The sequence below is a fragment of the Scyliorhinus canicula genome, chromosome 24 (genome assembly GCF_902713615.1).
Source record: "Scyliorhinus canicula chromosome 24, sScyCan1.1, whole genome shotgun sequence".
NCBI classification, from domain to species: domain Eukaryota; kingdom Metazoa; phylum Chordata; class Chondrichthyes; order Carcharhiniformes; family Scyliorhinidae; genus Scyliorhinus; species Scyliorhinus canicula.
In genome coordinates, this window is record NC_052169.1 from 9,665,992 (window position 1) to 9,738,080 (window position 72,089).

At 49.2% G+C, this 72,089-nt stretch overlaps 1 long non-coding RNA gene across 2 annotated transcripts; it reads right to left on the bottom strand.

The window, feature by feature from the left end:
- Positions 1 to 4,659: 4,659 nt before the first annotated feature.
- On the bottom strand, positions 4,660 to 39,966 carry LOC119956948. Of its 2 annotated transcripts, XR_005458714.1 has the most exons (6): positions 39,779 to 39,966; positions 29,633 to 29,803; positions 28,585 to 28,707; positions 27,341 to 27,455; positions 12,415 to 12,524; positions 4,660 to 5,173 (listed from the first exon to the last, which is right to left on the bottom strand). It is a non-coding gene; the product is annotated as an uncharacterized LOC119956948 (long non-coding RNA). The 2 variants fall into 2 exon arrangements; XR_005458713.1 differs by lacking the exon at positions 28,585 to 28,707.
- Between the last annotated feature and the right edge of the window lie 32,123 nt (positions 39,967 to 72,089).

The following is a 72,089-nucleotide window of genomic DNA, read 5'->3' on the forward strand; positions in this document are numbered from 1 at the left end:
GCCTTCCTCGTTGTGGCAGCGCCTCCCCGGCCTACCAGGCCAGAAGAAGCATAATTGTAAATCCAGAAGAGTAAAATCTCAACTCGAGCTTGGAAAGCTAATTGTCCTTCTCTTGCCCCATCTTGTGTTTGATTCTTGTAACTACAGCACATGCGAAAGGAACACTGGTGCGTCAACCATGAAATGCGTGTGGATCTATTGTCCGCTCTTTCTCCCTGTGTCTGCGTGGGTTTCCTCCGGGTGCTCCGGTTTCCTCCCACACGCCCCGAAAGGCGTGCTGTTAGGTGAATTGGATATTCTGAATTCTCCCTCAGTGTACCCGAACAGGCGCCGGACTGTGGTGACTAGGGGATTTTCACAGTGACTTCATTGCAGTGTTAATGTAAGCCTACTTGTGACAATAAAGATTATTATTATTATTCTTTCAATGTTTTGACTGGTTACTTTTAAATAGGCCACACCTGAGTTAAAATAGTAGGAATCATATGTTATTCAGTGGTTATAACTGAGTATCAAGCTGATCCAATGGGTCTTGTTATGCTCTTGGCGTAACATAAGCAGCTTCCTTGTGGTGCACTTGACAAAGGAAGGTTCAGACGTGGAGATAACTTCAACACGTTTATTAAACTATTTACAATTCTCCTACTCGGCTTCGCCACTACTGTTAATCCTTCTATTGCTACTCAGACTGACGAACCAGTCTGCTACAATCCACGTGATGGGTGTGATGTTGAATCAACCCTGTGTCTGTACTCACTGAGTGTGTCCACTGGAAAGAGGAAGATCATGTGTGCTGTGTCCTTTATATATGGGTTGGTGTAATGCCCCCCTCTGGTGGTGTCACCTCTGTGTGTATCGTGAATCCCATTGGTCGTGTCCTATCTAACTGACCTATTGGTTGAGTGTTTGTGTGTCATGTCTCTGGTGCTCCCTCTAGTGTCTAGCTGGTCTACATGTACTTACATTAACCCCTTGTGTATCTACAGTGATGCATATCACCACAGGTAGGGCCGCTCCTTCTCAGCCAGAGGCTCTGGGTTCGAGTTCCACCCCGTGACCCATTTGCATCGTATTAATGGGCTGGACGCCAAATCCACCACGCCTTCATGATTCTCCGACCCTCGTGGTTCACAAGGGCATGAATTGGCCAGCAAGGCCCTGACACGGTGGGCTAAGGGGTTAAATACTTAAGATAGGGGGCAGCACGGTAGCATGGTGGTTAGCATAAATGCTTCACAGCTCCAGGGTCCCAGGTTCGATTCCCGGCTGGGTCACTGTCTGTGCGGAGTCTGCACGTCCTCCCCGTGTGTGCGTGGGTTTCCCCCGGGTGCTCCGGTTTCCTCCCACAGTCCAAAGATGTGCGGGTTAGGTGGATTGGCCATGCTAAATTGCCCGTAGTGTCCTAATAAAAGTAAGGTTAAAGGGGGGGGGGGGTTGTTGGGTTACGGGTATAGGGTGGATACGTGGGTTGAGTAGGGTGATCATTGCTTGGCACAACATCGAGGGCCGAAGGGCCTGTTCTGTGCTGTACTGTTTTATGTTCTATATGGGCAGCACGGTAGCATTGTGGATAGCACAATTGCTTCACAGCTCCAGGGTCCCAGGTTCGATTCCCGGCTTGGGTCACTGTCTGTGCGGAGTCTGCACATCCTCCCCGTGTGTGCGTGGGTTTCCTCCGGGTGCTCCGGTTTCCTCCCACAGTCCAAAGATGTGCAGGTTAGGTGGATTGGCCATGATAAATTGCCCTTAGTGTCCAAAATTACCCTTCGTGTTGGGTGGGGTTACTGGGTTATGGGGATAGGGTGGAGGTGCTAACCTTGGGTAGGGTGCTCTTTCCAAGAGCCGGTGCAGACTCGATGGGCCGAGTGGCCTCCTTTTGCACTGTAAATTCTATGGAAACTATGTTCTATGTTCTATAGGTGCCCCCAAAGTCGATCGGAGGGCCCCCCTCTCCTCCACAATGCAAATCCTGCCCACCTCACCCCCCCCCCCCCCACCAGTGCCCCCTCCCCAGAGATCTCCATCAGAGACTTCTGTCAGATATCCCCCACCACGGGCACTCATAGCAGAGGGCCCCCATATCAGAGAACCCCCACAATGGGGACCCCCTATATCACCGACCCGCCACCAGAGCATCCCCACCAGAACCCCCCCTACCTGAACTCCCCCACCAGAGACCTCCGTCAGAGATCCCCACCTCATGTCAGAAAACCCCCATGACAGAAACCCCCCCATATCTCCGACACTCCACCAGAGGCGCCGCAATCAGAGAACCCCCCTAAACCAGAGGAACCCCCCCATAACAGAGAATCCCCCCCGTAACAGAGACCTAGCCCCCCCCCCCCCCCCCCCCCCCCCCCCCCCCAACCCCATCAGTTACCCCTGCCTGGAAGCTAAAGAGCTGTCCAGGCAGAAACAGTGAACAAAATGCTGCTTTTTCACTCACCTGACCCTGATAGCTGCTGCCTCAGACAGATGCCTAGAAAGCGGCAGCTGTAACCGCATAGAAAGCAAAAACCACATCAAAATGGTTTAATACCCCCCAGATCCTTTGATCTGCAAGGCTGCTATTCACCTCAAAGAGAGATAACTTTTAGTAGGCTGTAATTGACAGCTTCTTTTTATAAAAATATAAATTTAGTGTAGTCAATTATTATTTTTCCAAATTCAGAGGAAATTTAGTCTGGCCAATCCATCTATCCTGCACATATTTTTGGGTTGTGGGGGTGAGACACAAACAGACACGGGGAGAATGTGCAAACTCCACACGGACAGTGACCCAGGGGTGCCGATCGAACCCGGGCCCTTGGCACTGTCAGGCAGCAGTGCTAACCACTGCGCCACACTGCTGCTCTAATGGAGTGGGAGTGCACTGCCGGCGGCAACAGACAATCCCGACGGTGAAGAATCCAGGCCATTCTCCCGCGGGATGTGAACTCCTTACCGTTTGAGCTTCTTTGTTCATCAGACAGAGATGCCCCCGATTGATAGAACGGGCCTCCCACCCCCCCCCCTCCCCCTCTCAGCGGGTAGAGCAATTAATGCTGGCCAATGATTGCTGAACAAGGGAGTAGCTTTTACATCACATTCGCATCTAGCTCAGAATTAAGATTGCAATTCATGAATAAAAAAAACTTTGGCACTGATTGCGGTGGTGATGTTTGGAGGTAATAGCTGGTATTTTCTTTAAAAGGACACATGGGACCAGTCAGCCCTTCAAGCTTCTTCTGCCATTTAATGAAATCATGGTTGATTGGTATCTTAACTCACTCCATCTTAGTTCCGTAACTCATACCCAACAAAACATTTTTCATCTCTGTTCGGGGATTTTTGAATGACCACGCCCACTTCCTCCCACCCTAAGGGCAGCACGGTAGCACAGCGGTTAGCACAATTGCTTCACAGCTCCAGGGTCCCAGGTTCGCTTCCCGGCTTGGGTCACTGTCTGTGAGGAGTCTGCACATCCTCCCCGTGTGTGCGTTGGGGTTTCCTCCGGGTGCTCCGGTTTCCTCCCACAGTCACAAAGATGTGCAGGTTAGGTGGATTGGCCGTGCTAAATTGCCCCTTAGTGTCCAAAATTGCCCTTAGTGTTGGGTGGGGTTACTGGGTTATAGGGATAGGGTGGAGGTATGCGCTTGGATAGGGTGCTCTTTCCAAGAGCCGGTGCAGACTCGATGGGCCGAATGGCTTCCTTCTGCACTGTAAATTCTATGATAATCATCCAACAAGCCCGGCCTCACCAACTCCTGGGAGACAAGGGCACTAAATTTACACCATCCTTTGTGTGAGGGGGTGTGTCCAGGCACCCCATCCTCAAATATGCACTCCCTCCACTGCCGAACACACAGTGGCGGCCGTGTGTACCATCTACAAGATGCACCGCAGTAACTCGCCAAGGCTCCTCAGGCAGCACCTTCCAAACCCACGGCCACCGCCATCTAGAAGGACCTGGGCGTGGTTGGCGGGTCCAAAGAAAGGGCACTCGCCAGGGCGGAGGTTGGCATCGGGCAGGAAAGTGAGACCCTGTTTTTTTTAAAAATTTAGCGTACCCAATTATTTTTTCCAATTAAGGGGCAATTTAGTGTGGCCAATCCACCTAACCTGCACATCTTTGTGGAGGTGAAACCCACGCAGGCACGGGGAGAATGTGCAAACTCCACACGGACAGTGACCCAGGGCCGGGATTCGAACCCGGGTCCTCACCGCCGTAGGCAGCAATGCTAACCACTGTGCCACCGTGCTGCCCAAGTGAGACCCTGTTGAGTTGCAGTTCCCCGTGGCTCGTGTGTCACCCCCTCCATCATCCACACACCCACCACCACCACCGCCGCCACCCCAACACCCACCTCCCCCCTCCCCAACTACTTTAGGGTCCTCCTCCTCCTCGAACAGCTCCAGCTCCTACAGCCGCAGTCCATCCCCCAGGGCTGTGGCGACTGTCAGGAAGGCCACCATTGCTGGTTCTATTCCAATATCCATTATCAACATGGCTGACATGTTAGCCTGGTGTGTATCCCCGTTCCGAACCAGGTCTATCGGGCTACATGGTGGCCCGGTTGGCACTGTGGACCTTGCTCCCGCATGTGCCCCCCTCCCCATTCCCCGCACCCCTGGCCCCGCCGGTGTCCAGCCCCCTGCGGGCTGCTGGCCCGAGCGCGCCTATCCCGCCTTACTTGTCGGCTGCCACTGCCCTTGCCAGCATCACAAATGTGCCGTCGATATTTGTAAATAAGCGAATATCCATTTTATATGGACACCGGAAGTCTTAAAGATGGCTGCCAGAAGTCACCTGAAGTTTTGCAACTGCAACGTGGTCAAGCTTGCGGTCGTCTCCAAGTAGTCATATCCAGGCATGTGAAGACACTTCCAACAGTGCAGCACCATTTTCAGTACTGCACTGGGAGCACCAGCTTGCGCTATAGGAACCAGCCAATGGAGGGAGCCTTAAACCTTTCCTCAGAAACTTGGAGCAAAGTTCCGAAAGAAAAAAAAGCGAATCCAAAGAAACTTTTTTTTTAAAGTGCTGATATTCCCTGGCGGTGAATTTCCTTGACAGAAATTGACGAGTGATAGATTGCGTGCTTTTGTTTTGTTCTGGCATGAGGCAGTCCTTAATTGGAAGAGGTAATAAACTGTAACTCATAAACCTTTGCCGCTATGAGGCCTGCAGCATCTGTGTGTGAGAGAGAGAGAAAGGATTATTTTGCAAACTCATTCTTTAACTGCTGCAAATCCAGCGCGAGGAAGATCTAGCCTATCCCATGTCTGGACGAGCAACACGCACCTCTATTAACCAGAAGTCGCTCAAAGCCTGCTGCGTCGATTTCTCAGAGCTGCATTTGCAACAACTAATTTGCCAATGCAGTAGTTTAAAGAACCCTGGAAGAAACACTCTTCCGCATACACAATCATCACAGGCCCGCCCTGAATGTCATTCAGGATAATGCAGCAGAGGGCCTGGCAATGCATTGGTCATTTATCACAATCCAATGATATTCTAACTTGGTTTCTCACTGAATTTTAATCCCTTTGAATTATCTTTGCCAAGCTGAAGTTGCTGAGCATAGAAATTGTCATTTGTCATTGTGACAGGTACCAGCTTGTTCTTATGTACTTGGCTTGGGTCAATTTTCTACCCCCCCTCCGCCCCCCCCAGCCTTCACCGCTCCCCCCCCACCCCACCGCTAATTTCCACCCCTCTTCTCTCCTCTGATCTCTTCTCACCCGCGCCCTCTTTCACCTACTGCCTACCTACTGCTGGAGGTGTATGTTTCTGTGCCCTGTGTACCCCTATGATTGCTGCACTTTATGGGCGCTGACCCCCCCCCCCCCTCGTTCCCGCCCCCCGCCCCGACCACACACCCAACTGGCCAACCTGGCTTGAGCTATTCACAACTGAGAGGCATCGCGGCTAAATCTGTCTCATCCACCAGGCACATGCTGCATTTTCCAGCAGAGGCCACTAGGTGGCATTCTAAGGGGTGGGGTGGGGGGCGGAGGGGGTTGGTGGAGGTGAAGTCAAGATGGTTCTTCTCCCCCCCGAACCCCCTCCCCCCTCAACCCTTTGGACCCCTTTGAGCCAAGACTTTGACTTTTGGATTTCTGTTCTTCTTTTGAATGTTCTTCCAGTTTTCTCCCCCTCTCGCTCCTGACGAGGTGCGGGTCCATGTGAACTCAGCAGTGTGCTCATTTTCATCGGCGCGACCCCAGCCACACGTGGGGCGTTGGGGAGTGTGAGGCATCACGTCCGCGGGTGAACCTCACCTCACTTGCCAGTCAGGCACCTATTCTTTCAAGATACTGCCAGGTGGGCAGTACAGAGGTAATGGTACGGGACTCTCCAGGCATGAGTTCAAATCCCACCATGGGCAATTGGTGGAATTCAATTAATAAACCTGTGATTTAAAAGGCTCAGACTGAATCACTGGGCTGTTATAGAAATCCAGATGCCTCACCAATGCCATTCAAGGCAATCTTTACCCCATCTGGCCTAGCTTTGGGTGGCATCGGTGGCACAGCGGTTAGCACTGCTGCCTCACAGCGCCAGGGGCCCGGGTTCAATTCCGGCCTGGGGCGATTGTCTGTGCGGCGTTTGTGCGTTCTCCCCCGTGTGTGTGCGTGGGTTTCCTCCGGGTGCTCGGGTTTCCTCCCGTAGTCCAAAGATGCGCATGTTAGGTCGATTGGCCGTGATAAATTGCCCCTTAGTGTCCAGGGATGTGCAGATTAGGTGGGGTTATGGGGATTGGATGGGTGTTGGGCCTAGGTAGGGTGCTCTATCAGAGGGTCGGTGCGGACTCGATGGGCCGAACGGCCTCCTTCTGCACTGTAGGGATTCTATGGTTCTAGGTGCGTCCACAGACCAACGGCAATGCGGTTTACGTTTTGTGCCCTCCAAATGGCCCGATAATTGTCAGTATCTTACCATCGCCGGTTCAGGTAGGGATGGGCACCAAGAGCCGGTCTTGTCAATGATGCTCGAGTGCCCCCACTCGCGGCGGGGGTGTGGGGGTGAAATTTAAAGGGGTGAGGGGGAGCATCACATTGGAGGGGGCAACAATTTGGAAAGATCGCCAGCGAATCACCACAAAGTGATCATCACCCATCAGCCATCCTGACCCAATACCAGGCGGCAGCAGATTAAGAAACTGTAGCAATAAGACAAAGAGGGAGGATGCTCCTTGGTCAGGCTTTGAGGGGGAAACGTTGGCATCATCGGTACCAGTTTGCCATTTTGGGCAGCACGGTAGCAACAGTGGTTAGTCGGGGGCTTCTTTTTTCTGATAAATTTAGAGTACCCAATTAATTTTTTCCAATTAAGGGGCAATTTAGCGCGGCCAATCCACCTGCCCTGCACATCTTTTGGGTTGTGGGGGTGAAACCCACGCAGACACGGGGAGAATGTGCAAACTCCACACGGACAGTGACCCAGAGCCGGGAACGAACCTGGGACCTCGGCGCCATGAGGCAGCAGGGCTAACCCACTGCGCCACCGTGCTTTCCTAGCCGGGGGAGTAGTGGGAGTTGGCCAGAAGGTGGGCTGTGGGGTCGGGGTGAACGGGTACGCGCCATCTTTTTGGGCGCGATCGGTGCGTGTGTTGGGGGGGGGGGAGTAGGCGTACGCGCGGCTGCAGCTTGTCAGCCCCGCGCATGTCCAGCATGGACCCGGCGATTCCCCCACCATTTTTTGTGCGTTCCGCGGGTGTTTCACGCAGCGCCGGTGCTAGCCCCTCACCGGTAGCGGAATTGGCGAGGGTGTGGCGCCAATTTTCCCCTCTGTGGAACACCATGGATCCTGCGTTGGCGTCAGCACTTAGACGCAGGAACGGAGAACCCGGCCCATGGTTTTTCCCACTGAATGAGCAGGAACGTGCAACACCTCGATGAGTGGCACCGGGAGAAGCTGTCCCATCCCACAGGAGCTGAACAATCGGGAGGGACTTCGCAGGAAGAACAGATGACGCATTACGAAGGACAGAAATAACGTTGGCTGAGCCGCACACGCGACCACACAGTGCAGCACCATGATTAATGAGGGTAAACAAACACAATGTAATCTTCAATGCTGAACTTAGCTTGTTTGAGGGTTCTGCAATGGTTTCTGCTGAAATAGAACTGTTTCCTCGACGCTGAAACTCCTCAGGAGTGGGCACCCTCAACAATTATTTTAAAGGAGCTTTTCCCCATGTTGTTTTTCCACAATTTGAATTAAAGATGAGTTTTCAAAAGGAAGAATGAATTCTGATTTAATTCAGGCTATGTAAATGATGGCACGCTACAAATTACTCCTTCCACCACCGGCGCACAGTGTCAGCCGTGTGTACCATCTACAAGATGCACTGCAGTAACTCACCAAGTCTCCTTAGACAGCACCTTCCAGCCGACAACCACTGCCATCGAGAAGGACAAGGGCAGCAGCTACCTGGAAACCCCACCACCTGGAGGTTCCCCTCCAAGTCACTCACCATCCTGACTGGGAAATACATCGACCGTCCCTTCACTGTCGCTGGGGCGAAATCCTGGAACTCCCTCCCTAAGAGCACTGTGTGTGTACCTACACCATATGGACTGCAATGGTTCAAGGAGGCGGCTCACCACCACCTTCTCAAGGAGCAATTGTGGCCAGCGACGCCCCATCCCATAAATGGATAAAACAAAAAGTTTATTCTGCTGTTGTCAACATGCAATTGTAATAGCTTTTGCCTGTAAATTGCTGTTTTAAACCCAAGGTGCGCTACTGTAAATAGAGAATTTCCCAAAGGAAAGATACGGGTCGAGTGTAGTCATTATTGCTGGATTTGGCTGATAGTGTTGAAATCTATGGGATGTTGTTTTGGGGAGAGTATATTCTCGGAGTTTTGCAAAGTAGATCGATTTGGAATAGGGTTAATTTAAGTATACCGTGTGTGTGTGTGTGTGGCCATTATTGTAGTTAAGTGTTGCATTCCTTGTGTGTTTCACAGTTTAATTAACATGTTTTTATTTGAATGATTACAAGACTGTAAGTTTCCTCACTGGTTTTCATCTCTTTCCTCACAACGCAGCAAATGGCAAATTAAACAGTTAAGAACCGGCGTTCCAGGTTTCCTTTTCCGGGATTTGGGATACCCTCGCACATAACCTCAGCCAGGTTCTTAAGAGCTCTCCCCACGAAGAAATGTCTCTCGACATCATCCCTGATTGGCCCAGCTCCAATTCCAAGGACAGAACTCAAGGAAAGAAAAAATGCTGGAAAATCTCAGCAGGCTTGGCAGCATCTGTGGGGAGAGAAAGGAGCTAATGTTTCGAGTCCAGATGACCCCTTTGTTGACAAAAGACTTTGAGGCCTCCCCTCCATTCGACCACCTGTGGCTGCTGGAAGGCATTTTATTTGGTTAATGTAGGCAAGGTCCGTATCACACGACTGTTCGTGACACAATGTAGGGTCGGGGGCCCCATTTGACCCCGATGTTGATTAAATCTTGCTCGATGATGCTGCTGGTTGTCATAATATACATCTATGTATATAATGGAGTGCAGACAGGCAGTGATTGACACACGGGATGACCAGTGAGCACATAGAACACAGCAGCCAATCACCAGACAGGACACGACCACTATAAAGCCAGAGGGCACCATTTTCCCCGCTCTATCTCGGGATCCAGCCTCTGAGACAGTCAGAGCTCGTGAGCAGCAGCCAGTGCAAACACCATGTGGTAGTCAGTTAGTCTGGTCAGGCTAGCCTCAGGTCTCCAGTCAAGTCAGCATAGTGCCATCCCACAGTTGAACATGTAAAATAGTTTAGATGTTAAATAAAATTGTGTTGCATCTCATCAAGTGTTGGAAGTCTTTCTCTCGCTACACTGCATCAAGCGCAGTCCACATCGACCCAGCCTGCCCAACACATCATTGGTCTCTTACCTTATGGTTCATTCCTCATTGAGGTTGTCGGTGAAGAGAGTTTTATCGCCGCTTCCAGTGCCCCATCGAGGGGAGGTGTGGGTGTATGGTTTTCTATACGGTTTGGTAAACAAGGAGGGAGAGAGCCAGCTAATCTTGTAGCTAGAGTTAATAACCAGAATCTATCATCTCCGTCACCCCTGTTTGCGTCACCAGGAGGTTGATGCACTCCTTGCCAGCCAGGAGAAAGTGGTTTCGAATTTCATCCCAATCCCAGCCGAGCTTTGGGCAATTCTCTGGTTAATGCCCCAATAAGGCAGGAAACAATGTCCCACCCTCCAGTCCATAACCTCCCTCCCCGACTCTCTGACCTGCCAAATTCCTGATCCCACGAACTCCCACACCACTCACCCCATGAGCCCTCCCACTCCTGAACCCATGACCTTTCACACTCCCGACCCCATGAACTCTCCCACTCCCGACCTCATGAACTCTCCACTCCCGACCCCATGAACTCTCCCACTCCCGAGCCCACAATCGCCCACACTCCTGACCCCACAACCTTCCACACCTGACTCAACGACCTCCAACACTTCTCACCACTTGACCTTCCACACTCCCTATCCCATGACTCCCACATTGCTGATCCTCTGATCTTCACCCTGTAGTGATCTGTACATCTGCTGGCATGTAAAGGGTTAACATCTGTACGATAGTGCAAGACAACCACTAGATGGCAGCACCAGCTCCATGTATAAAAACTGTACTCAACGGAGTTTCCCTCCTCTACGTATCAGGAGTGACTAGAGAGCAGAGTATTAGAGATATAGCTTAGTTAGCACGTGTAGTTAAATATTATTTCTACTTCTTATTTACTTAATCATCTGTTATAGTTGTAGCAGAGTGAACAAACTCATCAATATTTATATTCGTTATTCAATAAATGTTTTTTGCTTAATTTGAAGACTGATAGTTTTACTGAACTACAACCATCAGACCATTCTGGAAGTAAGCAAAAGATGATGTATTACAATCACGTAATATAATACACCCAGCCCACAAACCCCCCCACGGCCTCAGATCCCTCCCCCTGTACCTTTGGGCATGATGTGGAGATGCCGACGTTGGACTGGGGTGAGCACAGTAAGAAGTCTTACAACACCAGGTTAATGTTCAACATGTTTGTTTCAAATCACTAGCTTTTGGAGCACTGCTCCTTCCTCAGGTGAATCATTCACCTGAGGAAGGAGCAGTGCTCCGAAAGCTAGTGTTTGAAACAAACATGTTGGACTTTAACCTGGTGTTGTAAGACTTCTGACTGTACCTTTGGGAGTACAGAAGCTCTGAAACCCCCTTCCTAAATCTTGCTGCCTGCCATTTTGACTGGGTTTCTGGCCAAATACCGGAATATAATCATCTTTATTGTCACAAGTAGGCTTAATACCTCAATGAAGTTACTGTGAAAATCCCCTCGTCGCCACATTCCAGCGCCTGTTTGGGTATACAGAGGGAGAATTCAGAATGTCCAATTCACCTCACAAGCACGTCTTTCGGGACTTGTGGGAGGAAACCGGAGCACCTGGAGGAAACCCCTGGCGGACAGGGGGAGAAAGTGCAGACTCCGCACAGACAGTGACCCAAGCAGGGAGTCAAACCCAGGTCCCTAGGGCAGCACGGTAGCACAGTGGTTAGCACTGTGGCTTCACAGCACCAGAGTCCCAGGTTCGATTCCTTGCTGTTCACTGTCTGTGCGGAGTCTGCACGTTCTCCCCGTGTCTGCGTGGGTTTCCTCCGGGTGCTCCGGTTTCCTCCCACAGTCCAAAGACGTGCAGGTTAGGTGGACTGGCCATGCTAAATTGCCCTTAGTGTCCAATAAGGTTAGGAGGTGTTATTGGGTTACGGGTGTAGGGTGGAAGTGAGGGCTTAAGTGCGCCGGTGCAGACTCGATGGGCCGAATGACCTCTTTCTGCACTGTATGTTCTATGTTCCTTGGCACTGTGAAGCAACAATGCTAACCACTGTGCTACTGTGCCGCCCGTACAAGCTATCTTGTAACTTGGTGGTCAAATGTTGTTTAATCACGCTCCTGTGAAATGGGTGTTACAATCCATTAAGGCACTGTATAAACGCAAGCTGTTATAAATGAAAGCTTTTCTTTCAATGCTCTGGAATATGACATGTGAAATTTTCAGGTGGAAAGGGGATGAATTGCTATACCACCACAGCCCTGCAGAGGGAGAGCTTCGCCTCATGAAGAGAATGGGTCGAAGAAGCTGCCGACACATTTAGGCGTAAGTCGTGGCTCTTGTCAAAAGTACTGAGAAAGAATTTTAACTGAATTTAATAATATGCATCGTGCTATATCTTTGGGTTTTCCGTGACCTCCACACTGCCAAGGTGCGCACCCCACTTGACGTTTACAGATCCAACATGCGCTGTCCATCTAATGCAAAGCGTAGACTCTTACAGCACGGGAAGGGACCATTTGTCCATCGTTACTGTGCCAGCTCTTTGTGTTAAGAACCCTGCAGATGTTACCTGCGAGGGCTTTTCCAAACCCCGAAGAAGAACACTGGTTCTTAGCGGTGTCTATCTGTTCAGAATGATGTGAGGAATTCAGTCAGTAACCAATCTAGTCGCTTTGGAAGCTATGAATAAAGAATATTTATTAAAGTAAAAGAAAAGAAAAAACACACAAGAAACGACTAATACACACAATGATACTTAAGTGTGTGAATAACTAAACACTGTGTTATTTGAGGTTACCTCTTGTTCCCAAATATACCCTGAACCTGCGTCTTTCACAGGATAATATCTGCCATCTGCCATCATTCCAAATGTTTGATGGAACAGGCCCCCTCCATGGCTCTGATCACTGATGGAACCGGCCTGTTGGATGGAGAACTAGCTGCCTTCCCCAATGAGTGTGCTAGCAGTTATATCGATCAGTCCCTTTGATATTCCTTTCTGTGGATTCTGCTGTCTACTTCGCTCAAATTCCTTGCCTTTGGAAGTTATCATTTATATCACCCCACTGATGGCTGGTCCACAATGTTTTTGAGGCACAGTGGTTAGCACTGGTTTTTTTTTTCAGTCTGCAACAGATGACCTGTACGCAATGAACAAACTTTTCTTCTTCACTAATGGTGTGCATTTAGGCGGGAAATCCATTAAGTCTTGGTTCTGAGGGCAGCACGGTGGCACAGTGGTTAGCATTGCTGCCTGCGACGCTGAGGACCCGGGTTCGAATCCCGGCCCTGGGTCACTGTCTGTGAGGAGTTTGCACATTCTCCCCGTGTCTGCGTGGGTTTCGCCCCCACAACCCAAAGATGTGCAGGGTAGGGGGATTGGCCACGCTAAATTGCCCCTTAATTGGAAAAACATAATTGGGTACTCTAAATTTTTTTTAAAAGTCTTGGTTCTGCTACGTCGTTGGTATTAATGGACATCTGATCCTCTCAGAGGCATGAGAATTGGAAAGTAGGGTCAATAAATCAAGGGTCCCAGTTATCGCACAGAAGCTAAATGGACTCTGTAGTCCAGTATTGGCCATGGCTTACAATCATGCAAAACTGCAAGGCCGCCTTATCGATAGTTATTGGAGGTGAGCTGACCACAGACTGACTGAGGGTTCTAGCACAAGTGTACATTCACCCCCATTGTGATAGGTAGTCATGTCTGAGGGAACTGCTCAGCTACCTGCTGACCTCTGTCATGACATGCAGACATGCAGATAATGATATACAGACAGGCAGCTAATGAACACAGACATGACCAATGAGCAGAATTACAATGAGCTAATGGACATGACCAATGAGCAGGCAGGACACTCAGGGGTGGTATCTCACTGTAAAAGGCAAGAGGCACTCACACTCCGCCTCTTTCCACTGATGAACATCTACAGAGTGAGTCAGGGTGTATGTACAGTATCACACCTCCAGCACGTGGCTGAGAGCTAGTCTGGTTCAGTCAGACAGAGTAACCACACTTAGGTTAGCAGGGAGTCGAACTCATAGAGAACTGTGCTAACTGTGCTACTGGTTCAATAAATCAGATTGAACTAACTTCAAGGTCTGGAGTATCTTTTGCTTAAAGCTGCATCCAGTTGCAGCCTGTGTTATCCCAGAGTACATAACACAACAACCTCCAGGATCATTTTTTACAAACATATTTAGAGTACCCAATTTATTTTTTACAATTACAGGGCAATTTTAGCGTGGCCAATCCACCCACCTTGCACATCTTTGGGTTGTGGGGGCGAAACCCACGCAAACATGGGGACAATGTGCAAACTCCACATGGACAGTGACGCAGAGCCGGGATCGAACCTGGGACCTCGGCGCAGTGAGGCAGCAATGATAACCACTGTGCCACCGTGCTGCCCGCCCTCCAGGATTATGAGCCTGCAAGGGGTGGCCTGGGGTTGCCATGTCTCAACTGAGGGCAAACGAAGGCCTTGAAACTGGATCCTTGGCTTGGAGATGGAAGGAGGCCACTCAAGGGTAATTCGCAATGATGTCTCAATTCTATTCGTTCACAGATGCAGGGACGGGTGGAGAATGCAGGCTACAGGCAGCATTGCCGAGTTGATAGCTATGATTAGAATCAGGACAGGAAAGGCCTATCAGTGATTGGCCCAGCTCCGGGAAGACCATTGGCCTGAGGAACAAGAGCCAACGGGGGCCCAGGGAATCCCAGATTCTCCCGAGGAGTCTCAAAATCTACAAATACGTTTATATGACCACGAGCCCATAGAAAATGGAGCTCAAACATGGAGATGAGTGAAAGACAGTTTGGTAGCTCACATGTGCCACATTCTCCGTTAGGACTCATGCCAAGGGCGGCATGGTGTTGCAGTAGTTAGCACTGCTGCCTCAGGCGCTGTCCGTCCGACATTCCTCCTTCTGTCGGTGACACCAAACCCAAACTGAGGACGTCGTCTGACCGCACAAAATGTCCTTTCCCGTAAAATTATCGTTAGTTTAGTGGAAATTAATATTTAATATTCCCCCCCAAAAAAACAGACCTTCCCCGTTGCTCACAGCGGGACAGAGAATATGTGGAATTGTGACATCTGATACATGACGGGAAGCCAGTGTGATTACATTTGAGAAAGAACCTCCGACGTTTCATACGCTGTAACCCTTAACCAATGACGGTATAGTGCAGAATCTGTTAAAACACTGCTGTTCGTCAGCATGTGCATCATTCACTCACGTGGTTTAGCGAACACTTAGCAAATCCCTGTCTGAAGGAACTCACCAAGCTTGGCAGGGCAGGGATGTTAATTAATGTGGTCTCCTCGGATTTCCCTCCGAGCCTATAGGAGGTCAGGCATTTCCCGCAGCTGGATTTGCAATTTGGTTTGACTGAATGCTTGAGTGGCCATTCCATTTGCTTTCTCCATCAACTTATGAATTAATAAAGGGCTCACCCAGTAAAAAAATCACAACCGACACTTACGACACCTTGAGGTTTTAGGACGGATATGACCCATCTTCTGCTTTCCTCTCATTTAGAATGACTGTAGTGCATAAGGAGGCCATTCGGCCCACCGAGTCTGAACCAACCCTCTGAAGGAGCACCCTACTTGGGTCCACTTCCCCGCCCTATCCCCGTCTACCCACCTAACACGCACACCTTTGGACTGTGGGAGGAAACCGGAGCACCCGGAATAAACCCACGTGGACACGGGGAGAACGTGCAAACTCCACACAGACAGTGACCCAAGGCCAGAATTGAACCCGGGTCCCTGGCGCTTTGAGGCAGCACTGTGCCACCATGCCGTCCCTACCTCCTCACCTTTACCTGCAAGGGGCCTAAGGGCGATCAAACCTTTCCACAATTAGAGCATGCACGAAATTTAGAGGGAGATTATTTGGTTCATCGATGCTCATCTGCCGCGAGAAAGCGATGATGATTTCACAGAATCATAGAATTTGCAGTGCAGAAGGAGGCCATTCAGCCCATCGAGTCTGCATCAGCTCTTGGAAAGAGCACCCTACCCAAGGTCAACACCTCCACCCTATCCCCATAACCCAGTAACCCCACCCAACACTGAGGGCAATTTATCATGGCCAATCTACCTAACCTGCACATCTTTGGACTGTGGGAGGAAACCGGAGCACCCGGAGGAAACCCACGCAGACACGGGGAGAATGTGCAGACTCCGCACAGACAGTGACCCAAGCCGGAATCGAACCTGGGACCCTGGAGCTGTGAAGCGATTGTGCTATCCACAATGCTACCGTGCTGCACCTGCACCGCCATTCGATAAGATCATGACTGATCTGATTGTGGCCCCAACTCCACTTTTCAGCCTGTCTCCTCTCACTTGTGAGTGGAATGGAGCAAAGAAAAATGTGATGTTCTTGGGACAGAAGCAGCCAGAGACATTTAGAATTATAACTGCATGAGCTGTTAAACATGGATCCTATATTATTCATTCTGAGCCGACTCCTTCTGCTGGTAAATGTAGGCATGGTGGCCTCGAGTAGATAAAATGCGCAATGTAACTTTCAATACGCTACAAAAATCAGGAACGGAGGAGTTCCTGTCTCTGATCTCTCGCTGTTATGTTGATGTACCCTGGAATTTCTGCAAGTTCTTTTCCTCCACTGTCAGCCAAATCGTAGATGGCACACCGTGTGTCAGCTGAAACATACTACGAATGGACACTTGGGTAAGGCTCTGGAGGGTTGCATTGGAGCTAGATTCAGGAATGGAGGAGAGAGTACACAGAGGGCAATTGCGTCAAACAAAACTCAATCTATGTCGATCGATTTCAGCAATATCTTCCCGACCCATGACCTCTGCCACCTAGAAGGTTCAAGGGAAGCGGATGAATGGGAAAACCATCGGCTCCAAACTGCACGCCACCCCGACTAGGAAATATATTGCTGTTCCTTCGCCGTCACTGGGTCAAAAGCCGGGTACGCCCTCCCTAACAGCACTATGGGTGTACTTACACCACAGGGCCTGCAGCAGTTCAAGAGGATGGTTCATCGCCACCTTCTCACGGGGCAATTAGGGATGGGAAACAAATGCTGGCTTGGCTGGTGATGCCCAAATCCGATACAAAAAAGAGCCATGATTTCTTCGGAAGGGCAATGATGCAAAATCACAATGGGTCCATTGGGTTATCCAGCGACATCCAGCTGGGAACTATCAAATCCTACCTGAATTTATTTTGTTTTAAGAAAGAGATGCAGCCAATTCCACTTAAACAGCTGTGAAATTCCTCTTCATGGGGCTTCGGAGTCCTGGTCGGAGACAGCTGATTGCAGTTGATCTTTCCATGCTGTCACTGTGTTGGCTTCGGGAAGGAATTGTCACCTGGCAATAGCTTCATTCATCTTGGCAGCGCACAGCTGAGGTCCCAGAACCGTGCGCCACGTGACTGATGAATTGGAGCCCGAAGGCGTAGGCCAATGCATCGCTGAACACTGCACTCTCTTTCTTCCTGAACACAGTAAGAAGTCTTACAACACCAGATTAAAGTCCAACATGTTCATTTCAAACACTAGCTTTCGGAGCACTGCTCCTTCCACATGCGAATGGCTCCTCATTCACCTGAGGAAGGAGCAGTGCTCCGAAAGCTAGTGTTTGAAACAAACCTGTTGGGCTTTAACCTGGTATTGTAAGACTTCTTACTCTGCTCACCCCAGTCCAACGCCGGCATCTCCACATCATTTCTTCCTGAAGATAATTTTAGTGGAATTTTTAAAGAAGAAATTGAAACTTCCCCACCCCTCCACCGGCCCTCGCTTGTCTGAACGAGTTAACACGTCGTGAAGTGCAACACAGTGGCGCTGAGCGTAATGAAAGAAAAGTAAGGCTTGTGGTTATACAGCGCTGGTCTTGACAAGGTGGAGGTGGAAAGAGTGCTTCCTCTTGGGGATGAATCCAGAAATGGGGCGCAGTGTTTATAAAATGAGGGGTCGCCCTTTTGGGACAAAGATAAAGAGAAATGTTTTTCCCTCAGTGGATTGTATGTGTTTGGAATTCTCTGCCTCGCAGAACGATGGAGGCGGGGTCGCTGAATATTATTGAGGCGGAGGTAGAGAGAGTCTGGTTAGGCAAGGAGACAAAGATTATTGGGGGGTAGATGGAAATCCATAGAATCCATACAGTGGGGGGAGGGGGATGGATGGAAGGAAAATCCCACCCTTGGAGGTTTGCTCGTTTTATATCTGCTATGAAGAGATGTAATTGTGTCCGTGTAAGTATAGGGTAAACAGCCCAAATCTGTGTGGTTCTGGTCAATAACGGCAGCGTAATCCCGCCATTTGGAGATGGAAACGTCCAGTGTAAGTACGGGGGATGTGCTTACATCGGGAATTCCAATGGGTCCCACCGATATCTTTCAGGATACCCCCTGCTAGGGGTGGGATTTTCCACGCAGCCAGACAGGTGTTTTGTGGTCGCGTAGGCCCCGCCATTGTCAACAGGGTATCCCGTTCATTGCACCCCTCGCCACCGGGATACCGGCGGGCAGTTGGCAGGGCCAGGAGATCCCGTTGGTGTGAATGGACGGAAAATTCCGGCCCTGGTGTCCGGCTATCCAGAAACCAGGAGATCTGGGCCGCCATTACTCAGCTGGCCATGGCAAATGATCCAGGCCTCGCATTTTGCAGTCCCATTTCCAGAAATGACAACAGTGACTACACTTCAAAGAGTACATAATTGATTGTAAAATGCTTTGGGACACTGAGTGCTGACTGCGTGGAGGACGCTGTATAAATGCGACTTCATTCTATCTTTCGCAGCGTTTGCGTTTCTGAGAAAAATAGCACTTTTTTGCCTTACTTGGCAAAATGTGGTCTTCCTAAGGGGGGGCTGGTGTGTACAGTGAGTAGGTTATATTACACATCGAAAGCAGCTAATGAATCAATATGAGCAAACACTGCGTGCAGTCATAAACAGTGGCCTCTGCCCCTGCTGTCTGTTCATAAATATGTTTCCAATTACTCGCTGGTCTCTGGTGTCAATGAATTCCCATCAATAAACCCACTACAATTTTCATGCAAGGCTCCTGTTAACGGTTGTTAAACAATCGTGGGTGGGCATCACACAAACCCCGGGTCAGTGTTTATTCAATCCTCAGACCTCGGTCACCAAGCAAGCCCCGTTCAATTACAGAGGGGGAACAGTTAACCAATGACAGTGGCACCAGACCAATATCTGTTGTTAGCTGGACTGGTTTGGGAGGGGAGTGGTTGCGATTCAGAGGTTTGAAGCTAATTTTGTAGCGGGCAAAATAAGCGGGCAAAAAGTGCCTCCCGTGAGTCAGTGCTTCCCTAAGTGTCTTGTCCCTCAATCTCCTGCTCACACTCTGTTTAATGTCAAACACTGACTTGTTACACATTTATGTAATGTCGCAAGTTAAAAGACCAGAAGATCCCTCACACTTATTATACTCTTGGCTAATAGACGAACGTCACTAAATCAGCCTGTTGAAAATCTTGAAAACCAAAGTGGTTCAACATCTTTATATTTACCCCTCTCTGGTAGCACAGTGAGGGCGACACGGTAGCACAGTGGTTGCTTCACAGCGCCAGGGTCTCGGGTTCGATTCCCGGCTTGGGTCACTGTCTGCGCGGGGTCTGCACGTTCTCCCCGTGTCTGCGTGGGTTTCCTCCGGGTGCTCCGGTTTCCTCCCACAAGTCCCGAAAGACGTGCTTGTTAGGTGAATTGGGCATTCTGAATTCTCCGTCGGTGTACCTGAACAGGCGCCGGAATGTGGCGGCTAGGGGATTTTCACAGTAACTTCATTGCAGTGTTAATGTAAGCCTATTTGTGACACGAATAAAGATTATCATTATATTATTGTTTTGACATCTATCTATCTGTCTATCTATCTATCTATCTATCTATCTATCTATCTATCTATCTATCTATCTATCTATCTACCTACCTACCTACCTACCTACCTACCTACCTACCTACCTACCTACCTACCTATCTATCTATCTATCTATCTATCTATCTATCTATCTATCTATCTATCTATCTATCTATCTATCTATCTATCTATCTATCTATCTATCTATCTATCTATCTATCTATCTATCTATCTATCTACCTATCTATCTATCTATCTATCTACCTATCTATCTATCTATCTATCAATCTATCTAGTCTATCTAGTCTATCTGTCTATCCTGTCAATCTGTCTATCTATCCTGTCTATCATATATTTCAATCATATTTTTCTATTTTTTTAAATTGAAAGTACCCAATTATTTGTTTCCCCTCCAATTAAGGGGCAATTAACGTGGCCAATCCACCTACTCTGCCCATCTTTGGGGTGTGGGGTTGAGACTCACACAGGCACGGGGAGAATGCGCAAACGCCACACGGATAGTGACCTGGGGCCGTGATCGAACCCGGTTCCTCGGCGCCATGAGGCAGTTGTGCTAACGACTGTGCCACCGTGCCGCCCCCTATTATGTATTTCTGAAATATTAGAAGGGGAAATGAGTTGCTCCAGGGAATCAGGCACATAGCTGTCTGTTGGCCTCTGTCTCAGAAGTGGGTTGGCGTCCCATTCCAGATATGCCACAAAACCTAAGCTAACACACTCGCGTGTCACGCCAACCTGTCGGATGTGCCATCTTTTGGATGGGATGCTAAGTTGACGCTCTGTCTGCTCCCCTCAAGAAGAGGGGTGTTCTCCCCAGAGCCCACATTTATCCTTCAACCATCATCACCGCTGAAACAGATGATGGAGTCAGCATCGCGTTGCTGTTTGTGAGAGCTTGCAGTGGGCAAATCAACTGTCCGCTTTCCGACAGCACAACAGTGGCTCCAATTCAAAAGGACACCTGGCTGTCAAAAGATTTGGGACTTTCTGAGGTTGTGAAAGGTGCTATTAAAATGTCAGTCTTTCTTTCTCAAAACGGTAGGTTTCTGTCGGTCTGTGAGGACTGCTTCTTGGATCGCTGTTGAGCAGCAGCAAACCAAGGTTGCTGAATTTGTCAGCAAGGTTTGGGAAGAGAAATTAAAAGACATCGATCCTCAACCTCGCTGTGATTTCTGAGCAGCAATGTCATGCTCCACACAGTGAGGTGCAATCTCACCGGAACCCACAGACTCCTGCGCGACATATGTCAGTCGCCAGTCAATCTAGCGAGAAGCCATGTTCTCGCTTTTCTGTCGTTGTTGCTGGCGTCGACTACTCGCAGCGGGAGATTACACCTGTCACTTGTTTTTCTTTGCATCACGGGGACAATGCTTTGTTCAGCTCTGAACCAATGAGGAAAGGAAGGAGAAAGAACGAGGAAGGGCAAGACTTTCATTTTTAAAGTGCCTTTCAAGCCCCCAGATGTCCCAAAGTGCTTCACAATCAATTAAATACTTAAAAAAAAAAATTTTGAGTGCCCAATTCATTTTTTTCCGATAAAGGGGCAATTTAGTGTGGCCAATCCACCTATCCTGCACATGTTTGGGTTGCGGGGATGAAACCCATGTAAACGCGGGGAGAATGTGCAAACTCTACACCGACAGCGACCCACAGCCGGGATCGAATCTGGGACCTCGGCGCCGTGAGGCAGCAGTGCTAACCACTGCGCCACCGCGCCGCCTCTATTAAGTACTTTCTGAAGTACAGCCACTGCCGTAACGTAGCAAACGTGGCAGCCAATTTGTGCGCAGCAAGCTTCCACGAACAGCAAGCTGATGACGACGAGATAATCTGTCTTAATGGGATTAATTGAAGGTAAATATTGACCAGGACACCAGGAAAAACTGTGCGAGCCTGCTCCTGAACCTAGCCAATATTGCCATCACCAGGTTCAGGTAGTGGACGACTGAGGGGGCCATCCAGCCAGACGCTCTACCCTCGACTGCGGGCACATTCGCAACTAGGTGTCCCTATAGAGGGAGCACGTGATGCCCACTGGCACTGTCAAGACCTTCTATGCCTGGTGGGCACCGCAGGGACTGGCGTGCCTCATCAACCCACTGTGGTGAATGTATTCACCTAAGTATGAACTAAGTATAGCGCTGTGACCTATGACCTGGAAATAATGATACGGTCTACTTCCAGGTACTGTACTGGAACCCCGGTGGGTTCCGCCTTTGGCTCTGCCCTCACCGGGGCCATATATAGTCCGGCCACCTGTGTGTGGCACTCATTTGTACAGTCGACACTGGCAGGCGAGTTCATGGATAATAAAGCCTAATGTTCACTCGTTCTCACGGTCTCACAGTGAATTGACGGTATAATACCCGCTTAATCACCTTTTGGTTTCATGTTTAAGTTTCCTTTGTGATTTACTTTTTGCTTTGGGCAGTATCCCTTGGCCCTTTAATTCGTCTTTCAGTTTATTTGATTTACTTTAGTTGGTTATTTGATTCATTTAATAATAGGAAGGAAAAATGGGCTGCTCTTGAATGAAATAGTGCCTTGGGAACTTGTTTCTACCTAGAGGGCAGGCATGTTCATTGCTTCACGTCTAATCCAATGGCTGGCACCTCCAACAGTGCAGCACTCCCTCAGTGCGGCAGTGGAGTTTCAGCCTTGATTTGGTGCCCGAGTCTCTGATGTGGGGCATTGACCACAATCTTCTGATGCAGAGAAGGGAGTGCTGCCAGCTGAAACAGGGCTGACACCACAAAGCATTCTGGGACATCCTGTAGTCATCTCGGGAGATAATAGTGTCGTGGCAATGTCACTGTTCAGGTGATCAAGGTTAATTCAGGCTAATGCTCTGGGGCCATGGGTTCAAATCCCACCCTGGCAGCTGGTGAAATGTTTCAGTTCAATTAATAAATCTGGAATAACAATAAGAACCTTTATTGTCACAGGCCGGCTTACATTAACACTGCAATAAAGTTACTGTGAAAATCCCCTAGTTGCCACGATCCAGCACCTGTTTGGGTACTCAGAGGAAGAATCCAGAATGTCCAATTCACTTACCAAGCACGTCCTTCGGGAGTTGTGGGAGGAAACCGGAGCACCCGGAGGAAACCCACGCAGACTCCGCACAGACAGTGACCCAGCAGGGAATCGAACCTGGGACCATGGCGCTGTGAAGCCACAGTGCTAATGACTTGCGCTACCGTGCTGCCCATAAATATATATATATATAGACCCAATAAGACCAGCAGTCCAAGCACAGGCCTCAAAGAGATGCAGACTTGAGTCTTGTGTGGTCTTCAATTCAGTGACAGGTGCCTGATCCCCTTAAGGGGTGGGTCCAGGGGCCCATCGGGAGTGTGAAGTCGGAATCATTCATACAGAAGATGATTGCCACAAGGGACGCAGCAATTGCAAGCTCTTTATGTCGATCTGCCATTCGAGTATTGAATTCTTTCCCAGCCCAAGTTTCTTCGTCCCCCTTTCTCTCCAGGTGAGCAAGCACATGCGAAAGAACCCAGGAGGCTCTATTCCCTTCGCAAACCCACTTTCGTTTAATTTCACGGTCTCTTCATTTTATGCGTCGTAATGAAAGGCAGTTTGATTGAATGTGTGAGGCAGTAACATTGGAACGGGTACCAGTAAGAGCAAATTAACAATTTCAACAAAGGATGGGAGAAGCGGGGGGAATGAATAAAAGCTTTGTGGAACACCTTCGCTCAGCCCATAAGCAAGGCCTCAACCATCCTGTTCCGCACCACGTGAACTCAGCATCTTGCTCTCGTGCCCGCGTCCTCCGCCCTTGGCCTGCTGCATCACTCCCGTGAAGCACGAAGCAGCACCTTGTCTTCTGAGTGGTCGCTATACAGCCCTCAGGACTCAACGTTGATCTCAACAACTTTAGACTGAGATGTTTCTCATCCACCTGAACCCCCCTTTTTTTTATATCCCAGACACCTTTTTTGCCTCAAGGTGAAATAACCTTCTACCCCCCCCCCCCCTCCCCCGCCCCCCACCTCCCACACCGGGCCATACGTCTCTCGTTCGTACGTTTGCTACACCTTGTTGCAATCTCTCCCAGCTACAGTTTAGTGTCCAACACATTTTCCCTCACTTTAGGCAGCACGGTAGCACAGTGGTCAGCACTGTTGCTTCACAGCTCCAGGGTCCCAGGTTCGATTCCCGGCTTGGGTCACTGTCTGTGCGGAGTCTGCACGTTCTCCCCGTGTCAGCGTGGGTTTCCTCCGGGTGCTCCCTTTTCCTCCCACAAGTCCTGAAAGACGTACTGGAAGGTAATTTTGGACATTCTGAATTCTCCCTCTGTGTACCCGAACAGGGGCCGGATTGTAGCGATGAGGGGCTTTTCACAGTTACTTCAATGCAGTGTTAATGTAAGCCTACTTGTGACAATAAAGATTTTTCTATAGTCTAGATGAAGAGTCATACGGACGTGCAACGTTAACTCTGTTTTCTCCCCCCTGTAGGTGCTGCCTGATCTGCTGACTTATAATAATAATAATCGCTTATTGTCACGAGTAGGCTTCAATTAAGTTACTGTGAAAAGCCCCTAGTCGCCACATTCCGGCGCCTGTTCGGGGAGGCCGGTACGGGAATTGATCCCGCGCTGCTGGCCTTGTTCTGCATTGCAAGTCAGCTGTTTAGCCCACTGTGCTAAACCAGCTTTTTCTGGCATTTTCTCTTCTTGTTTCAGTTTTTAAAAAAAATAGTACAGTCCATTCCACCAAATCAACATTCCAGTCAACCCTATTCCACTTCTTAAACAGACGTTACATAGCGTGACAGGGCCACACTTTAGAATGCCAACAGGCGTACGAAGTGTAAAGCTAAGATGGACTTTGGAGAGCTGAAACTTGCCGAGTGTTTTTATGCAGCTGCTGTTGGAAAAAAAAAAGAACAGATTTTTCGCAGAGCTGCCTCTCAACATGAGAACTGTTTTCGGCCAATTAATTCACATCATCTGTTTCAGATGGTAATCAGAGAGATCGAGTTGAAAGCCCAGTTTCAGTGAAGTAGAACTCGGCCCATATGCTGCTGTTTTTCAGTTGCTTCACTCTGAGCATTCTGATAACATATTTGCTTCCCCCCTCCCCCTCATAATCGGACTTGTGCTGGGATATTAAGTGGGGGGGGGGGGGGCGAGAAGGGCGAGGGGATGGGGCGGAGGGTCATTGCTGTCTGATCAAGTGGTTCATGGGGATTTAATTGACTGGTTTAGCGAAGTCTGCTGGCGGAAGGGATTAATAATAATCTTTATTATTGTCACAAGTAGGCTTACATTAACACTGCAATGATGTTACTGTGACAAGCCCCCAGATGCCACATTCCGGCGCCTGTTCGGGTACACAGAGGGAGAATTCAGAATGTCCAATTCACCTAACAAGCACGTCTTTCGGGGCTTGTGGGAGGAAACCGGAGCGCCCGGAGGAAACCCACGCAGACAACGGGGAGAACGTGCAGACTCCGCACAGACAGTGACCCAAGCCGGGAATCAAACCTGGAGCCCTGACGCTGTGAAGCAACAGTGCTAACCACTGTGCTACCGTGCAGCCCTCGAGGGCATTGCCTCCAAATAAGGGGGAGCAGATTTAGGACTGAGTTGAGGAGGAGGGTTGTGAATCCATGGAGTTCCCTGTCTAGTGAAGCAGGCGACCTTGTTGAATATTTTTAAGGCGAGGGCCGATAGGTTTTTGATGTGGAGATGCCGGCGTTGGACTGGGGTGAGCACAGTAAGAAGTCTGTTGATAGATTTTTGAACAGTAAAGGAATTAAGGGTTATGGTGAGCGGGTGGGTAAGTGGAGCTGAGTCCACAAAAAAGATTGTCCCTGATCTTATTGAATGGAGCAGGCTCGAGGGGCCAGACGGCCTACTCCTGCTCCTAGTTCTTATGTTCAAACCATTTGCACCCAAAACTGGGAGGCTGGTTGTGTCAGATTGTAGGGGCCCAGGGCACCCTCCTAGATTGACCCTCGGGTATCGCACAATCATCGTACCTGCGATGAGCTGCCGGCAACACAAACTCCCACTACTTCTAAGAAATTTCACAAAGGGATGTGGAAGTGGGTGAAGGAGCCTCGTTTCAATGTTGAAGTGAGGCCTCCTCAGCAATTTCTCCTCTTTCCTTTCCACCTCTCCCTTCGCTGTACATTCTAGGTCTGTTTCCACTCCCCTTGGCATTTCTCCCTTCCTGCTGGGTGGCGCCCTGGGTGGTGTCTCTGCCTCTGAGCAAGACGTCCTGGGTTCGAAACCCACCCTGATGGCCGACATGCAAATCCTCCTGACACATGGAGGTGACAAGGGCAGGAGGGGGAGATTCCTGGTGAGCCATGTGATGGACAGAACATTGGAGCCTTTACCATCTCTATGCTGAGCTCTAGACAACAATATGCTTGTAAAGGTACATGTTGCCGCAGCAACCTGGACTCCCTAAGTGAACTGTGTAGCACCACTTTAATAAGGACACAGGGAGTCCGCACCAATTAAACTACCGAACTAGATTTATTTACAATACGATACATACAATTCCCGGTAGATCCCTACTGGCTCTCTGGTCAGCGCCTTACTGGCTGACCTTATTTCCATTGGTTAGTTAGAGTTCCCCCGTCCCCTAGTGGGGGAGCGGATACTCTGTGAGGATCACTGGGAAGACAATCATTCCCACCCGTAGATCCCGTGTGGGATATTACAATCACCACCTCATTCCCTAAGGCCGCCGTCCATTCCAATCTACACCTTCCCCAATGACTTGCAAAGGTTGAAGTTGAGGAGCCCTTTTCCCAACATTCCACGGGGCACCATCTTCAAGGGCCAGCCCATTCGGCCACTGCTCTCTCCGGTGCTGTCCCATCTGGCGGCAATCCCAAGAGTCCTTGGCTCGGGCCTCCTTTCAATTCTGCTGACAATTTAAAACGAAACCTCTCAACGTGCCACCTGTCTAACCCTTGGAAAAGAATTCAGCCGTTTACACAGTAATGCGCATTTCAACGGATCAGCAAATACATTGTGAATAACGTGCTCAGTCAGGGCTGACATTAATTTTAATTTTCCTATCCTCAGCCTGACGATAAGCAAGTTTTGTGTTGATCTGCACCACTTCCGTTGAACAGCTCTGCATCCCATTTGTAACAAAGTGAAGCTGAATTTTCTATGCTGTAGGCACGCGATTAGTCTGAGGGGAATTAAGCAGGGCCAATCTATATGCTAAACATATCTGGACCGGAGGATTTATTTTTGATATAGACTGCAAACGTACAGACAAAGCAACTGTTTGTCGTTCCCAACCAGGAGGAGGGGCGGGGAGATGTGATAATTCAGGATGTAGTGATTAGGGAGCCACCAAGCTTGATGCCTGTATGACAACGTTGCACATTTATATTGTGACCTTAAAGTGAGAAAATATCCCCTTTATTCAAAACACCCTTCATGTGTACTGCCTCCATTCAAACATCCCCTCCCCCTCCCACACTGGGCCATCTGTGCCTAGTTCTGAAAATTGCTACTTTTTGTTCCAATGTCTCACATCTGTAACACGTTTTCTCCCCTCTTCAGTTCTGATGAAGAGTCAAAAGGACTCGATACAATACCTCTGTTTCCTCTCCTTACAGATGCTGCCAGAACTGCGGAGTTTTCCCATCATCCTGCATTCTTGCTTCACATTTCAGCATCCGCGACATTTTTCTTACGAGGGGGACTTGAGCACTGTGGAGCAAAAGCTTGATTAATTTGAAAGGAGGAAAGAGAGTTGGAGAGTCGAAGAAGTATTCAGTGTTTGCTTATTAAGGAGGTGTGCGGTGGTATCCCAGTGACCAGGCAGCTGAAGGCACGGTGGCCAATGTTGCGGAGTTGAAAATTGGGCCACAGGTTGGACAAGCGGTAAGATCGTGAAGGGTTTGAGTGCTGCAGGAGGTTGTAGAGATAGAGGGCTGAGAACCTGGACAATTTGAGTATGAAGGTGAGGCATTGGCAGCATCAGAGCCAATATACGTCAGTCAACCTAGGCCCCATTTGTGAATAGGATTGGATGCAAGTCAGGATGGAGGTAGTAGAGGTTTAGATGAGCTCCAGTAATGGAGGTTAGAAGACTGGAGGCCTTATATTATATTATATTCCTGATAAGGGAATAGTGTAGATGGGCTTTAGAGTGGTTTCACAGGTCGGCGCAACATCGAGGACCGAAGGGCCTGTACTGCGCTGTAATGTTCTATGCTCTATGTTGTAGAGAGCACTTATGCTAAATAATTGTGACATTTGTGGGCACGGTGACACAGTGGTTAGCATTGCTGTCTCACAGCGCCAGGGATCCGGCTTCAATTCCCACCTTGGGTCACTGTCTGTGTGGAGTTTGCACTTTCCCCCCGTGGGTTTCCTCCGGGTGCTCCGGTTTCCTCCCACAGTCCAAAGGTGTGCAGGTTAGGTGGACTGGCCATGCTAAATCGCCCCTTAGTGTCCAAAAAAGATGTATAGGTTAGGTGAAGGGGTTATTGGGATAGGGCAGGGGAATGAGCTTGGGTGGAGGGTTGGTGCAGACTCGATGGGCTGAATGGCCTCCTGCTGCACTGTCAGGATGGGGAGGCAGTGGTGCAGTGGTATTGTGACTAGACTGGTAATCCAGAGACCCAGAGCAATGCTCAGGTGACATGGGTTCGAATCCTGCCAGAGCAGATGGTGGAATTTGAATTCAATTAAAAACTGGAATTAGAAGCCGAATGATGACCATGAAACCATTGTCGATTGTTGTAAAAATCCATCTGGTTCACTAATGTCCTCCAGGGAAAGAAATCTGGGAAGGACGCATACATCCCGTGAACAAATGAAGAAAAAAACCAACCATATGATTTTTCTCCCAGTCCGCTCACAGCAGAAAGCTGAAAATTGGTCACTGGAGTGTTCTAGAAGGATCGGCAACACCAATCGTACTGGACATTTCGAGTGGATGTGAAGAATTGGCTCCCTGATAACAAACGGGAGTACACCATCAGATTAGAGAATGCCGCAATAAGAATTGACTTTACGGTAGCACAGTGGTTCGCACTGTTGCTTCACAGCGCCAGGGACCCAGGTTCGATTCCCGGCTTGGGTCACTGTCTGTGCGGAGTCTGCACATTCTCCCCATGACTGTGTGGATTTCCACCGGGTGCTCCAGTTTCCTCCCACAAGTCCCGAAAGATGTGCTTGTTGGGTGAATTGGACATTCTGAATTCTCCCTCCGTGTACCCGAACAGGCGCCGGAATGTGGCGACTAGGGGCTTTTCACAGTAACTTCATTGCAGTGTTAATGTAAGCCTACTTGTGTCACTAAAGATTATTATTATTATCACACAGCATCAGCAGGTGTTAACTAATTTTGAAACCAGGCAGTGAAGGAGGAAACCAAACCCTTAATGCTCGATTCACTCAGACAGTGCAACACTTAAACATGTCTATCTCCTCCCTCACCAACCTCCAGTGTCCCAATGGGCTCCTTTATAAACCACAGTGAAGCAAATTTTTACTGAAACAAAATGAACCAAATTGGTTATTTTTGGGGGTGACAGCCCCTGAATGAGGTACCCCCTATTTGCTTTCCCTTTTCAGAAAATAAACGATCAACAAATTAAACAAAAACGAGAAGGGGGCGACTGTAACAAAAATCAAAAAGAATCATAGAATTTACAGTACAGAAGGAGGCCATTGGGCCCATCGAGTCTGCCCCGGCCCTTGGAAAGAGCACCCTAGCTTAAATGCACACCTTCGCCCTATCCCCGTAACCCCGTAACCCCACTTAACCATTTTGGACACTAAGGGCAATTTAGCATGGCCAATCCACCTAACCTGCATATCTTTGGAAAAAGTCCAAGGAAACTTAACTAATTGAACCAAAAGGAAAGTTAACTTACCAAAGTAAAATATTGTTTCCAGGAGTGATGACGCACTCTTGCCCCTGCGGTGCCCACCGGAAGCGGAAGGCCTGAAGCATACGGGTGGTCGCTGTGTGCTCTACCTCCCTGGTCACCCGGCTGCAGCCATAGTTGTGGCAGAGGGGAGACCATTGAGTCTCTCTTCATACACTTTTAAGAAAAACAATAATCAATAAATTAAACGAGAGGGGGCTCTGTAACTAAAACAAAACCTCAAAGGGAAATTGACGAACTAAACAAAAATGTCATTATCAGGGATGATGATTCACCCCAGGCCCCCCACAGATCACACGGGGTCACAGAAGGCCTGAAGTGTGGCAGGGGACACTGATTGCCCCCTCGCCAGGGGCCGTCTGGCCATGCAATGTAGCTGCGGTAGAGATGGGAAGGCAGTCAGGTCAGACGACAGTCTCTCTTTATATGTGCTCAAGATGCTGAATCAATGAACGGCCTCCACCTCTACATCCTTAACTGTAACAATACAATTAATATTCCATTGCAGGAAAGCCAGAGGGGTCAGAATAGCACAACAGAAAAGCAGCCTTTTCAATAAAGCTGGAAGCTATCCGAGTCAGGTGCAAGCTTTAGTGTTTTGTTGCTGCGTGAAGAAAATGCTCAGCATTTTCCACTCTGTTCCGTACTTCTACGTGAAGAAAGCTAATTGCTGCCAAGGAATTTATAATGATGTTGTACTTACATTCACCTACACCCATTCCAGCTAAAATACCTCAATTATTTATGACTTCCACTTATGTCCATAATTGCCCTTGATATTATAACTTTATAATAGGAATGCAAACTGGCCTTTTTTTTTCTCCCTAGGGGATTACGCTTTGAGTGCACTTTGTATAGATTCCGAGTGTTTTAAGCTTTGAAAAGCCCAGAAGTCCTGTTGTGTAAAATTATCGCAATTTTGGCACACATTTTCCACAGCTGTCATTGTTCCATTTAAATACCTCGGAGTGATTCATAAACTATTCCAACTTACAGCAGTTATTTTACAGAAAAATAAAGCCAGGCATTTATCCAGCATCTTTTGCATGTCACTCAGAAACGCCGCACAATACTTTGCACAATAGCAGCCAGGAGCACGAAGAAAACCATTCAAGAGAGCGTACTGCCCATGGGACTAATTTTCTAATGTTCTCCCTGTGTCTGCGTGGGTTTCCTCCGGGTGCTCCGGTTTCCTCCTACAGTCCAAAGATGTGCCGGATTAGGTGGATTGGCCGTGCTGAATTGCATCTTCGTGGGGTGGCAGGAATAGGGTGGGGGATTGGGCTTGAGTGGGATAGTCTTTCGAAGGGTCACTGCAGACTCGATGGGCTGAATGGCCTCCTCTTTTTTTTAACGAACAATTTTAATTAGGTATTTCTGGCACTACAAAAACAGTATACAAAAAACAATGTACAAAGAATAATAAACATAGTGCAATCACCGACTCCCAACCCGCCAAGACCCGCCAAATTAACCCCCTATTCAAAGCTACCCCCACCCTCCCTCCTACTCCCACCCCCTCCCCCAGTGACAATTAATTCTATGCGAAGAAGTCGATGAATGGTTGCCACTTCCAGGCGAACCCTAGCAGTGAAATGAAATGAAAATCGCTTATTGTCACAAGTAGGCTTCAAATGAAGTTACTGTGAAACGCCCCTAGTCGCCACATTCCGGCACCTGTTGGGGGAGGCTGATACAGTGACCCTCTCAAGGTGAACTTAATCTTCTCTAGTCCGAGAAAGCTCACCATGTCAGTTAGCCAGGTCTCCGACTTCGGGAGCTTTGAGTCCCTCCAAGCCAGCAGTATCCGTCTCCAGGCTATCAGGCAAGCAAAGGCCGGAAGATCTGCCTCTTTCTCCGCCTGGACTCCCGGGTCTTCCGACACCTCAAAAATCGCCACCCCTGGACTCATTGCCACCCTTGTTTTCAATACTCTGGACATGACGTCCGCAAACCCCTGCCAATATCCCCAAAGTTTTGGACACGCCCAGAACATGTGGGACATGGTTCGCTGGTCCTCCCGCACATTTTACACACCTGTCCTCCACCCCAAAGAATCTGCTCATCCGGGCCACTGTCATGTGGGCCCAATGGACCGCCTTGAATTGGATCAAGCTGAGCCTGGCGCACGTCGCGGTCGCGTTGATTCTGCTCAAGGCGTCCGCCCATAAGCCATCCTCCATCTCACCACCAAGCTCCTGCTCCCACTCTGAATGCCTTCCGTCTACGCTGTATGGATTCTATGATTCCAGGTCAAGCCTCCACAGGTTAACGAGGCGGCTAAATGCTGAGGCTTGGCGGGGATCAGAAGCAGGGTGAGTGTGAAAAGTAGCCAGCATGCGAGCTCATTCGCTCCATATAACTGGTGGCAAACTGGCAATGTCAGTGGATTCACAATCTGAGAACCAAAATCTGGGATCGTGGGTTCAAATCCCAACGTAGCACCGGATGAAATTTAATTTTTGTAAATACATTTAGAGTACCCAATGCTTTTTTTCCAATTAAGGGGCAATTTAGCGTGGCCAATCCACCTACTCTGCACATCTTTGGGTTGTGGGGGTGAGACCTATGCAAACACGGGGAGAATGTGCAAACTCCACACGGACAGTGACCCAGAGCCGGGATCGAACCCGCGTCCTCGGCGCCGTGAGGCAGCAGTGCTAACCACTGTGCCACCGTGCTGCCCTACGGGTAAAATCTAATTTGAATGTAATCTGGAATATAAAAATAGTCTCACTAATGGTAACCATGGCATCTATTGATTGTTGTTAAACCCCGTCTGTTTGACTGATGCCCCTTTATTCGGGAAGGAAACCGTTCCCCCTTACCCGGTCTGGCCTACATGTGACTCCAGATTTACAGCAATGTGCTTGACTCTCAGCTGCCCCTCTGAAATGGCCGAGTGGAACACTCAGTTCAAGGGCAGTTAGCGATGGGCAATGATGCCCACAGCCCGTGAAAGAATAAACAAAAGCCAGCAGGTTTCTACCAGACTAGAAGGGCTTGAGGTTCATAAGGAGGAGGTGTTAGCAATTCTGGAAAGTGTGAAAATAGATAAGTCCCCTGGGCCGGATGGGATTTATCCTAGGATTCTTTGGGAAGCTAGGGAGGAGATTGCAGAGCCTTTGGCTTTGATCTTTAAGTCACCTTTGTCCACATGAATAGTGCCAGAAGATGGGAGGATAGCAAATGTTGTCCCCTTGTTCAAGAAGGGGAGTAGAGACAACCCTGGTAACTATAGACCAGTGCGCCTTACTTCTGTTGTGGGCAAAGTCTTGGAAAGGTTTATAAGAGATCGGATGTATAATAATCTGGAAAGGAATAATTTGATTAGAGATAGTAAACATGGTTTTGTGAAGGGTAGGTCGTGCCTCACAAACCTTATTGAGCTCTTTGAGAAGGTGACCAAACAGGTGGATGAGGGTAAAGCAGTTGATGTGGTGTATATGGATTTCAGTAAAGTGTTTGATAAGGTTCCCCACGGTAGGCTATGGCAGAAAATACGGAGGCATGGGATTCAGGGTGATTTAGCAGTTTGGATCAGAAATTGGCTAGCTGGAAGAAGACAAAGGGTGGTGGTTGATGGGAAATGTTCAGACTGGAGTCCAGTTACTAGTGGTGGACCACAAGGATCTGTTTTGGGGCCACTGCTGTTTGTCATTTTTAGAAATGACCTGGAGGAGGGCGTAGAAGGATGGGTGAGTAAATTTGCAGATGACACTAAAGTCGGTGGAGTTGTGGACAGTGCGGAGGGTGTTACAAGTTACAGAGGGACATAGATAAGCTGCAGAGCTGGGCTGAGAGGTGGCAAATGGAGTTCAATGCAGAAAAGTGTGAGGTGATTCATTTTGGAAGGAATAACAGGAAGACAGAGTACTGGGCTAATGGTAAGATTCTTGGTAGTGTGGATGAGCAGAGTGATCTCGGTGTCCATGTACATAGATTCCTGAAAGTTGCCACCCAGGCTGAGAGGGTTATTAAGAAGGCGTACGGTGTGTTAGCTTTCATTGGTAGAGGGATTGAGTTTCGGAGCCATGAGGTCATGTTGCAGCTGTACAAAACTCTGATGTGGCCGCATTTGGAGTATTGTGTGCAATTCTGGTCGCCGCATTATAGGAAGGACGTGGAAGCATTGGAAAGGGTGCAGAGGAGATTTACCAGGATGTTGCCTTGTATGGAGGGAAGATCTTATGAGGGAAGGCTGAGGGACTTGAGGCTGTTTTCGTTAGAGAGAAGAAGGTTAAGAGGTGACTTAATTGAGGCATACAAGATGATCAGAGGATTAGATAGGGTGGACAGTGAGAGCCTTTTTCCTCGGATGGTGATGTCTAGCACAAGGGGACATAGCTTTAAATTGAGGGGAGATAGATATAGGACAGATGTCAGTGGTAGGTTCTTTACTCAGAGAGTAGTAAGGGCGTGGAATGCCCTGCCTGCAACAGTAGTGGACTCGCCAACATTAAGGGCATTTAAATGGTCATTGGATAGGCATATGGACGATAAGGGAATAGTGTAGATGGGCTTTAGAGTGGTTTCGCAGGTCGGGGCAACATCGAGGGCTGAAGGGCCTGTACTGCGCTATAATGTTCTATGTTCTAAAGCCAGCAGGTTTCTGCAGGTGGTGGAGGCCAATTCAGCTGCCTGAAGGCAGCCTCCTGGTGACAGATGTACAGGGCCTTGGTGAGACCCTACTTGAAAATGAAATGAAATGAAAATCGCTTATTGTCACGAGTAGGCTTCAATGAAGTTACTGTGAAAAGCCCCATGTCGCCACATTCCGGCGCCTGTTCGGGGAGGCTGGTACGGGAATCGAACCGTGCTGCTGGCCTATCTTAGTCTGCTTTCAAAGCCAGTGATTTAGCCCAGTGTGCTAAACAGCCCCTATTCTTCACTTCCTTCACTTCAAGCATAGCTCACCGTTTTGGTTTCTCAAAGAAAGGATATGCTTGTCATCGAGCGAGTGCAGCGAAGGTTCACCAGGCTGATTTGTTGGGGCGGCAGGATTATCATACGGAGGAGAGATTGGGCTGACTGGGTCTCTAGTCATTGGGATTTCGAAGAATGAGAGGGGACCTCATTGAAATGTACAAAGTTGTGACAGGGCCGGACAGGCTGGATTTAGGGTTGTTGTTTCCTCTGGCTGGGAGGGGGGGGGGGGGGGGGGGGGGGGGGGGGGGGGGGAGCGGGGGCGGTCTAGAACAAAGGGTCACAGTCTCAGGATACGGGGTCGGCCATTTAGGATCGAGGTGAAGGTGGAACCTGTGGAATCCTCTACTACAGGAGTCTGTGGAGGCCAAAGCAATGAATATCTTTAAGAAGGAAATAGATAGGGCTGGCCCAGTGGTTAGCATTGCTGCCTCACGACACCAAGGACACGGGCTCGATATTGTGGGTATTTCATCAGGCACAGGAGAACCTTCAGAACTAAAGGCATCCCGGTGAATCTCTGCGAGGTGAAAGAAGTGTACTGTCACCGTGATAAAGTCGTCTTAATGAAATCTGCTCCCACAGTGAACAAGCCTTATTGATTCCTCTTTACCAATCAATCTGATTTAGTTCATGCAGGTATAGTGCTGCTCCGAAGCATAGCAACCGAAAATAAAAGAGGTTGCTTTGTATAGATCGGTGGTAGGATTGGGGCCGATGCTCAAGTTAAGCAGGTTCCTTTTAAAAAAAAAACAAAGAAAGGTGAATCAAAAGATCTGAGGAACAAACAGGAACTCAGGTCAGTCAGAGAGCAATTGCAATGTTTGGCACTTCCCTAAATAGATTCTCACTCCGAGTCACGATTGAACTGGTGGTGTTTGCTTTGTGGTCATTCTGGCCTAGATTTTCCAAGTACTTTGTGTCATTGTGAGTCACAAGAGCGAATGACATAATCAGCTGCAGGAACCTACAGCTTCTTCCCTCCTGAAGGAATTGTACTTTCCGATGTCCTTCAGGAGAATCGCCCGGGGCCGGCGTCAATCCCGCCCCCGCTGTGTCCCGAATTCTCCGGCACCCGATATTCGGAGGGGGCGGGAATGCCCCCCGCGGCGATTCTCCGGCCCGTGATGGGCCGAAGTCCCGCCGCTGACAAGCCTCTCCCGCCGGCGTGGATTAAACCACCTACCGTACCGGCGGGATTGGCGGCGCGGGCGGGCACCGGGGTCCGGGGGGGTGGGCGCGGGCCGATCTGACCCCGGGGGGTTCCCCCACGGTGGCCTGGCCCATGATCGGGGCCCACCGATTGGCGGGCAGGCCTGTGCCGTGGGGACACTCTTTTTCTTCCGCCTTCGCCATGGTCTTCACCATGGCGGAGGCGGAAGAGACCCCCTCCCCTGCGCATGCACCGGGATGACGTCAGCAGCCGCTGAAGCTCCGGCGCATGCGCGGACTTACGCCAGCCGGCGAAGTCCTTTCGGCCCCAGCTGGCATGGCGCCAAAGGCCGTTCACGCCAGCCGGCGGAGCGGGAACCACTCTGGCGCGGGCCTAGCCCCTCAAGATGAAGGCCAGGCCCCTAAAGGTGCGGAGACCTCCGCACCTTTGGGGCGGCCTGACGCCGGAGTGGTTCACGCCACTCCATCACGCCGGGTCCCCCCACCCCGCCGGGTAGGGGAGAATCCTGGCCCTTAACTCCACCCGAGGCCCACATCGGGGCCGAGTTGATCAACAGCCGGCATTAGCTAACTCCCACTGAGGCACCAAAGCCATTTACGGGATCTTGTCAAACCAGCAAACTCAGAAGGCGGGTGTATCTCAGAAGCTGGCCGTTCGGTTCATCCTCTCCATTCCAGTGTCTATGCTCCACTTGATCTCTCTCACCTCACTTCATCTAACCCCTTCAACTTACCTTTCGAGACGCCTGTCTCCCCTGTTTACCCAGCTTCGCAAAATGCTATTTACTCCATCTGGTTGTGAGTTCCACACTCGAAACCACTCTCTGAAGTCTGCAGCATTGATTGTGGCACATTGTTGTCACTGTGCACCGGTGGTGGAGGGAGTGAATGCTCAATGTTTTGTGAAATGGGCTGCCAATCAACTGGGTCGCCCTGCCCTGGATGCTGTCATTCATCAAGAGTATTATTGAAGCTGCACTAAGCCAGGCAAGTAAGGGTTATTCCATCAGATACCCGACGGGTCTTGGAGAATCAGGCAGTGGGGAACTTGCCACACAATTCCCAGCATCTGACCCGCTATTGTAGCCACAGTATTTATATGGCTGGTCCAGTTCAGTTACTGGTCAATAGTAACCCCCAGGATGTTGATAGTGGGGGATCCAGCAAGGTTAATGCCATTGAATGGCAAGGTGTGTAGGTTAATGTAATATCCCACACAGAGCCTATGAGGTAGGAATGCTTGCCTTCCCTGTGCACCTTGCGGAGGGCGAGTTCTCTGTTTGGAGCAGGGTATCTCAATTACCCAATGTATCACAAGTCAGCCAGGAAGGCACTGACCGGAATAGAAACCCAATAGGGATCTACCGGGTAGTGTACATATAGTCGGTGTTTCTTATTTTACTCAGTGTGGATTCCCTGTGTCATTATTAAAATGAGATACTCCCTTGTTAGAGATTGTCATTGTCTGGCACTTGCGTGGCGTGTAGTTGGCATTTACCAACACAACCCTGGTATTGTCCAGCTCCTGCTGCATGCGGGAAGTATCTGGCATTGGATGAATGGAAGCGAGTACTGCAGTCACCTGTGAACATCCCTTTTTTAAAATTTAGAGTACCCAATAATTTTTTCCAATTAAGGGGCAATTTAGAGTGGCCAATCTACCCAGCCTGCACATCTTTGGGTTGTGGGGGTGAAACCCACGCAGACACGGGGAGAATGTGCAAACTCCACACGGACAGTGACCCAGGATTCGAACCCGGGTCCTCAGCGCCGTAGGCAGCAATGCTAACCACTGTGCAACCATGCTGCCCTATCTGCGAACATCCCTACTTCTGACTATATTGGAGGGAAGGCTGTGTATTAATTGGCTGCGGCCCAGTGACTAGTCTTCAGCAGCGTTTAATTGGTTGTAAAGCGCTCTGGGGCACCTTGTGTTTGTGAAATGTAAACACTTTCCTTAACTATGCTCGGCCTTCAACTCCTACACAATGTGACTTGCCCATGGCTTCCCCGTGACGTTTTGAAGCTTTGAGCGATGTATCCTGCGGCACACTCCTTTCACTTTCACCAGCGTCGTTTGAATATCCTCGACATGACAAATCATTCCTAAAAGCTTCTGGTGAGCGAGCAATCAGTGCCATGTACAACGGGGCCTGTCATTGATTTGCAAAGTGCTTTTTATTGAAGGATAATCTATCCTGGAGAAGGGATTTCAAGCTGAAAGAGTGCCTGTGATATTCCCAAGTGTCCGCTGCTTTTGACAGCCCCTCTGACAGCTAGTAAGTGACAGGCAGGAATGATTAGGCTGCTGTGGGGAGGGTTGGTGATGCAGTTGTCGGGATCCACCAGCAGGGCAACATGCAATCGGGAAAAATGCTAATAATAATGATCTTTCTAAGCGAGCCCCTCTTCCATTATCGTTGCGGTTGCGAGCTACTGAAAATGTGGTCTCGGAAATCATTCATTATTCTAGGTTGGGAAATTAAATAGACGGACTGCACCGACATTCAGCACACTATGCCTTTCTGTTATGTTCTTGCCCGTCCTACCCTTAAGTCCGCCGATGCGCTAAGCCTCAACTGCTCTTTGTGCTAGCCAGTTCCACACCCTCCGAATAAACTTGTTCCTGAATTCTGCACTTTGCGTTTTCCAAGATACAAGTGAAATGGACAGAAGTGGAGTCAGTTCTAATTTGTTCTTTCTTCCCGCACCGTCCCGATTGCAATGTTCCCCGGCACGGTGGCAGAGTGGTTAGCACTGTTGCTTCACAGCGCCCGGGTGCGACTCCCAGCTTGGCTCGCTGTCTGTGCAGAGTCCGCACGTTCTCCCCGTTGTCTGCGTTGGGTTCCCTCCGGGCGCTCCGGTTCCCTCCCACAAGTTCCGAAAGATGTGCTGTTAGGTGAATTGGACATTCTGAATTCTCCCTCAGTGTACCCGAACAGGCGCCGGAATGTGGCGACGAGGGGATTTTCACAATAATTTCATTGCAGTGTTAATGTAAGCCTACTTGTTATACCAATAAAGATTGTGATTATTATATTATAAATGCAAGTCCATAAGACCATAAGATGCAGGAGCAGAATTCGGCCATTCGGCCCATCGAGTCTGCTCCGCTATTCGTTCATGGCTGATATGTTCCTCATCCTCATTCTCCTGCCATCTCCCCAGAACCCCTGATCTCCTTTTATTTCTTTAAACCAACATTACTATACATAGGGGAGCTAGAGGAGTACATGTGGATTTGTCACATTATGTACTAAATGTGCGTTCTTTATTTTGCCGAGGTGGTGTCTCATTGGCAAGGTCCGGGGGCGCCTGTGTTTAAGCATCAACACCTTTCTTGGTAGGCTTTAACTATTTACAGTTCCAAGTATGATTTTGCATGCCGATGCTCCCACCATGCAGGCTATCTGCTTACAGAGCTCTGTTCTAGACCCACGTCTGACCATGCGACTACATACATCACACTGTGGGCAGCGCCACTCTCCAGTCCCACGTTAACCCTTGTTCTGCTGAGCTCTTTCTACGTGATGATGAATGCAGGCACATATCATCACCGGGGCTTTGTAGAAACGCGAGTTCCTCTCCTTCCCTTCTTTCACTTGGAGATTTTTGGCAAAAAGCTCGGGTTGTACAAAATGCAAGATGAATGAAAATCGCTTATTGTCACGAGTAGGCTTCAAATGAAGTTACCGTGAAAAGCCCCTAGTCACCACATCCCGGCGCCTGTTCGGGGAGGCTGTTACGGGAAAGATGCTTCTGTACAAATGGAGCCTGATCAACACATTTTGAGAATAGGCTAGTGCTCTGTGCAGCTGTGAGGTGAATGCCCCTCGACCTGTGCCCAGCTTTCCCATTAGGGAGGATAAGTTGGCAAGCATCATTTGAATTGACATTTAACCGGGGCGGAGTGGGGGGGGGGGGGGGGGGGGGGGGGGGGGGACATGCCAACACAGCTGGCGCCAAAGTCAATTCTCACGTGGCAGCACAATCGGCTCCAGGCAGCACCGAAGATGCAAAGTAAATTCTTACCTGTGTGACCCCTGGAGCCCAACGTTAACACTGATGTCAAGTGCTGTGCCTGCGGGATCTGCTTCGCTCATTAAATCAGGCATGTTAACGAGCTCAAAGGCCAACGCCGTTCAGTGTTGTTGTTTAATTTTAATTGGATCAGCTATTTGCAGCTGCTGCTGAGCAGCTTTCTCAGTTTGGGGGTCAGCCATGAGTCAGTGGGCAGGCCACTCATCTGTGAATCAGAAGGTGGTAGGTTTAAATCACATCCCGCAGGCGTTGAGCGTAAAATCCAGACCGACTCTCCAGCACGGTGGTGAAGGAATGCTGCGTGTTTAGGGGTGTTGTCTTCTGGATAAGCACTTTGGGACGTCCTGAGGTCGTGAAAGGTGCTCTATAAAGGCACGAGGGGAGGTGGTGGCACAGTGGTATTGCCACTGGGCTAATAATCCAGAGGCCCAGAGTAACACTCTCGGGATCCGGGTTCGATCAAAACCTGGAATTAAAAGCCTAACGATGACCACGTCGATTGTCCAAAACCCATCTGGTTCATTAATGTCCTTCAGGGAAGGAAATCTGTCATCCTTTCCTGGTCTGGCCTATCTTTGACTCCAGACTCCACAGCAATGTGATTGACTCTTAATTGCCCTCAGGGATGGGCATTAAATGCTGGCCCAGCCAGTAACGCCCACATCCCATGAACGCCCTTATTTCCATCAAAAAAAGTCGACCTTTTTGAATGTTAGGTCAAAGGGCTGTGGGTTCAAAACCCCTATAACCTCGGTTAACACTCCAATGTACCGATGTGCAGTAATAGGGGAGATGACGGCACTGTGATAATGTCACTGGACAAGTAATCTCTGGGCGACACGCGTTCAAATCCCGCCACAGCAGCTGGCGGATTTTAAATTCAAGTCCACAATCCTGGAATGTGAAGCTGGCCTCAGTAACGATGACCATGAGACTATGGGCGGGATTCTCCGATCGCTCCCACCCGGTCAACGGACTCCATTGTCCGCGCCTCGCCCGTGGTGATCGTGCGGCGGGCAGGGCGGAAGGATCCCGCCCTATGGCCGATTTTTGTAAAAACCCATCTGGTTCACTAATGGCCCTTGAGGGAAGGAAATCTGCCGTCCTTACCAGGTCTGGCCTACATGTGACTCCAGACCCACACAGCAACGTGGTTGGCTCTTAACTGCGATCTGAAACGGTCAAACAAGACACTCAGATCAAACGGCAATAGGTTAGGAGTGGGCAACAAATGCCAGTGGTGTCCACATCCCAATACAAGAATGAGATAAAAGGAATGCTGCATTGTCAGAGGTGCCACCCTCCCTGCCATGTTAGTGAATCTATTGATACCACTTGAAATAGTGCATATCTATCATTGCTTCCAATAGGGCCTGGCACTCACAGTGAACTCAAATTGAGCGATCACTTGCTGTTAACGCTCATCCGAAACAAGCTTAAGATCCCACCAAAAAAAGCGACAGCGCCACCAGCAATGCAGCCCTCCCCTGGTATAGGCATTGCAGTGGCAGCGTAGATTAATGAGCTCAGGTCGTAGTGTGCGAATCGAACTCATAACTTGCTGACACTGTGGCCTAAGCCTGATGAGAGTTGTGTTATATATATGTACAATCAACTGGAGTATAGTCATGGGCAGCGCACCCATGGATCTCTGGCCAAGTGTAGACTGCAGGCAAGATCTTTTCTGGCTAATCAACCTCAGAAAATCGACCCGACAACTCCAAATTCACTCAGAGGTTGTAGGACACGAGTACAGGGGAGCAAGTGGCAGGAGGAGGCCATTCGGCCCCTCGAACCTGCTCCGCCATTCAATAAGATCACGGCTGATCTGATAGTAACGTCAAATCTGCATCCTGCCCACCCCGATAACCTATCACTCCCTTGCTTACCAATAATCTATCAACATCTGCCTTAGAAATATTCAAAGGCTCTGCTTCCACTGCCTTTTCAGGAAGGGTGTTCCAAAGGCTCAAGGCCCTCTGAGTGAACAAATTTTACCCCTTACTTTTAAACGGTGACTCCCAGTTCTGGATTCTCCCACAAGAGGAAACATCTCCTCCCCACCCCACTCTGTCAACGCCCCTCAGGATCTTGCCTGTTTCAATCAAGTCGCCTCTCACTCTTCTAAACTCCAGCCGGTACAAGCCAAACCTCACCAACCTGTCCTCATAAGACAACCCGGCCATTGCAGGTGTTAGTCTGACAGACCTTCTCTGAACTGTTTCCAATGCATTTTCACCCTTCCTGGAATAAGGTGACCAAGTGCTGTACGCAATACTCCATAAGCGGTCTCACTGGCCCTCTGTGCAACTGAAGCATAACCTCCCCCACTTTTGTATTCAATTCCCCTCGCAATAAATGATAACGTTCTATTATCTTTCCCAATGACTGGCTTTACCCGTATATTCGCCTTCTATGCACCAGGACACCCAAACCCCTCTGCATCTCAGAGGTCTGCAATCTCTCGCTATTTATGTCATATGCTTCCCTTTTATTCTTCCTGCCAAAATGGACCATTTCACATTTTCTCACATGATACTCCATTGGCCAGAACTTGGCCCACCACTTAACCTATCATTACCTTTTTGTCGCCTCCTTACGTCCTCTCCACAACTTACGTTCCGACCTATCTTTGTGTCGTCAGCAAATTTGGCCTTTCATCTTTTCATCCAAGTCATTTATACAAACAGTTACGGTCCCAGCACCGATCCATGTGGCACTCCACCCATTACATTTTGCCAGCCTGAAAAAAGACCCACTTATACCTACTCTCTGCTTCCTGTTAGCCAGCCAACCATCTTTCCGTGCCAATGTTACCCTCTGTAGCATGAGCTTTTATTTTCCACAATAACCTCTGATGTGGCAACTTCACAAATGTCTCCTGGAAATCTAAACACACTGCGAGGAGCCAAGGGCTGCCGGCCAATCAGAGGTTGGGAATCACCAAGTGATCGAGGCCCCAGGTGAGTAATGGTGGGAGTGGGACCGTAGGGTGGGGCTCCCATGGGGGTGGTGGGAGTGGGGGCATGGTGCAGGTAGGGGATGCCAATAGCAAGGGCAGGTGGGTGGGTCTCAGCACAACCCACAACCTTGTCAATGCCGGGTCCCTCGATCTGGCACTGAGTGCGTTTGAATGAGGCCTCCCACCCCACCATCCCGGGAAGTCTACAAGCAATCCCAGCAGGATTTGTTTTGCCGACATGGAGAGTTCCTACCCCCTCATTGGTGGGTGGATATCAGCAGTGGTTGGAAGCTGCGTCCCCACCCCTGGTATAGAAACCCAGGGGCGTGCCTAGCTGCAATTGGCAATCTCACCCCACAGCCATTTAGTGGGCAACGGGGTTCAGTTGGCTTGAGGGAGGCATTCTGCCCCCACATCGTGGAGGAGCTCTTGCCTCTGAGGCTCCATTACCAGCCTCCCTGAACAGGCGCCGGAATGTGGCGACTAGGGGCTTTTCACAGTAACTTCATTGAAGCCGACTCGTGACAATAAGCGATTTTCATTTCATTTCATTTTTTTTCAATTGGTCCCCGGGCAAGAAGGACCACCTGAGATGTATTCCTTTGTTGGTAAAATACCCGAAGGAGTGGGCAGCGGCAAACAGGTGATCGACGCACTGCCACGGCTGTGGTGCCCAATGTTACCCCCCCCCCCCCCCTTACCCCCCCAATGGGGCACCCAAAATTTCTGTTTATCTTTATTTACCCGCACAGACACGGGGAGAACGTGTAGACTCCACACAGACAGCGACCCAGCGGGGAATCGAACCTGGGACCCTGGCGTAGCGAAGCCACAGTGCTATCCACTGTGCTACCGTGCACACACATGGAAAGTCAAGCGACAAAACCTTCAGGAATACATTTAATCACAGTTGGCAACCTTATCCCCACCACCTCCATAATGTCAATCATCGGAGTCCTTCCCACTCTTTAAACATGTTTGAGTTTAAATGTCAAACCAAAACTTCAAAACAAAGCGCATCATTTATTTATTAAATCATTAAATTATGTCCTGTTCTGCGATTGAGGGTTATTGATGATATTTGAGAGTTTTCACTGTTGAGGGGTTCTCTTTGCTGTCTTATTGGGACTTATTTCACTGATTCTGTGAAAAATAAAGAGCCTCAGTCTTTCCAAGGGCACAGAGTTGTCACTGAACATCCCAGAGCTCCAGGTTAGTCAGGCCAAACACATGAAATGTGCTAAATGCACAATCATACTGTCATAACATTTGTGCGCGAGTGTTTCCATAGATTTTGATGGATGTCTTCAATAAGAATTTTTATCAGACGCGGGGGGAATATAAACAGCAGTGAAACAAATCTATCGTATTGGCCATACACGTTTTAGCTTTCAGACTAAATACATGTTTCTCTTGTGCCAAAGATGGGCATCTTCCGTTAAAGCTGACTTACAGAATGTGGGTGTCGCTGGCTAGGCCAGCATTTATTGCCTATCCCTAACTGCCCCTGAGACGTTAAGTACCAGTAAGGTAGGTACCTCCCCCACTTGTTAATTCATGGTCTCCCCAGTGAGCAACGTCATGCAGATTACAAGATACACATAGAGAAAGCAGTTCATTCAGGGCATACAAGCTCATCCAGGAATGTATCCCTCATCACATGATTCCAAGACTTTCACCTCCGTTACTACGGCTCAGGAAATAGATGTTTACGCACTACCTGGCCAGTTTCGCAGCAACAAAACAGTCCATTTGATCCATGCCTGCTTTATGTACCACAAGAGCTTTTTGTAACATTCTCAGATCACTCATGTCCCCCTTTCTCCACCATGTATTTATCAGCTTCTCCTTAAATACATCAGTGCTATGTGCCTCAACTACTTTATGTTTTAACGAGTTCTATATTCCACCCACTTTCTGGGTTAGAAATGTGGAAACAGTAAAAAAAAACTCCTGCTCTCTTCCCATGCCCCTTGATGCTTTTAGTGTGGACAAATCTATTTATTTCCTTCTCTAATGTATTCAGTGACTTGGCCTCCACAGTCTTGTGTGTTGGAGAATTCCACAGGTTCACCATCCTCTGAGTGAAGAGGTTGCTCCTCATCTCCGTCCAAAATGGCCGACCCCGCATCCTGAGACTGTGTCTCCTTGTTCTCGACCCCTCCCCAGCCAGAGAAAACAACATCTCTGAATCCAGTCTGTCCAATCCTGTCAGAATTTTACACGTTTCAATGAGATCCCCTCTCATTCTTCTAAACTCCAGTGAATACAGGCCTAGGTGACCTAATCTCTCCTCCTACAACATTCCTGCCATCCCAGGAATCAATCTGGTTAACCTTCACTCCCTCGATGGCAAGTATGTCCTTTCTTAGATAAGGAGACCAACACTCTGGGTGTGGTCTCACCAAGGCCCTGTACATCTACAGTAAGACATCCTTGTTCCTGTATTCAAGTTCTCTTGTAAGGAAGGTCAACATACCACTTGCCTTCCTAACTGTGTGCTGCACCTGAATGCTTGCTTTCAGTGATGGGTACACAAGGGCACCCAGGTCCTTTTGTAAATTTCCTAATCTATCACCATTTCAGTCATACTCTGCCATTCTCTTTCGCTGTCCGAAGTGGATCACTTCACATTTACCCACATTATACTGCATTTGCCACACATTGGCTCATTCACTCAAATTGCCTAAATCACTTTGAAGCATCTTCACATCCTCCTCGCCAATCACATTCCCACTGAGACTCCAAACTTGAAAATATTACACTTCACCCAAATCATTGACGTACATCGTGAACAACCAAGGCCCAGTTAATGATCCCTGCAGGATTGGTCACCGCCCACCGCTTTGAAAAAGATCCATTTATTCTTACTCTGTTTCCTGTCTGCTAACCAATTCTCAGATGCCATGATATTGCCCGCAATCCCATGTGCTTTAATTTTGCACATTAACCTCTGCTGTGGGACTTCATCAAAATCCAAATACACCACATCCACTGGTTGAGCCTGGTCTATTCTATTAGTTAAATATTCATGAAACTCCAGTAGATTTTCCAAACATGATTTCGCTTTCATAAATCCATGTTGACGTTGTCTAATCCCGTTGATATTTTCGAAGTGTCCTGTTATCACATCCTGTATAATAGACTCCAGCATTTTCCCTACTACTGATGTTAGTCTGATTGGTCTGTAATTTCCTGTTTTCTCCCTCCCTCCTTTTATAAATAACATTTACCACCCTCCAATCTGCAGGGAATGTTCCAGAATCTAGAGAATTTTGGACGATAACAACCAACACCCATGATTTCCATGGCCACGTCCGTTAACATCCCGGATTGTAAATTATCAGGCCCTTGGGATTTATCATCATTAACTTCTCCAGCACTTTTTTTTAAGTAATACTAATTTCCTTCAATTCCTCCTTCTCACTAGGCTCTTTGTTCCCTTGCATTTCTAGCTGGTTATTCGTGTCTTCCCCTGTGAAGACAGAACCAGAGGAATTGTTTAATTGCTCCTCCATTTTGTCATGTGAGAGTACCTTTAAGAAATGGGTGTTTATAAATGGGTGTGCAGGGCAGCACGGTGGCCTAGTGGTTAGCACAGCTGCCTCGCGGCGCTAAGGTCCCAGGTTCGAATCCCGGCTCTGGGTCACTGTCCGCGTGGAGTTTGCACATTCTCCCCGTGTCTGCGTGGGTTTCACCCCCACAACCCAAAAAAATGTGCAGGGTAGGTGGATTGGCCACGCTAAATTGCCCCTTAATTGGAAAAAATAATTGGTTAATCTAAATTTATTTTTAAAAAATAAAATTAATTAATTAATGGGTGTGTATATAAATATCTGTAGTGAGAGTACCTTTAAGAAATGGGTGTTTGCTGCTGCAGTGATGTCAGAGAGTGGGTGGAGCTGGGCTGTCTGTCAGCTTTTTACTTTCGTTTTAGGTTGTTTGCTGCAGGGTGTGTTTTAGTTTCATTTTCAGTGTTGGAGCTGAAGCCAGACAAAGCAGGTGTACTGTTGATCTCTCTGCCATCAAAAGACTATCTCTTGATCATTTGGTGAATTCAGAATTATAAATGTTTTCAGTAGTGACTTTAACCTGATGTGCTTCTGATAAAGGTTTTGTTTTTAAGTCGTATGGATGTTAAAAAGGGAAGCTTAAAGGTTTACTTAGTGTCGTCGTCTTTGGGGGTTGTATTTGAATTAAGGGTTGCTAAGATGTTCGCTGTTTGTTTTAAAAAGGTTAACTTGAGTTCATAGAATAAACATTGTTTTGCTTTGAAAAATACTTTTCCATTTCTGCTGTACCACACCTGTAGAGTGGGCCGTGTGCTCCCCATATCACAATCTAGTAAACGTTGTGGGTCAGGTGAACTCCATGATACACTTTGGCGTTCTCTAAACCCTGGCCCATAACAATTTCCTTGTTCTCTATTATATATTCTCCCGTTTCGGACAGTAACGGACCTACATTTGTCTTCACTACACTTTTCTTTATAGAAGCTTTCCATACCCCCTCACTCCCCCTCAGCAGCTATTACTGCACATGCGGAGTGGAACGCATTAACGGTGCTGTCGAGGCACCGGAGAATTGCGAGTTAGCGTGAAACCGGCTCTCTCCACAATTTTGGCGTCAAAACTGATTCTCCGCCCAATCCCATTTCCCAATTCCGGCGTCAGCCAGCGGATAATCCGGCCCGTTATGTTTATTAAGATTTCCCAGACAGAAACATCAATGTAAACATCAGGGGCTGGATTCCCCGCCCCGCCACATTTCTGTTTCGCCCCGTCGGCGGGATGCTCCGTTACGCCGGCTGGTCAATGGGGTTTCCCATCGTGGGGCAGCCCCACGCCGTCGGGAAACCCCTGGGCGTCCGGACAAACGGAGCTTCCCACCAGCGGAGAATCCAGCCCCAGGTTGCATTCATGTCTTGCGATTCAGAGAGGAGAGAAAAAAGTAGAAAGCCAGTGATCTGTCACCCGTGGTGGGAATCGAACCTGGGTCCCTGCCGCTGTGAGGCAGCAGTGCTAACCACCGTGCCGCCCCAAACATTACTGCAGTCTGTAGATCCAGCGCGGTGTCTCCACGCAACACCGCTGAGCGCTCAAGTTCCTTGAAACGGTTTTCCTGAAATTCAGAGGCTGCTTTGCGATGGAGGCCTTCAACTCTTCCTTCGCAGAGACTCCGAGCGGAGGCTTGCTGCCACTGTATCGATTTTCCCACATACATCACTTCTGAGCCACTCCGATGCGTCCGTAGACAACTCTACACATAAACAAGCCCCCTTGTCCGTGCGATTCGTTTCTCTGCCAGCGTGAAGGGCATCAGGACAGGCCGAGGCTTTCTGGCAGCATCCGCGTGAGATCGGGTTCCGGGTATTTCTCAGTTTTGCGAGCAAAAGGGCGGCACGGTGGCACAGTGGTTAGCATTGCTGCCTACGGCACTGAGGACCCGGGTTTGAATCCCGGCCCTGGGTCACTGTCTGTGTGGAGTTTGCACGTTCTCCCCGTGTCTGCGTGGGTTTCACCCCCACAACCCAAAGATGTGCAGGATAAGTGAATTGGGCATGCTAAATTGCCCCCTAATTGGAAAAAAAAATTGGGTACTCTAAATTCAAACAAAAAAAACGTTTTGCGAGCAAAATTGTATGCACCGGCATATAATGTCATTGAGATGTTAATTGAGAGACACATAAACCATGAAATAGTGCATAAAACATGATGGATATAGTCAGTACCTCATGGAGCACAGGGAAATTTGCCGTACTTTGTCAGTGCCCCCCCCACCCCCCCCCCCCCCCCCCCCCCCCCCCACCACACCCCCCCACCGAGTCTGATTCTTCACATTTCTGATACTAATTTAGAGCATTTGTCATTCATCTTGCACAAAATGCCCTCGTGCCAGGGGGGGGGGCCGAAAAACACAAGTATCCCACTTTGCGAATCATTGCTTAAAATTACACTTCATCAAAAATCGCCAGAGTTCACTTTTTGCAATCAGGAGTGATTGTACTTGCTGAGGGTTCGAGTAGATGAATGACAAAGGCTTCTGATGGAGAAGTGTTGAAGAATCTGGAAGACAGCTGCAGCGAGCTGAGGAAAACAGTAGCGAAGAGACACCTCACTCTGAAAGGTGACTTGCGGCGTGACTGACCACAGTTGAGCCTTGAATCTCTAAAGACTGCGTGTTGAATTCTCCGTTGCTGCGGACAAGTGCTGACGCCAACAGAGTATCCATGGAGTTTCATGATGGAAAAATCGGCGCATGCCAGCACTGATTCTGCTACCGGTGAGGGGCTGGCATTGGCACCATGTGAAACACCTGCGGGACATGCGGATAATCGCTGGGTGCGTGCAGGACAAGCGCAGGGCTGACAAGCTGCAGCCGCGCGTATGCCGACACCCCCACACGTGCACCGATTGTGCTGGACCACATACCCGTCCACTCTGACCCCACAGCCCACCTCTCGGTCACCCCCCCACTACACCCCGCACCCCTGGCAGAAGCCCCTCCCCCGCCGGCCTGCGCCACGCCCATCCAACAGAAGTACAGTTCAGCACTGGAGGGCGGAGAGCTCCAATACAGTTTGACACTGCCCGTACACCCTCTCTATCTCTCCACAGCCACCACACTAGGTTCAGGAGTGTTGAGACCACATGTGACCAGCGCCGCCGGGAACTCGGCCCTTCGGAGGCGGAGCATCGCGGGTGGGCCCGATAATGAGATGCGAACGCGGCCACAACTGCGCACGGCGCTCCTCGCAATGACGGCAATTTGGAGGGGGCAGAGCATCGCGATTGGGCGCCAAATCGGCGCCTGCTGCGATTTCGGTGTCGGGAGCTATTCTCCGTCCGATTGCCAATCCCGATTTCGGCATCTGGCAACAGAGAATCCCGCCCGGTGACTTTCTGAGGGGATTCTCCGGAACATTCTTTGTACTATAGGGTGGGGGAAAATTGGAGGTTGGCGTCGGGCGAGTGTGGATCCAGCTACAGGCGATATGGTTTGATTCTGATATCCATTTCTTAGTAAATCTGACTAATAAATTGATGCACGATCAATTGCACAAAAGACTCAGATTGGTACAACTGTGGCTTTATTACAGTCAGATGCCTCCTGCTGCAGCTGGCGAAATGGCTGATCAGAAGGAGGACACGCATATTTATACGGCTCCTTGTGGGCGGAGCTAGCTGGCAGGGGCTACTGGTGAACCTGTAGTGCAGGTCCTACCTTACATCCCCTAATACAGGTGCACACAATGGTTCACCACAGAAACCCTCGAGAAATGGCAGAAGAACTGCTCAGGGATTCCCCCCCCCAGTCTCCATTCTTCTGTTTAGCTGTGTCGGTATCACAGCCTAATATCTGCGTTCCGCCAGCATTTGCATGGGTAGCCTTCCATCCTTTGGAGGCATTGAGGGTGAGCAGTAGAAAGTCCCACACAAGTTCACCCCTCCCCATTGTTCATCACACAGGCTTGACATGAAGTTTGGACCGGAGAATGAATCCAGTTGGGATGTCCAACAGAAGTACTGTTCAGCACTGGAGGGCGGAGAGCTCCAATCCAGTTTGTCAGGCCACGCTGATGCATCCTGCGGGTGAACTGGTGAATTTGTCACCATTGGCATCACATTTGTTTCCCGGTGGATTGCTGGTTTCCCCAGATCCAGGCTGCGATCAATTGAATCGATGCTCCCAAGACTAGCTCAACAGGAAGAGTTTTCATTCCAAGAGTTTGCCTGATTGAGTGCATGTTAAATATTGTTGTGCTATCTGTAAATATCTAGGAACTAATTATCTAGGAACTAAAGTGTTGTGTAACTCTTCCAGGGGGTCACCTTTCACAGCTGCACGAGAGACTGAAGTGATGTGTACATAACCAGTTCAATCCAGACAGCAAAGCAAATGTAAGCATAGCAATGATAGCATGCACCCTGGAAGTAACGTCAGCATGGAGCTACATGCCAACACCCCGTAGCTATAAACCACCATGGGGTGGGTTAACGTGGGACGAGTGGGACTTCGGCCCCTCACTGGAGTTGTCAGCCAATCCGAATAGCTGACTGCTCCATCATTCCTGGCGGTGCAGGGAAGGCGCCAGCGGCCGTTGCCACGGTTGCAGAAGACAAAGAATGCGTGCCAACGTTAGGAACCAAGGCCGAGCGGCCGTCCAAGTGGTGGGAAGGAAGTCGAAGCCTCAACCATTACGGTGCATATCTCCTGACTACAACATGCATGGAAAAGAGTGTGTTGCCACAGCAACTCGGGGCGGGATTCTCAAGCCCTCTCCGCTGGCGGGATCTTCCGGGGTTGACCCCTGTCACGGGTTCACCGGCGGTGGGACAGGTGGAGCCATGAAAATTCCCATTGGCAGGACTGGAATATCCCACCGTTGGTCAATAGCGATCCGTCTCTGTCACGGGGAATACCCACCACAGCGGGGCTTGGAAGCTCTGGCCTCAGACTCCATAAGTGACCCACCTAATGATATCTCATGAATAGTTACAGCCGGTGCTGCCCCTTTGGAAGGGCAATGTCGATCGTCCTGCTTCGCCAGCCCAGCAGATTTTCCCGAATCAAATATAGACGCAATCCCCTTCTGTCGGATCTGCTTCCACCATCCTTTCAGGCTGCAACATCCAGATCACGACACACTCCTCACCTCCCCTCTGCTTCTATTGTCAATTGCCTTCAATCACTCCATCATGTTAGTGCAAAAACTTTCTCCTTATTGATTCCATCATGATTTCAAGCATCTCCATCAAACTTCCCCTTAACCTTCCCTGCTCCAACAATCCCCGATGCTCCTGCTGCTCCACATTACTGAAGGCTCTCGTCCCTGACGCCTCATCTAACGTCATCACATCTAGAGAGAATGCGGCGAAGGTTCATCACACTGATTATTGGGACGGCGGGATTGTCGCATGAGATTTGGTCGGCACGGCGACACAGTGGTTAGCACTGCGGCCTCACAGCTCCAGGGTCCCGAGTTCAATTCCGGCCTCGGGTGACTGTCTGTGCGGAGACTGCACTTTCTCCCCCGTGTCTGTGTGGGTTTCCTCCGGGCGCTCCGGTTTCTTCCCACAGTTCAAAGATGTGCAGGGTAGGTGGATTGGCCGGGCTAAATTTCCCCTTAGTGTCCAAAAGGTTAGGTGGGATTACAGGGTTACATAAGAACATAAGAACTAGGAGCAGGAGTAGGTCATCTGGTCCCTCGAGCCTGCTCCGCCATTCAATGAGATCATGGCTGATCTTTTGTGGACTCAGCTCCACTTTCCGGCCCGAACACCATAACCCTTAATCCGTTTATTCTTCAAAAAACTATCTATCTTTACCATAAAAACATTTAATGAAGGAGCCTCTACTGCTTCAATGGGCAAGGAATTCCATTGATTCACAACCCTTTGGGTGAAGAAGTTCCTCCTAAACTCAGTCCTAAATCTACTTCCCCTTATTTTGAGGCTATGCCTCCTAGTTCTGCTTTCACCCGCCAGTGGAAACAACCTGCTCGCATCTATCCTATCTATTCCCTTCATAATTTTATATGTTTCTATAAGATCCCCCCTCATCCTTCTAAATTCCAATGAGTACAGTCCCAGTCTACTCAACCTCTCCTCATAATCCAACCCCTTCAGCTCTGGGATTAACCTAGTGAATCTCCTCTGCACACCCTCCAGTGCCAGTACGTCCTTTCTCAAGTAAGGAGACCAAAACTGAACACAATACTCCAGGTGTGGCCTCACTAACACCTTATACAATTGCAGCATAACCTCCCTAGTCTTAAACTCCATCCCTCTAGCAATGAAGGACAAAATTCCATTCACCTTCTTAATCACCTGTTGCACCTCTAAACCAACTTTTTGCGACTCATGCACGAGCACACCCAGGTCTCTCTGCACAGCAGCATGTTTTAATAGTTTACCATTTAAATAATAATTCCTTGTGCTGTTATTCCTACCAAAATGGATAACCTCACATTTGTCAACATTGTATTCCATCTGCCAGACCCTAGCCCTTTCACTTAGCCTATCCAAATCTCTCTGCAGACTTCCGGTATCCTCTACACATTTTGCTTTAAGGGTTACAGGGATAGGGGTGGGGGCATGGGCCTAGGTAGGATGCTCTTTTCAAGGGCTGTTGTAGACTTAATGGGCCGAATGGCCTCCTTGTGCACTGTAGATTCTATGATTCCATGAGTTGGCTTGTATTATGGTCACTGGATAGACATATGGATGAAAATGGAATAGTGTAGGTCAGATAGGCTTCAGATGGTTTCACAGGTCGGCGCAACATCGAGGGCCGAAGGGCCCGTACTGCGCTGTAGTGTTCTATGTTCTATGTTCTATTTGCTGGAGTTTAGAAGAATGAGAGAGGATCTAATTGAAATATGTAATGAAATGTATATTGAAATGTATAAAGTTCTGACAGGATTGGACAGACTAGATTCGGAGATGTTGTTTCCGCTGGCTGTGGGGGGGGGGGGGGGTCTAGAACAAGGGATCACAGACACAGGATACAGAGAAGGCCATTTAGGAGCGAGATGAGGAGAAACATCTTCACTGAGAGGATGGTGAACCTGTAGAATTCTCTACCAGGCTGTGGAGGCCAAGTCACTGAGTATTTTTAAGAAAGAAAGAGATAGATTTCTAGTCTCTAATGGTTTCAAGGTTCAGGGAGGGAGCGCGGGAGTGTGGTGTTGAGATAGAGGATCAGCCATCGTCATATTAAGGAAACACAGTTTCCTTAGTGTCAGCTGTGGATCTGGTCTCTGACTCAAATAGTTTGGGGTTCAAGTGCCACCCCAAAGACTTTAGCATAACATCCAGGCAGATACTCCAGTGTAGTATTGAGTGAGTACTGTATGGCATTATCAGAGGTGGTATCTTTTAGTCTCAGTGTTAAAACAAGGGCCTTCCAGGGCAGCACAGTGGCACAGTGGTTAGCACTGCTGCCTCACCGCGCCGAGGTCCCAGGTTCAATCCCGGCTCTGGGTCACTGTCCGTGTGGAGTTTGCACATTCTCCCCGTTTCTGCGTGAGTTTCACCCCCACAATCCAAAGATGTGCAGGCCAGGCGGATTGGCCACGTTACATTGCCCCTGAATTGGAAAAAAATGAATTGGGTATCTAAATTTAAAAAAAAACAAGGGCCCTATCTCCCTCTTAGACATGACGTGAAAGATCCCAAGGCACTATTTTGACAACGAGCAGGGTAATTCTCATCAGCATCGTAGCCCATGTTTATTGCTCCATAACGTTGCTAAAACAGGTCACCTGGTCATATTCTCATTGGCTGTTGTGGGACAAATGAACTGCTGCATTGCCTTCATTACTGCAACAGTGGGGCTGGCACGGTGGCACAGTGGTTGGCACTGCTGCCTCACGGCACCGAGGACCCGGGTTCAATCCCGGCCCCGGGTCACTGTCCGTGTGGCGTTTGCACATTCTCCCCGTGTCTGCGTGGGTTTCACCCCCACAATCCAAAACGATGCGCAGGGTAGGCTAAATTCCCCCTCAATTGGGAAAAAAAGGAATTGGGCACTCTAAATTTATGATTGTAACATTGAATGCGCTTTATGAGGACTACATTGGCTTTGGCATGCATGAGTTGATGGAAGTCGCTGTAGCAACACTCCAGTCCTTACTTTTCAAAAGGCTTTCGGGCATTTCCATGGGTTGACATTGCTGACGCTGAATCCATGTTCAAGCTCAAATCTCCTCACATCTCTGACATCCATTCAGATTGGTTCTGCGTTTCATCTGCACAAATAGTGATGTGTTGACATTAAATGTCCCAGATTAATTTTCCTAGACGAGAAGAAAAAAGATCCATTATTGCCTCAAATGTCGTTCATGGGTCCCCCCGCAGAGGTAACCCTATTACAAATGCGTATGCGGTCTGTAACTCTCCAGATCCTTCCAAATGTCATGACATTTCAGACCAAGTACAATTAAAATTCCATACATCGCTACCCATTCCCCTGCTAGACCCTTTGAGATAGTTAAATTATCTTTTGTGCATGTTCTGCTGAGTCCCTTCAGGGCTAGATTACACGCTTCACAATAAAGAAAATATTAGAGCTACACTTGTCACACCTGGTGATATGCAACACATTTCTTCCAAAGAAACCGTTAACCCTCTCTTAAATTATTTCAATGTGTTCATCCGTCTGTCCATTTGTCCATCCATCTGTCTGCCTGTCTGTTCATCAATCAAACATTAAAATCTTTTTAAAAAGAAATAATTTTAGAGTACCCAATTATTTTTTTTTCCAATTCAGGGCAATTTAACATGGCCAATCCACCTAACCTGCACATCTTTGGGTTGTGGGGGTGAAACCCACGGGGAGAATGTGGAAGAAACATTAAAATCTCATGTATGATCATAGTTTCTGCCTTTCATGTTTTCACATTTTGGTCACCTTTTTGCATCTTTTCCATTATAAATCCCTATGTCAACATTCATCACAGAAGCTTCCTATGTAAACTGGTCACGCTATAGTTATAGCTCCCGCCAATAGCAGTCCTTTTGTCCTGCCGTTTCCTCAAGTTGTGCTGCCGAATATTAACTTATCATAATGGTCGTCGTTCACTAGAGATCCAGTCACAAAATATCCATCCTGGCCACAGTGGCAGCAGGAGGCCATTCGACCATCGGGTCTGCATTGACCCTCCGAACAAGCATCCGACCTGGGCCCACTCCCCTGCCCTAACCCCGTATCCCACCTCACCTGCGCGTCCCTGGATACTAAGGGCGCACTTTTTAGCACGGCCAATCACCCTAACCTGCACAACATTGGACTTGTGAGAGGAAACCGGAGCACCCGGAGGAAACCCATGCAGACACCGGGGAGAAAATGCATACTACGCACAGACAGTGCCCCAAGCCGGGAATCGAACCCGGGACCCTGACGGTGTGAGGCAGCAGTGATAACCCACTGTGCCAAAGCTCCTTCGATAGCACCTTCCAAACACAGAGCCTTTACGACCTAGAAAGACAAGGGAATCCGATACACATATCAATCAGCATCATAAAAAGACAGGTCACCTTGCCGTTCCGTTGGACCTAGCTGTGAAAGTCAGCTACTGGACGTCTTACAACAGCGGACACACTTCAAAAGCACTTCATTGTTGTAAATCTACCCAAGATGTCATGAAAGGTGGTATAAAAATGAATGGGTGGGATTATCCTTTGCCCGCCGCTGATATCGTAATTGGTGATTGGGCGTGTGGTGATATGCATCACTGTAGATACACAAGGGGTTAATGTAAGTACACGTAGACTAGCTAGACACAAGAGGGAGAACCAGAGACATGACACACAGACACTCAACCAATAGGTCAGTAAGATAGGACACGACCAATGGGACATTCACGATACACACAGAGGTGACACTACCACAGGGGGGCATTACACCGACCCATATATAAAGGACACAGCACACATGATCTTCCTCTTTCCAGTGGAGACACTCAGTGAGTACAGACACAGGGTTGATTCAACATCACACTCACCACGTGGATTGTAGCAGACTGGTTCGTCAGTCTGAGTAGCTACAGAAGGATTAACAGTAGTGGCGAATCCGAGTAGGAGAATTGTTTAATAAACATGTTGAAGTTATCTCCACGTCTGAACCTTCCTTTGTCAGAGTGAACATCAAGGAAGCAGCTTATGCTACATCAAGAACATATCAAGACAGTGCGGAGAATTCCTTCTGACTCCCAAATCGGGGGGGTGGGTGGGGGGGGGGGGGGGGGGGGTGCCGGTTTGACATTGATTTTCGAGTCTCCGCACACTCCGAAATGGCGTCATTGTGTCGCGCGCCGCGCTCCGTTGGAACGGCGTTGGCGCGTCAGCGGAAGGCCCTAACCCTACGCTCTGCCCCCGATGGGTCGAGTTCCTGAATGCACGGTTGACGTGTGGTCTGAACGATCGGGAACCCAGCGTGGCGGCCTGTGGGCTGTGTCCAGCACCGCCACAGTTGGCCGGGATCCGTACCACTGGCCGGGGTGGGGCTTCCACAGGGGCTGGGGGGGACTGGGGGGGGGGTGGCCAGGGGTTGGCCACGGGGTAGCTTGAGGGGTCGCATTTGGCGGGCCGGGTCCGTTCACGGCCGGCGCCACGCCGTACGGCGCTACCGCTGCTGGCCGTCGCCGTGCGGATGCGTGGCTGCGGATCTGGTCTTTCTCCGGCAGTTTTTGGTGCCGGAGCCTGGAGTTTCCCCCAGCGCCACTTCGAGCTCCTCACCAGTTCCGGAATCAGTGAGGGTTCGGCGCCAATTTGGCATCGGAGAAACGCCCGCACTCAGCCGCTGAAACGGAGAATTCGGCCCAACGTCCTTTGTTTGTTTTTTCAAGCAGAAACACTTGTCTGCAAAGCACAGACTTGGCGCCAAAATGTTCATCAACTTCAAAGCAATTCATTGCACGTGAAGCCCTTTGTGGGGCAGTTCTGAGAGCAGCGATAAGGTTCCAGATCAATGCCGACCCTTTGGACCGCAAATAAATGTTTTGTTATTGACAATTCCTCCACGTTAACTGAATAGAAAAATATGTCCCACACATGGGATCTGTGAAACATGCAACGAGGGCGCTATCAAAGCAGGCACACCGCGATGTTGTGATTGAACAGCATTCTCCCACTCAGTTGTGCCAAATCAGCTCCGGCTCTAGGGTTGCTGGCGCCCCGGGCAAGCTGAACTTCGGCGCCCCTGGGGGGGGGGGCGGCGGGGGGGCGGGCTGGGCGGGGGGGGGGGCCGGGGGGGCGGGGCCGGGGGGGCGAGGCCGAGGAGGGGCGGGGGGGGCGAGGCCGAGGAGGGGCGGGGGGGGCGAGGCCGAGGAGGGGCGGGGGGGGCGAGGCCGAGGAGGGGTGGGGGGGGCGAGGCCGAGGAGGGGCGCGGCGGTCGAAAAACGAAGAAAAAGGGGCCGGGAGGGGCGGGCGTGCCGAGTAGGGGCGGGGGGGGGGGGCGGGAGAGGCCGAGGAGGGGCGGGGGGGCGAAGGCCGAGGAGGGGCGGGGGGGGCGGGCCGATGGGGGGTTGCGTGGGGGACTGATCGGGGGGGGCGGCCCGAGCCGGGGGGCCCGCCCTGGGGGCGGGCGGCCACCGCGCATGCGCTGGTTGGCACCGGCCCAACTGCGCATGCGGGGGACCCGAGTCTCTGGCGCCCCCTAGCACATGGCGCCCCGGGCGACTGCCCGAGTTGCCGGTGCCTTGAGCCGGCCCTGTGCCAAATGGAGATGAAGTGAGGAGACTGATGAATTCATCTGGCTCAGCCTGTCATCAACAGCCCGTACACCCCCAGCAGAGCGACGGAAATGATTTCCCTTTCAGCAGCGGCGTTCCATGTATTATGATGAAGGAAAACAACCTGGCTTTCGGAGGAGTCAAGTGATTAAAAAGGAGCCTCCTGCCCACCGCTCCACCCCCCCCCCCCCCCCCCCCCCCCCCCCCCCGTGAACGTGCTAGCTGGTGCGATCTATGTGGCAGTCACTCAGGATGACTCACCCTCAAGCCTGATGTGCCGCGACCAGGCGGTGGGAAATAATGGAGAATGGATCACGTCCTATAGCCTGGACCAATCGTGAGCAGCAACGCGGTGCTGATAGGTCATTGGATGCAGATTCAATAATTATTCGACATGGTGGTCATCGCTCGGTGTCGCGGTTTTGATTTCGCCTTTGCTGGGCGAGATTCAGGCGCGTATATTTGAATGATTAGCCTTACAGCTCATTTGTCCTTTTGGGAAGGAAGTCTTACCCGGTCTGGCCTACATGTGACTCCAGACCCACTGGGACGTAAATATAGAACATAGAACAGACAGTGCAGAACGAGGCCCTTCGGCCCATCGAGTCTGCACCGACCCACTTAAGCCCTCACTTCCACCCTATCCCCGTAACCCAATAACCCCTCCAAACCTTTTTTGGTCACTAAGGGCAATTTATCACGGCCAGTCCACCTAACCTGCAGTCCAAAGATGTGCGGGTTAGGTGGATTGGCCATGCTAAATTGCCCGTAGTGTCCTAAAAAGTAAGGTTAAGGGTGGGGGGGGGGGGGGGGGGGGGGGGGGACTTGTTGGGTTACGGGTATAGGGTGGATACGTGGGTTTGAATAGGGTGATCATTGCTCGGCACAACATCGAGGGCCGAAAGGCCTGTTCTGTGCTGTACTGTTCTATTTTCTATGTCTTTGGACTTGTGGGAGGAAACTGGAGCACCCGGAGGAAGCCCACGCAGACATTGGGAGAACGTGCAGACTCTGCACAGGCAGTGACCCAGCAGGGAACCGAACCTGGGACCCTGGCGCTGTGAAGACACAGTGCTATCCCTACCGTGCTGCCCATGTGGTTGACATTCCCGAGCAAACCACTCAGTTCAAGGGCAGTTAGGGATGGACAAGAAATGCTGGCCCAGAATGCGACGCCCACACCCCATGAACAAATGTTACAAAATGGATTCATCCGACACCCGGGATTCTCACCAAGGAGCCTTTTAGTATTGGTGCACATAAACATGGACCAGGCGTATTGGCACTCCCAGGCAATTGAAGACCCCCGGGTGGTTGGGGACAGGGCAGTGTTTCACTCTGGCACACCCCTGGCACTCAGGCACTGCCAGCCTGGCACCTTGACAGTGCCACCCTGGCATTACCAGCATGCCGGGGCACCACTAGGGTGCCAGGCTGGCACTGCCAGGGGACGGGCCAGGTGGGGCCTTGCCAAGTATAGGTGCGGTGAAATGAAATGAAAATCACTTATTGTCACAAGTAGGCTTCAAATGAAGTTACTGTGAAAAGACCCTCGTCGCCACATTCCGCCGCATGTTCGGGGAGGCTGGCACGGGGATTGAACCCACGCTGCTGGACTGCCTTGGTCTGCTTTCAAAGCCAACGATTTAGCCCTGTGCTAAACCAGCCCCTTGAGGAGATGGTCCCGGGAGCCTCCCCAAGATTGGGGACGAGGGCGGTCAAAAAAATGGGGAGGGGGGGAAACGATCGGGGCAGTCGGTCAAAACGGCGACCCGATCCACAAGGAACCTTTCCTGCTGATGAACTGAAGCTGAAATCCTTTTAAGTGCGGCTCCAGCGGAGAGAATCTGCCTGAGACCAAAACAAACGGCAAGATGCAGTTGAATAGCGCTGTAGACGCCGGGAAACACCTGGCTAAACAAGCCCAAAAGCGGTCTTTAACTCACGTCCATTGAATCGAGGCCAGCATCTCGCCAGTCTGTGATTTTGAGATATTTATAAGGATGAATAAACAGATATTCAACATGATAGGAAAGCATCTTGTGATTCAACTTTATGCAGATTATTGAACCCTGCCTTTGCAATGCACAGTTTAATTCATTTTGATTTCCATTATTTAGTCTGGCCATCTGATTTGACCACCTCGGGTCATTTCATCCTGGTGGCTCACGGAATGATAAGCGGGTCACTGCTCACGCAAACCTCGGTCTGGGTGAACACGGGATGGGGGAGTGGAGGGGAGGGGGGGGAAAGGACGGGAATAGGGATATCCCGACGAATGGAATCTTACCTCTTTGGTGTTCCATCTGTCCCAATCCATCCATCATAAGCGATTTTCATTTTCATTTATCCAAGTGCGATTACTTAAATGGAAAGCGTGGATGGAGAAGGAAAGAGATGGTCCTGACCGATAAAAGAAAATTGAGGCGATCTCAACGCCAGTCAGGGGAAATGAGTGAAGCAAATCAGATGTTGGTATTTCCGACAAGGTTAATATTGAGCTGAAATAGCGATGAACATCCAAACCTACGAATTAGGAACGGGAGTAGCTGCTGTAATCCTACAACTTTATAAAACATTGCTGCAACTCTGCTTTTGAGTATTGTGTACTGTTCTGGTTGTGGTGATATGCATCACTGTAGATACACAAGGGGTTAATGTAAATACATGTAGACTAGATATACACTAGAGGGAGCACCAGAGACATGACACACAGACACTCAACCAATAGGTCAGTTAGATAGGACACGACCAATGGGCATTCACGATACACACAGAGGTGATACTACCACAGCGGGGGCATTACACCAACTCATATAGGACACAGCACAAATTATCTTCCTCTTTCCAGTGGAGACACTCAGTGAGTTCAGACACAGGGTTGATTCAATATCACACCCATCACGTGGATTGTAGCAGACTGGTTCGTCAGTCTGAGTAGCTATAGAAGGATTAACAGTAGTGGCGTAGCCGAGTAGGAGAATTGTAAATAGTTTAATAAACGTGTTGAAGTTATCTCCACGTCTGAACCTTCCTTTGTCAGAGTGAACATCAAGGAAGCAGCTTATGCTACCCCAAGAGCGTAACAAGACAGTGGTCACTGCAGTAAAAATGATAGTCAGCGACTGAAAGGGTATTTTAAAGATTAATGGGATGTGATATTGGGTCACGAAGAGTAAATAGTGATATGTTCCCACTGGAAAAGTGGTTAGCACTGCTGCTTCACCTGGGTTCGATTCTGGCCTTGGGTGACTGTCTGTGTGGAGTTTGCACGTTCCCCCCGTGTCTGCGTGTGTTTCTTCCGGGTGCTCCGGTTTCCTCCCACAGTCCAAAGATGTGTGGGTTAGGTGGATTGGCCATCCTAAATTGCCCCTTAGTGTCCAGGGATGTGCAGGTTAGGTTAGGGGGCTACGGGGATAGGGCGGGGTGGACTGGGGTGTGGTCATGGGTCGAGTGCTCTTTCAAGGGATCGGTGCAGACCTGATGGGCCGAATAGCCTCCTTCTGCACTGTAGAGATGATCTATTCTATGATCAAAAGGGCAGGCTTTAGAGGCAGTACGATTGGCATTTTCAGGATGCTAAAGGGAATGGATAATATGGAACAGGCAAGATAAAACGTCTTGCTCAGAACAGCTGAACTATTATTGACCCTGCCAGAGGTCATGGAATTGGGGATGAGATGGAGTTCAAGACAGTGGACTTTCGGAGGGATAGTTCATCTGAGCAGGCAGGTAAATGTGTTTTTATTTCCATAAATTTAGAGTACCCAATCATTTATTTTCCCAAATAGGGGTATTCATACCGTATTCAGTATGTATGCGTAGGAGGGGGTGTGTTTCCTTACCCTCAGAGTGAGTATCCCCAGCAGCAAGTTTTTTTGAGTTTAAAAATAAAGAATGTTTATTATTGTCACACACTTAGCCCAAATTTAATGCAACGTTTCCCTCACTCGTCTCCCTCTTTCACACACAAAGACGAGATACTGATGAAGACAATATACAGCTTATGATTATCTCCATCTCTTTCGTGACAGGCCTATAGTTTCTCAGATGGCCTCGAAACTTTAGAGTTGAAGTGAAGGTCTTGTGAAGTGAAGGATTCTCAGCAGCCTATGAGGTTTCTCGTGGTCAAATATCTAGGAGATTGGTTCTCAGGTGAAGGTTATCCGGAACAGATTGGGTAATCCTTCTCTCAGGTAGGATCGTATACTTTCAAGGTATTGCTGTTTATTTGCTTGGCTGTTTGGATGAATCGCAGACAGTTTGATGGATTTCAGCGGAACTGCAAAGAGCCTCTTGTGGTTTCTTGTGGTTTCAAAGACTGCAAAAATGGTTCCTTCATCGTTTTCTTAATGTACTGGGACATGCCCTAAGAACATAAGAAATAGGAGCAGGAGTAGGCCATTCAGCCCCTCGAGCAAGAGTAGGCCATTCAGCCCCTTGAGCAAGAGTAGGCCATTCAGTCCCTCGAGCAGGCTCCACCAGTTAATAAAATGAATGAGGCCTTAACTCCACTTTCCTGCCTGTCCCCTGTATCCCTTGACTCATTTGCCGATCAGAAATCTGTCCAATTCAGTCTTGAATAGATACAATGACCCAGCATCCACTGCTCCCTGGGGGAGACAATTCCAAACACTAACAATCCCCCTGAGAGATGACATTCCCCCTTATCTCAATCTTAAATGCGAGACTCCATAGTTACTAGTTCTAGATGTCCCCAGGAGGGAAATCTTCCTGTCGGCAATCTCATAAGGCAAGCTCTGCACCTCAGAAACCAGCCCGGTGCCTCTTCTCCGAACTGCCCCCAATGCAGGTGATGTCCTTGTTAATTAAGTTGGATTCATAGAATTATTTCATAGAATTTACAGTGCAGAAGGAGGCCATTCGGCCCATCGAGTCTGCACCGGCTCTTGGAAAGAGCACCCTATCCACGGTCAACACCTCCACCCTATCCCCATAACCCAGTAACCCCACCCAACACTAAGGGCAATTTTGGACACTGAGGGCAATTTATCACGGCCAATCCACCTAACCCGCACATCTTTGGACTGTGGGAGGAAACCGGAGCACCCGGAGGACACCCACACACACACGGGGAGAGCGTGCAGATTCCGCACAGACAGTGACCCAAGCCGGAATCGAACCTGGGACCCTGGAGCTCTGAAGCGATTGTGCTAACCACAATGCTACCGTGCTGCCCAGGGCTTGAATCCCCTGCTCAAAGCACACAAGAGTGTCTCCGTTGCTGGGGTTTTATGATGCCGAGTGTGGAGATCTGAGCTGTAAACAGTCTCCAGGAATTGAAGATTAACCTTCTATCTGCTGCTGGTAACAATTGCGTGGGGAAAGAAGGATAGGGGGAATTTTAAAAAAATATTTTAATTACCCGTTTTCTTTCAATATTTTCATTCTTAATTCTAAAGATGTTGAAGTTTGGGAAGAAATGCGATTGGATTGTGTGAAGTGATTGGGGGCAAGAGGTTGCATTGGGAAACCTCCAGGACTCTATCCAGCCCTGTCCAAACTTGACGTACTAATCACAGGGCAATGGGGATAAGACCAGCCTACTTCTGGGGTCTGTGGGCCAGCCATGAGCAAAGATCATCAAGGCATCAAATGTCTTGTAAACAAGGTGTGGGGGGAGGGGGGGATTGGGGGGGGGGGGGGGGGGGGGAAGGATTGCTATGCATAACGCAGCTGAAGCAACTGAGCAGAACTCCAATTGCAGTGTGGATTCAAATGTAGGTCGGAAGGAGGCCATTCAGCGTTTCATTTTCATGCTGTTTCTCTGGGTGAGCGACTCAGCCAGTCCCCCTCCCCCCCTGAAAGTGCACCCTACCTAAGGCCACTCGCCTGCCCTAGCCCCCAAAACTCCACCTAACCTGCACATCCCTGGACACGAAGGGACAATTCAGCACGGCCAATCCACCCAACCTGCGCATCTTTGGACTGTGGGAGGAAACCGGAGCACCCGGAGGAAAACCCGCGCAGAGACGGGGAGAACGTGCAAACTCCGCACAGTCACCCAAGGCTGGAATCGAACCCGGGACCCTCCCGCTGCGAGGCAGCGGTGCTAACAACCGTGCCATCGTGCCGCCCTGCAAACTTTCCTGTCTCCGAATGATTAGCCAATTCCATTTTAAAAGCCACAATTGATTTACAGCAGCAGCTTCATTTGTATAGTGCCTTCGTTGTAATAAAGCGATGCAGGGCATTGCAGGAGTGTTACAATGACACGGAGCCGCACAACGCAATAATTAAAAATTTTGGTAGGTTGTAAGGAGCGGATTAAAGGAAGAGAGAGGTGTCGAGAGAGATTTAGGGAGAGAATTTCAGAGCTTGGAGCGTCAGCAGCCGAATATTTCAATGCAAAGATTCAGCAGTCAGACCTCAGTTTAGTGCTTTTTAAAAAAAATAAAGCCCGAGACTTAGATAATTCAAACCTGCTCTCCTGTCAAATCAAAGTACCACTTACTGGTTTTCAGCTTCCTACAATGTGGAGCAAAGCTCGTGCATACATTTCAAATCATTGCGGAGCTAAACTCTGCCTTTCACAATCTGGCGTATGAGATAAAGGGCATTTTCTGGAGAATTCAGCCGATTTAGTAGGCTTTGCTATCTGTAGCAAACGGAATACCGCTTTGATCAAGATGAATATTCAATTTAATACAGAGTTTTTTTTTGGTGGAAGTTTACCATTCAAGCACCTTGCTGTGAAGAATATTTTTTCCCCTACTCTGACTGCGAAGGGCGGGTTGGTAAAATGCAGGGGTGAGAATTGGAAGTTGCACATTTGGTCTGTTGCTGATATGGTGCGAGCAGGTTAGAGCTCTGAGTGGCCAGAGCCCTAATAATATTCATCTTTATTAGCGTCACATGTGGGCTTACATTGAGACTGCAGTGAAGTTACTGTGAAAATCCCCTAGTGGCCACACTCCGGGGACACTGAGGGAGAATTCAGAGTGTCCAATTCACCAAACAAGCACGTCTTTTGGGACTTGTGGAAGGAAACCAGAGCACCCGGAGGAAACCCACGCAGACACGGGGAGAACGTGCAGACCCCGCACAGACAGTCACCAGAGCCGGGAATCGAACCTGGGTCCCTGGTGCTGCGAGGCAGCAGTGCTAACCACTGTGCTGCCGCCTATATACCTCCGCCATCGTTTTCTCCATCCTTTGGAGGTGCGATGCTTTGATTCCCCTTCAACGTTTTACTGAAAGGCTGGGTTGCCATTGGCTATTGTACACAAGGCAGAGCATCCTCTTTGCGTCGCCAGCTCTCTTAATTCATTGTGACGGCGCTCACTCACCTTTTCACAAGGCTGGCACCCAAAGGAGTCATCGCCTTGACACCACACTACTGTGCAGAGAGAGGGCAAGCAGACTGTGCTGGTGGGTCACTGAACGTGACAGTCTGGGTCACTTAATCTCTCACTAATTAGTGCTGTGAATGTACAGCAATGCTGTTCCGATGCTTGCCATGGAGAACATAAAAGCTCCTACTTATTGGGAACTCTCTGTCCTTTAGGTCACCTGTATGAACCCTGCCAGATTGCAAGCAAAGGAACTGGGCGCCTTCAATGTGAGAGAGCAATTCTTGGTACAACAAAACAGAACCCAAACTAGCTGTGCAAGGAACAACTTCACTGAGCCTTCGTTCCAATTCTCTCCCCGCACCTGATGATGTGCTAAGGCAGGCTTTCGTCGAATCATAGAAACCCTACAGTGCTGAACGAGGCCATTCGGCCCGGCGGGTCTGCACCGACCCTCCGCAAGAGCACCCCACCTAGGCCCACTCCCCCACCTCATCCCCGTAATCCCACCTAACCTTTAGACACTGAGGGATAATTTAGCACGGCCAATCCACCTAACCTGTACATCTATGGACAGTGGGAGGAAACCGGAGCACCCGGAGGAAACCCACGCAGACACGGGGAGAAAGTGCAGACTCCGCACAGGCAATCACCCAAGGAGTGGCGTTTGCACTGGCCTACATGTGCCTCTGGATTGCCAGCATATAGGTTGACTCTCTAAATGCCCTCTGAAATGACCAAGGGTATCTAGGGATGAGCAATAAATGCTGGCCCAGCCGGAGATGCCCTCAACCCATGACCGTTTGTAGAAAAAAAGAGGACGGCGGAATGCTTTCCGGATATTCTGACTCATGGGAGACCAGGGGCTGGATTCTCCGGTCACTGATGCCGAAATCATTGTGGTGATTGTAGATCTGAGTAGATGCAATACAACTGAGCAAGCACTAGAGGGAGCACGGGAGAGCTATATATACACAGGGACAGGAAGTGACGACACACTTCACGGAAGGCAGAACTGGTAGCAGGACACAGACACACAGGCAGGCAGCATTTGAGGTAGCCGTAAGTTAAAATCTGAAGACAGAACGAATTCACAATAAAGCATCTTCTCCAACTTTGAGACTACGAGCTTTATTAAGACACGAGGAACAACACATGGTACCAAGAGTGGCTTCAGGCGCTTACTACAGGACAACTCAGCTGCAGACACAGAAAGAACAAAATGGCATGGAAATCTCCTACTGGACATTCGACTTGGGAAGACATCGCTTATTCGAGGATGTGGCTTGGAACCCCACCTCAGCTGGACACGACCGGCAATGTAAGAAATGTCTGGAAAATATTTAAACAAATGTTCGATTTTTTTATCATAGCTAATGATGTAGCAGCAGCCTCAGACAAAATTAAAATAGCAATGCTCATCGCAGGACATGAAGCTAGGAAAGTATATAATGGATTTAAATACTCAAAAGGTGAAGACAGCAACAACTTACAAACAATACTAAAGAAATTTGAAGAGTACTGTAAGGAATTTGAACAGCACGGCATGCTCAGAGGCCAAACTGCACAGAGACTGAGTGATGCAAAACTCTACAAACAGAAAGGGTTCAGTCAAGAAATCGCGACTGAAAAGTACAGATCAAAAGAAGAAATAACTTGAATTTTTCACAAAGCCAAAACGCTGAAATCCAGTCCAGATCGAAAGGAAAAGGTAACTTACAACTTTCAGAAAGAAAAAATGCTGAAATCCGCGATAAAATGGCGTCGGAGCACATTTTACAGTCTCGGGCAGACAAAGAACAAAAAACTGCGTCTGCGCATGCGCAGGAAACGGGAAGCCGCGCATGCGCAGTTAAAAGAAGTTCTTGTTGCTGATCGTTATGCGCATGCGCAAGCCGCACATGCGCAGTCTCAAAACGTTTGGTCGCGGATTGTTATGCACATGCGCAAGCCGCGCATGCGCAGTGGACACAAAACCGCACAGTAAAGGAATGCCGATTTGCGCGTGCGCAATTGATTCCTACGCATGAAGTCACGAGCGTCATGACGTCTGAGCATCCGGACCACGCCTACTTAAAAGGGAAATGCCCGATAATTGAAAACAAGATACTTAAAGCGGTAAAACCAAACTTTCTTGCCTCAGAAGACAAAAAAACGCCTGAACTTAAACCAGCAGTTGAAAACAACTCGCACAACACCCTGGAAAAAGCAAACTGTACCACCCAAAGTGAAGAGAAAAAAAAGAAATCCGAAACAAAAAAAGATGATTTGTTTTTCGAAGAATACTACTCAGACATGGCTGAGTTATTCGGATATGCTGATCACAGCATCAGCGACACGGTCGCAAAGCTCAACACGAATCTACTCATGGTAGATGAATCCAACCAAGATGATTTGGTTTTCGAAGATTACTACTCTGACATGGCTGAGTTATTCGGATATGCTGATCACAGCATCAGCGACACGGTCGCAAAGCTCAACACGAATCTACTCATGGTAGATGAATCCAACACCATGGTGCCATGGCAGATCGTCGATACATTGGATGACGGCAATACCCAAGACGAAGACAACGCCACACAGAGAGCACAGACAGGCTCCACAGTGAGAGTGATGAAAGACTCCAAAAGGGAAGCAAGCAAACACTCCCTGGCTAACACCATGCATGAACAAGACCATGAAGGTCAACCCGCCATATCTGAGCAACCGCAAGCAGACTATGAAAGTCTACCAAGCTCAAATAATCAAGAAGAAGACAATGTACATCTACCCACTGCATGCGAAAACAGTGACAAGGTGATCACACTCGACATACAGGAGGTACAAGATCACAGCGAGACTGACAGCTCTCAGCTTGTCTGTACAGAAGCAGAGTAGGGCCACCCATGAGTCCAGAGAGACCACGCCAATAGAAACCACGCAGATTTTGACTCCAGAAGAGGAGCACCAAGAGTCCAGTGAGACCATGCCAATAGAAACCATGCAGATTTTGACTCCAGAAGAGGAGCGCCAAGAGTCCAGAGAGACCACGTCAAATGAAATCATGAAGATTTTGACTCCGGAAGAGGAGCACCAAGAGTCCAGAGAGATCGCGTCAAATGAAATCGTGAAGAATTTGACTCCAGAAGAGGAGCACAAAGGAAGCAAAGACGAGGAATCAAATCCACCACAAATGACTGATGTCACCAGCATCAATGCAACATCAGATCAGTCTCACCATTCTCGAGACAAAACGTTCAATGCAACAGATTCCACAAAGGACACTCGCACCAATCACTGTGACAATGACTCAAATTATCCACACGGGACACTCATTGAGCATAACACGAAAAACAAAAATCGCAAGAAGCACTGCAGAAACAAGGACAACAACAGCACCAACAAAAACTACAAGCACAACGACAAAAACTACAAGAAGAACAACAAAACCAACAAGAAGCATAACAAAGATAGCGACAACAACGAAGACAGAAACGACAAAAACAGCAATGAAACAACGACTTGTACAAAATGGTACAACTCTGCACATGAAGCACACTGCAAAACAATGACAAGACTACAAACATGCCATGGAATGACAACAAATCGCACAAACTCACATCTGCTCCAGAACAAGCAAGCACACCAGCTTCCAAGGCAGATGACATAATAAATCGATACCACAAGCATAGAAAAAAGTCCATGTCAGTCAACATCAGTGGTTTGACCATGCAAACACCTCGGGATGACGCATTGGTTACTTAAAATAACAAGAACACCGACAACATTCACTACGTCAACAATAACAAAAGAAAAAACTCAGTGAACAAATTCATCAAGTTTGGACTCATAAATGTTTTTATTAAGGGTGGACTCATAAATATAAATTGGCTTTGTAAAATATGCAATAGCACCATCACTTGTATAGATACACATATCATAAGTAACTGTTTTGTACAATTTTCTTTAACGATATGCAGAAAATATGTAAAGAAAAAAGGGGGATGTGGTGATTGTAGATCTGAGTAGATGCAATACAACTGAGCAAGCACCAGAGGGGGCACGGGAGAGCTATATATACACAGGACCAGGAAGTGACGACACACTTCACGGAAGGCAGAACTGGGAGCAGGACACAGACACACAGGCAGGCAGCATTTGAGGTAGCCATAAGTTAAGCTCTGAAGACAGAACGTATTCACAATAAAGCATCTTCTCCAACTTTGAGACTATGTGCTTTATTAAGACACAAGGAACAACACAATCGTGTCCGGCAATCCGCCGGAGAATCCAAGTTTCCGACCAAATCGGGGGGGGGGGGGGTGCTGCTTTCGCGGTGCTCCGCCCCCCCCCCCTCCAAAGTGGCGTACTCCTATGGTACGCCGCGCCATGTATCGACGCCCTCAGGACATTGCCTGAGGCCCGGTCCCACGATGCTCCGCCCCCAACCGGCCGAGTTCCCGACGCCGTGGGTCGCGTGTGGTCCCATCCGTCGGGAACTCGGCGTGGCGGCTGCGGACACAGTCCAGCGCCGCCACAGTTGGGAGAGGGCCCATCCGCGGGCGGGGGAGGGGAATTATTCGGGGCTGGGGGCACTGTGGGGGGAGTGGTCTGGGGCGTGCGAGCCAGCCAAAGGTGGGGGGGGGGGACTATTTTGCGGGCCGGGTCCGCGAGCTGCCTCCGCCCTGTAGCACGGTACGGCTGCTGCAGGATTCTTTTAGATATGCAAGTTGTTTTGGATTTGTCCCGTTCCATTAAGCATTTTAACACATTTGAAGATGCTCTTCATCTCAATAATTGCACTTCAATAGAGAATTGCCTTTAAAAAAACATCATTATTATTTCATCACTTCATTTAATATACAGAAATCGAGTATGCTTTTTAAAAAATAATTTAGAGTATCCAATTATTTTTAAATTCCAATTAAGGGGCAGTTTAGCGTGGCCAATCCACTTACCCTGCTGGGTTGTGGGGGCAGACACGGGGAGAATGTGCAAACTCCACACAGACACACACGGGATGGAACCAGGGTCCTGGGCATCGTGAGGCAGCAGTGCTAACCACTGCGTCACCGTGCCACCCTAGAAATAGAGTATTTGAATAAACATATGCCTTGAAAATTAGTAGTTGCGGCTGTGTGATTTTAAAATGACAAATTGTGCGAAAGTGTTTGAAATCGCCTAATAACACATGCATCTTGGGAGGCTTGCTCAACGCAGGAGACAGAGGCCGATGAGGTTTGTGCTCAGAGAATTCACACAGGGACAAATAGCTTGATTTAAGCAGTCAGGTTGATAGACTTGACGCACAACATATCTCATCAATGCAGAGAAGCAATTGACAAAGCCAATGAGTGTTGAACTACGCAACCAAAACAGTAGGGTGCCAGTCTGAAGCGGCATCAATCAAACTCTACAGTGCTGTGGTCTGACTGCAATTTAAAATCCTTCATCCAGAGCTTATCGCTGCTAAACAAGCCACATTCATTAACTCTGTAGACCGTGTAGAAGCCACGACGTTGATCCCCGGTATCCAGGGACACCGAGTCATGAGGGAAAGCTGGAGATGCCTGGGGCTGTTTGGCCCAGGGTGAGGTACAAATAAACAAGGCTGATGAAGAGATGAAAAAAATAAACCTGGGATTTTACTTCTCAGATTAAGTTGTGGGAAGAAAGAACAAAGAACAATACAGCACAGAAACAGACCCTTCGTCCCTCCAAGCTGCGCTGATCACGTGTCCTATCTAGACCAACCGCCTGTACCTTTCTATACCCCGTCTGTTCATGCGTCTCTCCAGATAGGTCTTAAAGGTCACTAATCTATCTGCCTCATCCACCTCACTTGGCAGCGCATTCCAGGCCACCACCGTCCTCTGTGTATAAAATTTCCCCCGCACATCTTCACTGAACCTATCCCCCCTCACCTTGAACTCGTGCCCCCTTGTAATTTCATTTCCGCCCTGGGAAAAACCCTCCCAACTCCACCCTATCTATACCCCTAATAATTTAATAACTTCTATCAGGTCACCCCTCAGCCTCCGTCTCTCTTTAGGGAGAACAATCCCAGCTTATTCAATCTCTCCTCATAGCTAATACCCTCCATACCAGGCATCATCCTGGTGAACCTTTTCTGTACTCTCTCCAAAGCCTCCACGTTCTTCTGGTAGTGAAGTGACCAGAATTGGACACAGTATTCCAAATGTGGCCTAACCAACGTTCTATATAATTGTAACATAATTTTCATTGCAGACCCGCCAGGCCGAATGGCCTCGTTCAGCACTGTAGGGTTTCTATGATTCGAGCTTTTCTACTCAATACCCCATCCTCAGAAGGCAAGCATGCCATAGGCTTTCTTTACCACCATTTCCACCGTTTAAGGATCTGTGGACCTGCATGCCCAGATCTCTCTGTGTCTCTTTGCTCCTGATGGTTCTGCCATTTATTTTATAGCTCCCACCTGAATTGGATCTACCAAAATGCATCACCTCGCATTTGTCCGGGTTAAATTCCAGCTGCCATTTCTCTGCCCAATTTCGCAGCCTATCTATACCCTGTTGTATTCTCTGAAAATCGTCATCACTATCCGCAACTCCTGCAATCTTAGTATCATCCGCAAACTTGCTAATCAGACCCGCTACATTTTCTTCCATGTCATTTATATATATTACAAAGATCAGAGGTCCCAGAACTGATCCCTGCGGAACACCATTAGTTACAGACCTCCATTCGGAAAAACACCCTTCCATTGCTACCCTCTGTCTTCTGTGGCCAAGCCAGTTCTGGATCCATCCAGCTAGTTCACCTCTGACCCCA